Source organism: Mauremys mutica, chromosome 1, assembly GCF_020497125.1.
Source record: "Mauremys mutica isolate MM-2020 ecotype Southern chromosome 1, ASM2049712v1, whole genome shotgun sequence".
In the NCBI taxonomy this organism is placed as follows: Eukaryota; Metazoa; Chordata; order Testudines; family Geoemydidae; genus Mauremys; species Mauremys mutica.
This window is the reverse complement of record NC_059072.1, coordinates 145921662-145993750: the sequence shown is the minus strand read 5'-3', so window position 1 is coordinate 145993750 and position 72089 is coordinate 145921662. Positions and strand designations below refer to the sequence as shown.

Below are 72089 nucleotides of genomic sequence, written 5' to 3'. Positions count from 1 at the left end.
AGATAAACAGTTCAACGTATGTATTGACTATAAAAGATTATAAGTGATAGGCAAAAAGTCAGAGTTAGTTACCAAAATAAAATAAAATAAAATATAAGCATGCAGTCTAAACTCTCAACCCTATTAGATTGGGTAACATCTACATTAAACTGGATATTGCAGTTCATAGTACACATAGTACCTGGGCCAGTCCCCTCTGTTGGGTCTTCAGTCTTCTGAGTGTCCTTGTTGATTGCAGCTTAGGTGGGGGGAGGAGAAAAGGTCAAGCATGTGGTCGCTGTGTTCTGTTTTATACCCTTAGTCCATGTGCTTGGAGAACACAAGTCTAGGCATGTCTGGTGAGCGTTGCTGAGTCACAAGGTGAAGCAATACCTCAGTGTGTCTCCTGTGAGTGAGTCATTGAATTGCAACTCCTCTACTGGACAATGGATGGTGATGTCTGTTCAGCACCCACCCGGGCTTTGCTTACCTCCCTTGTCATTGTTTTTGGAGAGCTAGTATCTGGGTGCTTCCCAAACCCACAGCATGTTTTAGTGGCAGCCATACAACACAATTCTCATAACTTCATATGCATTAATGATACACATATTTAGATGGAACAGTAGGTTTCAGCGTATCATAACCTTTCCCTTGATACCTTACATGGAATGCTTTATATGCAATATTACAATTATATACAAATGATGAGTATGGGGGTTACACGGTGCTCCCCTGGGGTGCAGAGTGTCACACCTTGAATCTCCCCGCATCACACACACATGTACACAGCTGTGTCAGTGCACTTTGTCATACCAGCATAGTTTTAGGAGTAAACATGTCCTATTCTTTGGGGAGTTCCTGGGTATATTGCTGTGGCTTTCCAGTGCTGGAGGATGATTCCGTCAGGTCTTAGGACTTGGCTACACTTGCAGATGTAGAGCACTTGGAGTTAAACCAGCCTTCGGAGACCGCAGCAGGGAAAACGCTGCCGTGAGTTTACTCTGTCAGCTGCAAGCTCACTGGCATGGTCACATTAGCAGCTCTTGCAATGCCACAAAGAACAGTGCATTGTGGTAGTTATCCTACTATTCAAGTGGCTGCAATGTGCTTTTCAAATGGGTAGGAGTGGAGTGGGACAGGGAGTGTGTTGTGTGTGTGGTGGGAGAGACAGTGTGTTTTGGGGGGGCTGAGAATGTGTCAGCATGCTGTCTTGTAAGTTCAGAAAGTAGCAGACCTTCCTCCCCCAACCCCTCTCTCACACACACTCACAACAGCAGTATTCCACATTAGTGGTTTGCTTTGTCCCGGAGCAGCTAAGCATGCCATCTATCAGAAACAGAGCTTTGAAAGGGGATATTCGCATGCCTGCAGCTTATTTCAAAACAATGAGACAAGTGGCCACTTGACTTCAGGGGCTTATGGGACATTTCTGGAGGCCAGTCACAGTGCAGTAATGCAACACTTCATCCACACTGATGCTGATGCAGCAAGCTTTATGGAGGTGGATTACCAGGAGGCGTTCCAGCTGCAGAGTCCAGGCGCTCTACATGCCTTGCCAGTGTGGACACCTCAGGAGTTAGGGTGCCCTGGGCTGCTTTAATGTGCTCTAATTTGCAAGTGTAGCCAAGCCCTTAGTTACACATTTAGGTCCAGAAACATCCTTCTAGAAGTTTAAATCTCATTTTGTCAGCTTCAAGATCTTTCACAATTTCACTCCAGCCTACTTCCTTCCTTTCATCTCTTACTACATTGCTTTCCCACCCCATACAATCACCAATTCCAATCTCAATGCCATGTTCATTTCATTGTCACACTTCTGTTTCTGTGACTTTTTCCCCCATGCTGTGCTGTATGAAAGGAACACCTCCATCCTGGTCCAACAAGCTACCATCCTTCTTGCATTTCAGTGCCTCCTCTGACTTCTGTGACAGCTCCAAAGTGAACCAAACTAAACTTTAAAAAATATTTTAAATTTTTCCTTCTTTGGGGCTTCTGAGTGAATCCCTACTTCTCTGCATCTGTTTATTAAATTGTGTACTGTTTGGTGCATGGACTGTCTTCATTTTCTGTCTTGTACATCCCTTGGCAAAAGGCTGCTGCACCCAACTGCTCTCCTGCTTGGCCAGCCCTGACTGAACTGAGCCTTTTGAATGCTCCCATCACTGAGAGCAGAAGCAAAGGGCTTCCTGCATCCCCAGCAGCTACTTAACCATCACCTCACCAGTGTGGGGTTGACACATCCAATCACACACCCTCCTGCTCAGGCTCAGATCTGGTAGTGGTCCATCCTCTAGTCTCCCCCTCCTGCTTGTAAGAAGAAATTGGCATTGACATGCACCTACCCTGGCTGGTGAAGTACCTGAAAGTCATACGGTTGCAGGGAGAGGTACCATCACATGATCCAGGCATTGGTGTCTTTTATTGAATTGAACCAGAGAAGGGGTGTGTGTGGTCCATGATAAACTGAAAGAGGTTTCAGATAGTAATGCAAGGCTTCGACTGCCCACTTCACAGCCAGTGCCTCATTCTCAATGGTAGAGTATTTGTTTTCATGGCAGAACAGCTTCTTGCTAAAGTACAGCATTGGATGTTCCTTGCCAACCACAGCCTAGGACACTACAAACCCAAGGCCCACCTTGGAGGTGGATCAAGAGGATGAACTGCCTTGCAAAATTGGGCTTGTAGCCAATTATTTTAGTTTAGTATCTACTTTCATGTGAGGTTATGATTAATCTATATGTTGTATTACATATATTCACTGTATATTAATCAGAGTTGATTTGTAGGATTATCAAAGTATAAGGTTGATCAGCATTTAGAGGAACTATGTAGTAGACATAAGTAAGACAAGATGAAATGCAAGAACCTGTGGGCTGAGGCCTGCAAGACTTTAGTTTAGCTATTTTAGGCCTTGGAGACAAGAAATAATGGTGCAAGTCAATGACTGAGAAATAACCTGAGAGATTACGGGAAAGAGGTACCAATCAGTAATATTGCAAAAATATAACTGGGAAGATTAAATTTAAATTATAAAATGCTGTAACAACAAATATTGTCTCTAACATGCTTTAACCACAAGATAAAGGTAGTATGTCAATGTTAACAAGAATCTACCCAACCTATAGAATTTGGGGTATCTTGTGTTTCTAGGGGACACAGACCAACAAGAAAGAGAGGGTTGACACTTTCATGTACATGTGCAGAATGTAGGTATAGACAAACTCATGGCATAAGAAAGGGTGCCTAGAGCAGTAAAATTGAGCTTCCTATGGGAAACTCCAGCAGGAACCACTCCCGTACTGATGATCAATCCATAAGAGGGCCAAGTGTACTGGTCTGTAGGTATAACTGGTACATTATACTTATCTTTAGGAATTGTATATGATGTGACATTTATAGCTGTGTAGGTAATTTTAATAAAACTACTAAAAGATAGATGCTCTTGTAATTGTATGTGTTATTTGCCTATGGTTTCATGTGTTCCTATGAGCTCCAGACTGAGAACGAACAGAGATGACTCTGTTGAACTTGAGACTGTAGCCACCAGAGCCGAACCCACTGAAGTATGATTAACATTAAATAGAATAAAAGGCTACAGGATAGAAGAGAATGGGCCCCCGATTTAGTCAGTCCTTCAAGGCCTGGAAAGCTCTTTCACAGTCCTCCGACTGTTGCATTTTCCTCAGCCTGGTACTTTTTTACAAGGTCTGAGAGGGGGGCAGTTATTGTGGCAAAAAATGGCACAAAAAGCGAAAAATAGACCACCAGTCTGGGAAACTGTTGTACTTGTTTCTTGTTGGGGGGACTGGGCAGTTGCTCAAGGCTTGAACCTTGTTAACAAGGGAACGTGACTGTCCCTGCTCCACAGTGTACCTAAGGTACATTATGTCTCTTTATCCCAGATGACGTTTGGCTGGGTTTATGGTCACTCCTGCCTTCCTGCATCCAGAGCAGCTCCTTAACACTCACCTCACCAGTGTGGGGTTGATACACCACATCAGGAGTGGCATACCATGGATTTACATAGTGACATTATGATAGGTTCTTTTTATTATCTATTCCTTTCCCAATGTCCTGTTAGCTTTTTTTGACTGCTGTTGAACACTGAGCAGACTTTTTTCAGAGAACTAGCCAAGGTGACTCTAAGATCTTTTTTTGGAGCGGTAACAGCTACTTTAGACCCCAACATTTTGCATGGATAGTTGGGATTATGCTTTCCAATGTGCATTACTTTGCATTTATCAACCTTGAATTTCCTTTGCCATTTTGTTGCCCAGTGACCCAGTATTATGCGATCCCTTTGTAACTCTTCGCAGTCAACTGGACTTAATTATCTTGAGTAATTTTGTATCATCTGCAAACTTTGCCACCTCACTGTTTACCCCCATTACCGGATCATTTATGAATATGATGAACAGCACTGGTCACAGTACAAATCCTGCTGTTCATCTCTCTCCACTGTGAAAATTGATCATTTATCCCTATCCTTTATTTTCTATCTTTTAGCCAGTTACTGATCTATGAAAGGACCTTCCCTCTTATCCCATGACTCCTTACTTTGCTTAAGAGCCTTTGGTGAGGGACCTTATGAAAGGCTTTCTGAAAGTCCAAGTACATTGTATTCACTGGATCACCCTTGTCCACATGTTTGTTGACCCCCTCAAAGAATTCTAATAGATGGGTGAGGCATAATTTCCCCTTACTACAAAGGCTGTGTTAACTCTTCCCCAACAAATCTTATTTATCTATGTGTCTGATAATTCTGTTCTTTACTATAGTTTGAACCAATTTGCCTGGTACTGAAGTTAGGCTTCTTTAGTATTCTTTTTTGGCCTGCCTAATTATACATTTACACTTGGCTTGCCAGAGTTTATGTTCCTTTCCATTTTCCTCAGTAGGATTTGATTTCTAGTTTTTGTCTCTAACAGCTTCTTTTACTCTAGTTAGCCATGGCGATGTGTTTTTGGTCTTCTGGGTTTTTTTTTCCTAAAAAAAATTGGGGATATATGTTTAGTTTACATCTCTATTCTATCAGAATATGGTTCTGTGAAAGTTTCTCCAACCAGCTCTGAGTACAATGTATCTCCTTATTATGAGCTTGGGAAAGGACCGTATCCATTAAAATATATATGGATTAATTTGGCTGATATTTATGTTACTGCTTATAGTTAGTGATGTACAAATCTTATGAGAAAAGGATCGAAGGCTTAGTTTGGATAAGCAGGCAAAAGTTGAACTTCTCATGTCTGCAAATCTTGTGAGGAAGTGGGCGTTCAGCATTAGATTTCCAGTGCTTTCTGCTTCTGGTTGGGCTGGAAACACCCCAGGAACTATGTATCTCTTGTACCATTTTGGCATTTCAGGCTACGATAAAAAAACACAGAGGCTGCTGGTGCAAATGATAAATACACTTAATTCAAATGCTGTTTTACTCTTAGAAATGATATCACAAATGTCATTGTGGAGTCCCATATTTATTGTGTCTGTGTGATTTCAGAGCAAATTTGCTCTATCTACTAGTAAAAATATGCCTTTTTTCTAACTACCAGTCCTGAAATTTTACCTTGGACTCTGACAGTCAAGCTACATTAATGGACTAAAGTGAATGACAAAGTTAAATTAGAGATAATTATAACATAGGTAATAATTTTCACAAAAAATAATCCAAATTTTTAATTAACATATGATTTTTTTTACAAAAAACAACATTTTCAGTTTCAAAATGTTTCAATCAGCTATGGAGCTGGTTGAAAAATAGGATACATTTTTCTTGAGAATGTCAAAAAATCTAACTTGCTTTTTCATTGAAATTTGCAAGGACAGGGAAAAAAAGAAAGTTGTGAATCTTGAAAATTTCATCCACCTCTATTTTTAATGATTGTGCTGTTTGAGGGTCTGATTCAAGGCTCCCATTGACTTCAATGGGGTTTGGATCAGGCCCTGAGTCATTGCAGAAGATGGAACATATCAGGACCTTCCAATTAAGAGTTTTATGTGATAGCAGTAATTTGCTATAGGCAAAAAACTTCACCTTAGTCTAGGAAATTAAGAATGTTTCTGTGGGTAGATAAGGATTCAGCAGACATTTTCAAATGCACCTTTGAATGCAAAGTGTAAGAGATATAACCATATCCTGGACAAACGTTATTGAACTAAGTTTGTCATTGTGGGTGAGGGATTGTATGTAATTCCATGGAGGAGTGGGACCACATCTTTTGGGAACTAAGAACAGTGGGAGATGATTAAACAGATTAACTCAGGTTGTAGCATCTCCAGAGAGATACCACCACCTGGATAGTCTAGCAAATACTAATTCAAACTATTTCCGGGCACCAATTAACAAAGAAAGGACTTTCAAATAAATAGCCTAATTTCAAACTGACTTAAAGCCTCTTTTGATCTGGCAAGCAGACAGGGAATTTGCTTCAAGGGATGCCCCAATCCTTAGGGAAAGGCTAGAAGGACATTGGCCTACTGAGGCCCCATAAGACTGGGTGGGCTAGTTGTCAGCAAAAATTGTGATGACCTTGTGATCACAGGAGAAACCTCTGTGTAGTGTTTAAAGAACTGTTCACTGGCCAGAGCCCTTGTTGGAGTTGGGGGTAATAGCAGGTAACCTTATTAGCAAGCATATAGGTTCTTTTATTGTTTTTAATGTTTTCTCTGTAATGCTTTCACCTTAAGAATGTGTTTGCTTAGAAAGAGCTGTGTGGTAACTTAACTGTGGGCAATTACACTGTTTACTGTCTTTGAGGGTAAAGTAAAGCAGGCTGGCTTAGGCAGGCTGACTTTGCTGAGGAGGTCACAGTATATGCACAGAACTGTGCAATCCAGAAATATTCTAGTCAGGAGGGAGAAAGATGCACATCTCCATCCAAGATGGAGAAGGAAAATCTAACAGAAAGGAAAGGCAGACAATAAACAAAAAGACATTCAAAGAATACAGTGTCACAGTGGGATTAACTGTATCTAGGCTCCATCAGGCTTAAGTAACAGCCCCAAAATAACAGGGATTGACAGTATGCAATTATTTTTCTTTGATTGGAGATATCAAGTTGATCATTTTTACCTTCTCCATTCACTATACTTCATTTGGGTGAATGAATTGTCAGTTATTCCCAGAGCCATGAGGGCCATAAAATTCCCCCCTCAGTTCTACAGCAAAAGTGAGTTTGCTGACATTTCAATGATCATCTGAACAGGTCAAACAGATATTTTACACCAATATTTCTGGGGAGGGTGTTTATTCAGAAAGGACAGTTCAAGTTTCACAGCTGTTTGGAATACACAACTGGAATTTAGATGTGTCTTGAGACAAGGTCTGAAATTCTTCCATTATTATTATTTTTTTTTTGGTAAAATAGAAATTCCACTGAAATTACTGGAATATGCACTAACCGTGCAATTTCTCCTGTTATGCTGAGATTGTAGTGAAATGAATCAAAAGCGAACAAAAAAATCCAGAGCAAGAGAGGCCCCAGCTGCTATAGTACCATGTGAGATTTCTGCATGGCTAGGAAGATAGAAATATGCATAATTTTATTTAATAAAGAACAGGAAAAGCACATTTATTCCTCTATTACTGCCTTTCTATATATTTCAATTATACCTGCTTGGGAAAAATATTAAAGATTTTATGAAATGCAAAGACTTCTATGAATTTATTGTTAATGGTTAAAGTTAGAAATTTAAATACCTCAGAACTATTATATTTCACACTACCTGAAGATCTGCCCCTCAAAATTTTAGAAACAAGGAAGTTAAGATTCACCTACTTATGCTGATTCACTGACGTTGCAACTACTTTTAAATAAGATAAAAATCTATCTGCATGACTTGTAATCCTGAACTGTAGCTGAAGACCTCTCAGCACAGATTCTGTAAAGATGGTTTAAAAACTACTTTTACTTCTCTGGTCGTGGGGCTGTCAGAGCACAGGGCTGGTCCCCAACATAAATAAGAGCAGGCTGCCTCTAATTTTTGCCATTTGCCACCTACCAAAAGAAGCTGTTATAGCATTTAGGAATTTTTGGGTTATAGAGATGTCCCAGCTATGCCCACACAACTGGAGCCAGGATGTGGGTGGTATAGGAGCCACTAGAATTTCTATACCACCACCTGGGAATCCAATTACGCAAGGGAATCTGCCAGGATCTGTATCTATTGTGTTTGTGGTTGATTTGTACTTCTTTGATGCAAAGTAACCCAAACTCACCATCAGGGGCGGCTCTAGGCATTTCGTCGCCCCAAGCACAGGAGCCTGCCTGCCGCCCTCGCGGCGACCGGCAGAGCGCTTGGCGTGCTGGGGCCTGGAGCCACCCCTGCTCACCATAGAGTTGTGCCATATACAGTATGTGCAATGAGTGAACTTTTCCCTGCTGTAACTTTTCAGTGATTAAACTTTTAACTTTAACATTATAGTAACATAATTTTTATATGTAATTTCCCTGATTGGGTGGTGGGGAGGCAGAAGTAAAAAAGAGGGTAGAAAAGAGAGTGAAAAAAATTGGTTGGGGAAAAAAGATGAAGATTCTAATTTCTCTCACAATTCTTACTGTATATTTCCAAAGTTACACAGATAAAAGTATGCACAACTGTGGAACTCCTTGTGTACACTGCTGCAATTTACTGTATCACACCTGAGCACTCAATATCCCCAGAGTTACCAGCAAAGGCAGGCACAAGATCCCAAGAGGCAGTGCAATGAGCCTCCACTGTGGTGATGAAGAGGGAGACTCTAACAGAAAGGAGAAGGGATCAAGACAGGCAAAGTGAACACTGTCTCTGATGGTGATCAATAACAGATTACCTCAGAAGAGAATTTAACATAATTGACAGTTATAGAATAGCCTGCCCACTGTGGAAGCTTTTTCCTGACCACAGACAGTTGGTGGTTGGACCTGTAACATGAGGGTTTTTACAGAGAAAAGAAAGAAAACAAGTTAATCCAGACCAGTATTTGCTGACTGGTGGGATACTTAGCCAGGCAGCCAATGAGCATGACTAGAGCAGACAGACACCTTTGTTAGCTTCCAAGTCTGTGACCTCTCCCTCCTGTGCATGAATAGTTCATGCATTTTGCATGCTGGGCTATGATCAGCTTCCAGTAACATTCAATTGGCAGGCACATAGAGGAAAATACATTAAACTTTCTGAATGCTGACATGTGATATCAAGAACATATGAATGACCATGCTGGGTCAGGCCAAAGGTCCATCTAGCCCAGTATCCTGTCTTCTGACAGTGGCCAATGCCAGGTGCCCCAGAAGGAATGAACAGAACAGGGAATGATCAAGTGATCCATTGCCCATTCCCAGCTTCTGGCTAATAGCCATTGATGGACCTATACTCCATGAATTTATCTAGTTCTTTTTTGAACCCTGTTATAGTTTTGGCCTTCACAACATCCTCTGAAAAGAAGTTCCACTGTGTGTTGTGTGAAAAAAATACTTCCTTTTGTTTGTTTTAAACGTCCTGCCTATTAATTTCATTTGGTGACACTAGTTCTTGTGTTATGAGAAGGCGTAAATAACACTTCCTTACTTATTTTCTCCACATCAGTTCTGACTTTATAGACCTCTGTCATATCCCCCTTAGTCATCTTTTTTTCCAAGCTGAAAAGTGTCAGTCTCATTAATCTCTCCTCATATGGCAGTCGTTCCATACCCTTAATAATTTTTGTTGCCCTTTTCTGAACCTTTTCCAATTCCAGTAGATAATTTTTTGAGATGTGCTGACCACATCTGCACGCAGTATTCAAAATGTAAGTGTACCATGGATTTCTTTGGAGGCAATATGATATTTTCTGTCTTATTATGTATCCCTTTCTTAATGATTCCAAACATTTTGTTTGCTTTTTTAACTGCCACTGCACATTCAGTGGATGTTTTCAGAGAACTATCCACACTGACTCCAAGATCTCTTTCTTGAGTGATAAAAGCTAATGTAGACCCCATCATTTTATATGTATAGTTGGGATTACGTTTTCCAATGTGCATTACTTTGCATTTATCAACACTGAGTTTCATCTGCCATTTTGTTGTCCACTCATGCAGTTCTGAGAGATCTTTTTGTAGCTCTTTGCAGTCTGCACTCTATCCCATGACTGCTGACTTTGCTTAAGAGCCGTCGGTGAGGGACCTTGTCAAAGACTTTCTGAAAATCTAAATACACTATAGCCACTGGATCCCCCTTGTCCACATGCTTGTTGACCCCCCTCAAAGAATTCTAGTAGATTGGTGAAGCATGATTTCCCGTTACAAAAACCACGGTGACTCTTCCCCAACAAATTATATTCATCTGTGTGTCTGACAATTCTATTCTTTATTATAGTTTCAACCAGTTTGCCTGGTACTGAAGTGAGCCTTACTGGCCTTTAATTGCCGGGATCACCTCTGGAGCCCTTTTTAAAAATTAGCTTCACATTAGCTATCCTCCAGTCATTTGGTACAGAAGCTGATTTAAATGATAGGTTACAGACTACAGTTAGTAGTCCTGCAATTTCACATGTGAGTTCCTTCAGAACTCTTGGGTGAATGTCATCTGGTCCTGGTCACTTATTACTGTTTAGTTTATCAATTTGTTCCAAAACCTCCTCTAATGACACGTCAATCTGGGACAGTTCCTCAGATTTGTCACCTAAAAAGAATGGCTCAGGTTTGGGAATCTCCCTCAAATCCTCAGCTGTGAAGATCAATGCAAAGAATTCATTTCTCTGCAATCACCTTATCATCCTTGAGTGCTCCTTTAGCATCTCGATTGTTCAGTGGCCCCACTGATTGTTTAGCAGGCTTCCTGCTTCTGATGTACTTAACATTTTTTTTAAATATAACTTTTTGAGTCTTTGGCTAGCTGTTCTTCAAATTCTTTTTTGGCCTTCCTAATTATATTTTTACACTTCATTTGCAGAGTTTATGCTTTTTTCTGTTTTCCTCACTAGTATTTAACTTCCACTTTTTAAAGGATGCCTTTTTGCCTCTAACTGCTTCTCCTACTTTGTTATTTAGCTACGATGGATCTTTTTTGTTTCTCTTACTATTTTTTTTTAATTTGGGGTATACACTTTAGTTGAGCCTCTATTACAGTGTCTAAAAGGCTTCCATGCAGCTTGCAGGGATTTCACTTTTTGTACTGTACCTTTTAATTTCTGTTTAAAACTTCATCATTTTTGTGTAGTTCCCCTTTCCGAAATTAAATGCCACAGTGTTGGGCCACTGTGCTGTTTTCCTCACAACAGGGATGTTAAATTTAATTATATTATGGTCACTATTAACAAGTGGTCCAGCTATATTCATCTCTTGGACCAGATACTGTGCTCCACTTAGGACTAAATCAAGAATTGTCTCTCCTCTTGTTGGCTCCAAGACCAGCTGCTCCAAGAAGCAGTCATTTAAAAGGTGTCAAGAAACTTTATCTCTGCAACCTGTCCTGTGGTGATATGTGTGTGCTAGAAGTCTAAATAATAAGATGGGTGAACTAGAATGACTTGTGTTAAAGGAGGATATTGATATAATAGGCATCACAGAATCCTGGTGGACTGAGAACAATCAATGGGACACAATCATTCCGGGGTACAAAATATATCAGAAGGACAGAACAGGTCATGCGGTGGAGTGGGGGGTGGTACTATATGTGAAAGAAAATGTAGAATCAAATGACGTAAAAATCTTAAGTGAATCCACATATTCCATAGAATCTCTATGGATAGTAATTTCATGCTCTAATAAGAATATAATATTAGGGATCTATTATCGACCACCTAACCAGGACAGTGATAGTGACAATGAAATGCTAAGGGAGATTAGAGAGGCTATCAAAATTAAGAACTCAATAATAGAGGGGGATTTCAATTATCCCCATATTGACTGGGAACGTGTCACCTCAGGATGAAATGCAGAAACAAACTTTCTCGATACTTTAAATGACTGCTTCTTGGAGCAGCTGGTACAGGAACCCACAATGGGAGAGGTAACTCTCGATTTAGTCCTGAGTGGAGTGCAGGAGCTGGTCCAAGAGGTAACTATAATACACCTCAACAGCCCAACACTGTGGCATTTAATTTCACAAAGGGGAACTATACAAAAATGAGGGGGGTAGTTAAACAAAAGTTAAAAGGAAATCCCTGCAAGTTGTATGGGCCCTTTTTAAAGACACCATAATAGAGGCCCAACTTCAATGTATATCCCAAATTAAGAAACACAGTAAAAGAACTAAAAAAGAGCCACCGTGGCTTAACAACCATGTAAAAGAAGCAGTGAGAGATAAAAAGACTTCCTTTAAAACGTGGAAGTCAAATCCTAGTGAAGCAAATAGAAAGGAGCACAAACACTGCCAACTTAAGTGCAAGAGTGTAATAAGAAAAGCCAAAGAGGAGTTTGAAGAACGGCTAGCCAAAAACTCCAAAGGTAATAACAAAATGTTTTTTAAGTACATCAGAAGCAGGAAGCCTGCTAAACAACCAGTGGGGCACCTTGACAATCGAAATACAAAATGAGCGCTTAAAGATGATAAAGTCATGCGGAGAAACTAAATGGATCCTTTGCTTCAGTCTTCACGGCTGAGGATGTTAGGGAGATTCCCAAACCTGAGCTGGCTTTTGTAGGTGACAAATCTGAGGAATTGTCACAGATTGAGGTGTCACTAGAGGAGGTTTTTAGAATTAATTGATAAACTCAACATTAACAAGTCACCGGGACCAGATGGCATTCACCCAAGAGTTCTGAAAGAACTCAAATGTGAAGTTGCGGAACTATTAACTAAGGTTTGTAACCTGTCCTTTAAATCGTCTTCGGTACCCAATGACTGGAAGTTACCTAATGTAACGCCAATATTTAAAAAGGGCTCTAGACGTGATCCCGGCAATTACAGACTGGTAAGTCTAACGTCAGTACTGGGCAAATTAGTTGAAACAATAGTAAAGAATAAAATTGTCAGACACATAGAAGAACATAAATTGTTGGTCAAAAGTCAACATGTTTCTGTAAAGGGAAACTGTCTTACTAATCTAATAGAGTTCTTTGAAGGGGTCAAACAAATATGTGGACAAGGGGGATCCAGTGGCCATAGTGTACTTAGATTTCCAGAAAGCCTTTGACAAGGTCCCTCACCAAAGGCTCTTAGGTAAATTAAGTTGTCATGGGATAAGAGGGAAGGTCCTTTCATGGACTGAGAACTGGTTAAAAGACAGGGAACAAAGGGTAGGAATAAATGGTAAATTCTCAGAATGGAGAAGGGTAACTAGTGGTGTTCCCCAAGGGTCAGTCCTAGGACCAATCCTATTCAACTTATTTATAAATGATCTGGAGAAAGGGGTAAAAAGTGAGGTGGCCAAGTTTGCATATGATACTAAACTGCTCAAGATAGTTAAGACCAAAGCAGACTGTGAAGAACTTCAAAAAGATCTCACAAAACTGAGTAATTGGGCAACAAAATGGCAAATGAAATTTAATGTGGATAAATATAAAGTAATGCACATTGGAAAAAATAACCCCTGTAGCGGTGGTCAAAAAAGCAAACAGGATGTTAAGAATCATTAAAAAGGGGATAGAGAATAAGATGGAGAATATCTTATTTCCCTTATATAAATCCATTGTATGCCCACATCTTGAATACTGCATACAGATGTGATCTCCTGATCTCAAAAAAGATATACTGGCATTAGAAAAGGTTCAGGGAAGGGCAACTAAAATGATTAGGGGTTTGGAACAGGTCCCATATGAGGAGAGATTAAAGAGGCTAGGACTTCTCAGCTTGGAAAAGAGGAGACTAACGGGAGATATGATAGAGGTATATAAAATCATGAGTGATGTGGAAAAAGTGAATAAGGAAAAGTTATTTATTTGTTCCCATAATATAAGAACAAGGGGCCACCAAATGAAATTAATAGGCAGCAGGTTTAAAACAAATAAAAGGAAGTTCTTCAGCACACAGTCAACGTATGGAACTCCTTGCCTGAGGAGGTTGTGAAGGCTAGGACTATAACAGGGTTTAAAAGAAAACTGGATAAATTCATGGAGATTGAGTCCATTAATGGCCATTAGCCAGGATGGGCAAGGAATGGTGTCCCTAGCCTCTGTTTTTCAGAGGGTGGAGCTGGATGGCAGGAGAGAGATCACTTGATCATTACCTGTTAGATTCATTCCCTCTGGGGCACCTGGCATTGGCCACTGTCGGTAGACAGGATACTGGGCTAGATGGACCTTTGGTCTGACCCAGTACGGTCATTCTTATGTATCCAGTCAATATGGGGATAGTTGAAATCCCCAATTATTATTATTTTTTTATTGTAATGCCAGGGTTAAGTTAAGGAAAGTTATTGGACTAAGAGGTTTGACTCTGGACAGTAAAATAACAGCATGTACAGAGTTAGCAGCTTGTTATGTTCAGTACCTTTGTTCTTGGTCTTTTCAGCTCTTTGCCCCATTTTCTGTTGAGTAGGAGTGTGAAATTTCAGTTCAGTGTAGTTTATTTCTTGCTCACTCATTTCTGGTGGAATACAGGATATAATGTTTACACTCTGATTTAGTGGATGGAAGTGGCTGACAACATATCTGTGGGCCTGATTCTCCCCTTTGTTACACCTGTTTCATGTTGGTGTAACTCCAGTGATACCTATGGACTTACATCAACATAAAACTGGTGCAGTTACATGAAGAATCAGACTCTACATATTTATCATCAGAGCAGACAAAGAATATCAAGACCTATTTTGTATCACAATAGGTTGGTTGAGAGAAGCCAGGCAGAGAATTGGAGCAGGGAGCTCAGAGAGATGCATTTCTTATCACCTTTTAAAATGTCTGATCTCTGTTTAATGTTCCAAGAGAAAATAATTAGCTGAACTGAAATTAAAGTTGTCCAATGCATTTCAATAAGTAAAAAAACCCACAATTTACAAAATTACAAATCAAAAGATAGAAATTTTACAAAAACATTAGAACAAGAAGAAATTGTAAATGAAGGCAAAACTTTGTTTTAAAAATGCTGAAAAATATATAAATGCAAAGTTAAGGTACCATATTTTGAAGAACTTTGAGTATAGCTCTATTCTGACAAATTGTGATGTAAAAATGACACTTTCTCCCTAAAGAGAGAATTTTGCATGTACAGGATGAGTCATATTTACTGACTTTAGTAACTAAAATAATGGTGTCTACTTTTAACTCCTGAACCTCAGTGGGTTTAATACCTTAATGTCACATGCTTAAGTGCTTTCCTGAATCCCTTTTTGGAAGCTCTTTAATGACTTAGAAGGTTATGGCCCATTGAAAAAATTGAACATTTTACCCAGGAAGGAACCCTAATTAATTTAAAGAATCATGGTACTATTAAAGGGAGAAAATCTGAAAACATCTCATATAACCCCATTCCTAGATAAGACTCTCCTTAAGAAATTGCAGTAATAAAATGATGAGTCTTGCATCATGTGTTGAAGAACAAAAACCTCACAGAATAGCAGACCAGCAAGGGAAGTTAGAATTTAAGATCTTCCACTGAAAACCCCCTCCCTAGACTCCCAGTGAGTCCATATCTAGGGCTTCTCAGTTGTATGTTGAATAGGTATAGCTCATTTGTCTCAGTTTCATTTTGTTGGATCCTGTCCATATTTCTACCCTCTAACTTCTGTTGCATTGTTTCTCTGACATCTCTAGGGCTCCAAATGCCTTCCAATTCAATATGAGATGGAAATTTTATGAATGTTTTGCTTGCATTTTCTTCCAGATGATTTCATCAGACCTTGAATAAGTGAGGAACTATCGCTGATTCTTAGCGGCACTTCACTAGAAACCCACCCCTGATTCAATAAGCTGATGTTTACCATTAGCCTTATTTTTATGGCCCCCCTCAGCAAATTCTAAATCAATGGATTTATGATCATTTCTAAATTAACTTGAATTATTTTTTTAAAAAACAAGATTTCTTCAGACTGTGTACCAAACACTTTACTAATAATTCAATATCCTGATTTTTGGTGGTCTTGTAGATATGGTGGATATGGCAAAAAAAACCAAAAAAAAAAACCTCACAGTGCTAAAAATGCAGAACCATTAGCTACATGGATTGACCAATATCATACATCCAAAACCCGCTTTTGTGCTGCTTAGATTAAGGGGGTGGGGGGAGAATACAAAAGTTAGAAATAAAGAGAATCCTTTTAAATAAAAATAACGGTTGGGATTTTCAAGAGACACCAAGAGATTTAGGAGCATAAGTCCCTGTAACAGGGTACTGCCCTTGAGCATGCCCTTTTCTGGTCCTGCACAGCTCAGCTTTCTCTTGGCACCTGCAATCATTTTCTCAGACTCAAGTAATCCAAGCAGATACCCCCTGTGTGGGGGGGGGTCTCCTTATTAACCTTTCCTACAGAATACAAAACCTCTTTTTTAGCCCCTTGAGTCTAATCTTTCTTCTGGCCCTGGGTACTAATTCAGAGAAGTGTCCTCTCCCCAAGTTCAGGAGACCCCAGCCCTTCTTCCTGGAGCATGATGAAAATTCAAACAGCCTCACTCTCCTTAGATGAGGATTCCACCGCTATCGTCCTGGAGCTGGGTTCTGATACAGGCCAGCTGCAGTTCTTAGTCAGCTTCTCCCCAGATGGCCCCTTTTTACTCAGTCCTTTCACCTGCTGGCTTGGAGAGGTCAGCAGGCACCAGTTCTCCTCCTGCTAGAGTCTGCCTTTCATGAGGGAGCAGTCAGTATATATGCTTCCCTCCCTCCCAAGGCTGATCCTGGTTGGCTGTGAGAGAGGAGAGTTTTGCCTCACACTGCATTACAAAGCTTCTGCTCCTGGGCCCTTAGAGGAACAGAAGAACTATGGATTTCCCCAAACTCTAACTATTTCCCCGAGAGTGCTTCCTTCCTCCCAGTATCTCCCTCTGACACTTCCTAGGCCCTCATGTATATCCAAACTCCCCAAAACTTGAAGAGCCATACCAGAGAACAAGGGTTGGCTGACCTCCAGTCCCTACTGCCCTTAAAGGGGTCAGACTGTCCCTGCTAGAGTCCCATTGTCTTTCAACAAGAATTGTGCTCATAATTCACTTAGGGCCAGATTTTTAAAAGTTATTTAGGCTCCTAAATCCCACTGATTTCAATCTGATTCTTAGGCACTTTTGAAAACATCACCCATTAACACTCACTTCCTGAGTTAGTCTGAAGAGAAAAATCCTACAGCAGTTACGTTCCCTAACAATGAAAGACCCCACAAGCATTTGGAGATGATACCTGTGGAGGTGTCTTCTGGTCAGTGAGCAGGAGTCCTGGAACAGAACTTTAGGACGTGTACCTGTCTAGTCCTGTCTCAAAATCCTTGGTGGAGACAGAGAGCAGCAGAGGGTCAGCATGAACTGAGAGGAAAATTATTTGCTCTGCGATGTTCCGGCTTAAACCGCAAAGGAAGTTCTCGCTTTGCTAATTCGACGGATGTTGCACCTACACAATGTGCTCTTTCATCTTTATGGGTTAAAGCATTACTGAGTAGGCCTCAGGCATTAACTATTGAGCTTGGTTTGGACACTTACATACTTGAATACTGCATGAAACAACTGTGACTAAGAAAAAAATGCTTAGCTTGTGTGGAAGCACTTTTAAAAACCTGGTCTATTCACCTTCCCTGCTTTTACCTCCAGGATGGGCTCTTTGCCAACCAGTTCTCCAAAGCAGGAGCTTCCTGTCTCATTGCCTGGACTGGAGGGAGATTGGGGGTCTGTCTGCTCCATTGAACTTGAAATGTTCTTTTATTTTCATTGGTTTACTTTACTTTACCATCAGTGCCACCAGTATTGTACCAGACTCTTTTCAGGGACATATCTGGTGGGATATCTCTGTAGAGCTCTAAAGGAGACAAACACACATGATACTTTTCTTTATACAGACCCTGCAGTTGTCAGCTAAAAGGAGCAACTTCCCTTAAACAACAAAAGGAAATGACATGCACAATACAAACACACACACAGACACACACACACACGATTGCATGCAGATTAGCCATTCCCACCCTGAAGTCACACACACACACACACACACACACACACACACACACACACACACACACACACAAACACACATCTGGTGGTGCTGGGGGTATGCTTTGGGGCACCCACTGGTAGTTGGGGGACTTTTGGGGGTGCCTGCTGGTGCTCCAGGGTGCCTGCTGTGCTCTGTGGGGGGACTACTGCCACTGCTGGGGGGATTGCCCAGGACTGCCGCCGCCACTGCTGATGGGAGGTGGCCAGGACCGCTGCCACTGCTGGCTGCTCTGCTGGCCCTGGGGTCAGTCACACCTGCCAGCTGCAGAAGGCACAGATGCTCTGGAAAGTCACAGAATCCGTGACTTCTCTGACCTCCATGACAGACTTGCAGCCTTACTGATGGGTTTGCCTGTGCAGATACTCCACTAATGTCACTCATTGTGCAAGGCTATTCTGACCTATTCCAGGCACACAAGTCTGGATCACTTTTCGTCACATCACCACAGGATTCATACATTCACAGATTAGACCATCTAATTGGACCTGCTGTGTATTACATACAGGCCATAGGATTTCACCTAGTTACCCCTATACTGAGCCCATTTACTTGTGTTTGTTAAAGCTTATCTTCCAGCAAGGCATCGGGGCTGATTTGAAGACATCACAAGATGGAGAATCCCCCACTCAACTGGGGCAGGTAGAAGAAGCAAATGGGCAGCTCCAGCAGTAGCTCATTGGTGTTCACAAAGAGGGGATGAGAGAATTAGAAACTGCAATGAGAGCACAGCTTCAGCATTAGTCAATACAAAAACCATATGGAAGATGAAAGAAAATCATATTGCTTTGATAAAAGGACCTTTGATCTCCTTTTGAAGGGATCCCCAGGATGCAGCCTGGGACTGTGGGACCACTGTGCCCCCTTAACTCTTTCTAGCCTGGGATCTCTCTCACAATGCCTTGCAAGTGACCAGCAGCAATTGTTATCACTCAGCACAGCCGCATATGAAGCCCCACACCCAGCTATATTGCATGAATGCTCCTAGAGCCACTCATGAATCTCACAGAGAAAGGCACCAGAGCCAAATCCCTCCAGCTCCCAGCACTGTACCCCAGGAATATACCATCTTGCACTGCTCATGATGGGCAGTGCAAATTTATTAATTGGTTCACCACTTCAACAATGGAAAGTGGACATACACCAGCCTTTGTCAAACCTGAGCAGATTTGCCACACACTTCATACAAACTCACTAGTAAAGATAAACAATTAAACACATTTATTGATTACAAAAATAGATTTTAAGTGATATGCAAAAAGTCAGAGTTAGTTACCAAAAGAAATAAAATATAAGCACGCAGTCTAAACTCTCAACCCTATTAGACTGGGCATCATCTAGATTAAGCAGTTTTTCTCACCCCATTGGATTAAGGACTGGCTTAATATATAGGTTTGTTCCTTAAACCTGGGCCAGTCTCCTCTGTTGGAGTCTTCAGTCTTCTTCTCAGTGTCTTTCTTGCTTGCAGCATAGGTGGGGGCAGAAGAAAAGTCCCAGTATGTGTCTTCAGGCAAGGTTGAGCAATTCCCCTGGTGTGGTCTCATGCAGGAGAGTCACTGAATTATAGCTCCCTTGCTGGACAGTGGTTGTTGATGGGTTGTTTGAAACCCTGCCCGGATGTTGGTTACTTTCTTTGCTGTTGCCTCTGGGGAGCTAATGTCTGATTGATTCCCCAATTTACGGCATGTTTTAGTGACAACCATATAACACAATTCTCATAACTTCTTATGCATTAATGATATACATATATGGATAGAGAAATGACTTTCATCAGATCATAACCTTTCCCCTGATACCTTACAAGGCATGCTTTGTATGTAAGATCACAATCATATATAAATGAGGAATGTGGGGGTTACAGGGCGTTTCTCCAAGGTATAGAATGTCACACTTCCCTTCTCTTAACCCAGGTGATAGAGTGTGCCTGAGGAATCACACCTCTAATACTTGAGGCCAACAGGTACAATTAAAGAACAGCTGCATCCAAGATCTGGATCCAAGATCCAAGCACTGGAATATTCTAATTTAGAGACACTGCCTCACAAGAGGATCTGGGCAAGAAAAAGTATTTCTTTCCTTTGATAGACACTCTGTATAGACATTATAGAGGGACAGGTTATGAGACAGTGCAGCAAACAATAGATGAAGTGTTTTCACAGTACTGTCTGGACAAGTAACGCCTACACGGTACAAAGACTTATGTGAGAGATGTGCATCTATCTGGGGCTCTGTTAAAATACTAGCATCTAGCAAACTTTATTCTTTATTGCTCTCTTCTCACTTTCTTTCCTAAAGTGTTTATGCTCTCAGGAATGTCTAGAGAACTCTAGCAGGTGTTTTTATTGTGACAAAGTTCCTCCTCTACCTTGGTGGGTCCTGTGCTTATTGGCAGATTTGTACACCTCAGTGATCTTCCCCTCTGGTGGAACCCACAGTCTGGGACAACTCCTCCTGTGTCTGATCAGGAGTTGGGAGGTTTGGGGGGAACCCGGGCCCACCCTCTACTCCGGGTTCCAGCCCAGGGACCTGTGGACGCCTGTTCCTGTACCAGCTGCATGACAGCTACAACTCCCTGGGCTACTTCCCCATGGCCTCCTCCAAACTCCTTCTTTATCCTCACCACAGGACCTTCCTCCTGGTGTCTGATAATGCTTGTACTCCTTAGTCCTCTAGCAGCACACCCTCTCACTCTCAGCTCCTTGCGCCTCTTGTTCTCAGCTCCTCACATGCCCACCACAAACTAAAGTGAGCTCCTTTTTAAACCCAGATGCCCTGATTAGCCTGCCTTGATTGGCTGAAGGTGTTCTAATCAGCCTGTCTGCCTTAATTGGTTCTAGCAGGTTCCTGATTACTCTAGTGCAGCCCCTGGTCACTCAGGGAACAGAAAACTATTCATCCAGTGACCAGTATATTTGCCCTGTACCAGATTCCTAGCTATGGCCAAGGTGGCCATTCGTGACACCAGGGAGGGGAGGTTGGCAGGGGTGGGGCCTGTGACTGTGGGGTTGTTTTTCGTTCTTTCATCCGTTCACGTATCCAGGCAGAGTTCCTCTGGGCAGCGTCCACCGGCTCTCTAGATGTCTTCAAGGAGCAGTGGGTGCTGTCCGGGGTTCTCTGCTCGGTGTCCTCTTCCGGTTCCTTAGTTTTGGCCCTTTGACCCCCATGCCTGTTCCTGTTGTCGCCTTTGTTGTCCCCCGAACTCAGTTGGGTTCCAGGTTTCATGGCCCCTCCTTAGGCTGGAGGAGGGGCTTTCAGCTAGTGCTCGCCCACGTCCCGGTACTAAAAAGGACCAGATTCCTGTACCCCACTGCTCTGGGTCTGTCACATTATATATTTCTTATATACACAGTCTTACAGGTAAATAATTTTTTTAATTTATATAGTGCTGTATTGAGTTCCAGCTCCAGTTTATGGAAGGCCTATATCTCAATCTCTGAGTTATCTCAGTTCACTGCATCAGAGATGTAGAGAATGGCTTGTTCCTGTCATATATTTTTCTTTCAATAAAATTTCTGATACTTTCAAATAATACCTAAAATGACTCTAAATAATATAGACTTAGGGAATAAAATTCTCCTTCAGTGTTCTTACTTTTGTGCATTTAACAGCACTTTGTGTGTATACTCAGTTTTCCCTGTTGTTTTTGTGGGTCTTTCACACTGAAATAAGGGAAAAATGCATATTTTCAGCAAAAGGAATATATGACTGTGAAATCACAAAGATTGGCACTTCGGAGGCATGTGTAGGCTCTGAAACCATTTCTATCTCATTTTCTGAAATAGCCTACATTTTAAATGGACTGGGTCCCCTTGAAGTTAGAAATTGCTGTAGTCTATAGCTGCACTATGGTCCGATCCTGAACCCTTTAAAGTCAATGGCAGAATAGCACTTTTAGCACTTTATTTTTACACCCTATCCTCACTCTCACAGATCCTGAGAGACAGACCTGTCCTCGCTTACAGACAGCCCCCCAACCTGAAGCAAATACTCACCAGTAACCACAGAACAAAAACACCAACCCAGGAACCCATCCTTGCAACAAAGCCCGATGCCAACTCTGTCCACATATCTATTCAAGTGACACCATCAGAGGATCTAATCACATCAGCCACACCATCAGGGGCTCATTCACCTGCACATATACCAATGTGATATATGCCATCATGTGCCAGCAATACTCTTCTGCCATGTACATTGGCCAAACCGGACAGTCTCTACGCAAAAGAATAAATGGACACAAATCTGACATCAGGAATCATAACATTCAAAAACCAGTAGGAGAACACTTCAACCTCTCTGGCCATTCAGTAACAGATTTAAAGGTGGCAATTTTGCAACAGAAAAGCTTCAAAAACAGACTCCAAAGAGAAACTGCTGAACTTGAATTGATATGAAAACTAGAGACTATCAATTTAGGTTTAAATAGAGACTGGGAATGGCTGAGCCATTACACACATTGAATCTATTTCCCCCATGTTAAACATCTTGTCAAACTGTCTTAAATGGGCTATCTTGATTATCACTACAAAAATTTTTTCCTCCTGCTGATAACAGTTCATCTTAATTAATTAGCCTCTTAGAGCTGGTTGGGCAATTCCCACCTTTTCATGTTCTCTGTATGTATATATATCTCCTCACTATGTGTTCCATTCTATGCATTCGATGAAGTGGGCTGCTCAAATAAATCTGTTAGTCTCTAAGGTGCCGCAAGTACTCCTGTTCTTTTTGCAGATACAGACTAACATGGCTGCTACTCTGAAACCTATATTAAAATGGTTCTTTAGCTGTGTTTACATACACATCAGCAGACATGTTACATATCAAACTCAGACTCCACTACATAGGAGTCTAAGGTGAACCCCAGAGTGTAAACCCAGTAAGAATATGCAGTTTGGAAATGTATGAAGTACAATTACAGTCCATAGTCCTCTAGGAAGTTTTATTGCACGACAGAGAGAGCTTTTCCTGAGAACCAGCAGAGGGTGCGGTTTCCTCCTCAAAGGCCCTTTCATTGAGGCTTTTGAAAAAGCTCTGGAGAAGTATTTTATTTTCAAGAGCTATATGAAAAATGGACTATAAAATGCCACGAAATTACTGGCCCGGGGAGCAGGTCCGGGGAGCCTGTCGTACTCCGGCCGGGGGAGCGTGGCCGAGGGCCGGAGTGCAGCAAGCCCGTGGCCCAGCTCCCCATGAAAATGGCCTGTGGGCTGCAAGAGGCCCGCGTGCTGTAGTTTGCCTACACCTGGTTTAGAAGGGGTAACAGTAGTGTGACTAGGAGTAAAATTATGAAAGTGAGCACAGGAGAGTATTTCAGACTGGAAATGAACAGTTAGAACTACTAGTCTGAGGAATAGCCTCCCAAATGCAATTATTCTGATTATTTAAAACTTGGGTGGGTAATACCATGGGGTAAGAGAGGGTTAGGTAAGATGTGACATCACAGAACATTTCTCATATCTATTTATTTCTAAAAAGAAACCTCACAGAGAGTGTCCTTTCACCTCCAGAATAAGAATCTTTCACTTACCTTTGATATACAAAATTTTTAACTGCATTTCCCTTTATTTAACATAATACTAAATTCTGAACTCAAGCACACCAAGGTTACCTGCTCATTCGTTTAGTCTGACATCCCCCTCTAGGTGATGTGAACAGTCACTCTCATGGTGTAAAACTAAAAATAAAAAAGTGTTATCGATCTTATGGAAAATTTCATTTTATAAAGCACTATAAGCTGCTTGTGAAGGTCTTTCAGTCTCTGAAGTGCTCTCCAGGAACTATTTCCTATCCTGGAGCTCCTGCTTTGCATTCCTATTCTGGGTTCAGAACGGGTCTGGATGGCACAGTGATGGAGCTCGGACTAAATCAAGGGTTAACATCACTGTGTCATCCAGAAAATTAGGAACGCCAATTCTCATAGCATTTAAAAAAATAATTTGGGTAACTGACCAGGTCATTTGAACCCCTATCTTCTTGGAGTACTAAAGAGTCATGAGTGGGAAGAAATGAATGACCATACAAAACACATGGGGAAAGAGTTGGGATCAAAAGATGTACAACTCCCCTTTCATATGACTCAGATAAGTAGGGGTGATTACTGGGTTCTTGAATCATCTGTTTAATCCCAATGGAGCAGGACACCAGCGTGGTCCAAAAGACTCTATAAGTCTATGTATGAATCAGTGTGTAGCTCAGATTTAAAAATAGCCCAGGAAAGATTTCTTTACATCAGTCAGTCCCCATACGAGGTCTTTTCCTGCTGTAATAAGTATGTACATATTTTCTGCATCTCTTTTTCTCCAAAGATCTATAGTTGCTCTTCCGTGGGAGCGCAGACCTCTCAGTCAAGAGATGCTCAAACTGTAAAATTGGATCTGGATCTTTATTTCCAATATGCCCTGATGCCTTTATCTGGCTCAACGGCTGTAGCTAGTAAGAATGTAGACATGCATATTTTAAAAGCGAATTAACCTTTAGCTACAAGAGTACTTAGAATCATACAACATTAGGGTTAGAAGAGACCTCAGGAGGTCACCTAGGCCAATCCCCTGCTCAAAGCAGGACCAACACCAGGTAAATGATCGGATCATTTACGTACTTTTGATTTTTATGTTTTATTAATTTTCTTTATATAAATTTTTAGAAATTAATTAGTAAAAGTATCTAATACCTTCAGTTGTATAGTCAACTTATTTATTGAGGAATATATTCTAGTTTGAACACTAATGAAAGCTTTAATTAATATTGTTTATGCATTTCCACTTTACCTGCCCCTAGTCTACATACAACTTTACTCAATATTTATACAGTTTCTCATCTATCTATCTATCTATCTATCTATCTATCTATCTATCTATCTATCTATCTATCTATCTATCTATCTATCAGAGCAGACAGGCACCTGCATACATAAAACATCATTAAATAGCAGTAAAGTTGCTCATTAACATTGTGAAAGTAGAATGAATTATATTGTAAAAATAAGAATGGATTAAAGAAATGTTGTATGTACCTTTAAGCAGAAATAAGAAATGTTGAAATACAGGTGCCAGGAAAAGAAACATTAGGCATAAACAATGGTGCTAATGGCGAAACATTAACAGAAGATGGGTAATAGTTAGTAAGGAAATAAGATATGCATGCCTAGCCCAGGTAAACTTATCTGATTCTGCTTCCTTTGTTACCTTGTTAAGTTCTCACCCTTTTATCTGTATAAATAAGATAGTTTGTGTCTTGCATGGTGCTCACATTATCTGGGTGTTATTAGCAGAGCGCTGTGCTAATAAAACAGAGTGGTCTGACAAACTGTGAGTCCTGAGTCTAACTTTGACAACATAAACTCCAAAAATGAGAAATGAACACCTAAAGGATCCAAACAGTTTCACACTACCATGCAGTCCTTCATTGTTCACTGCAATTTATGCTGCTGACACAACCTTACCTTTGCACCATCCTTCTGTTCTCTAATTGAGATAAGCTCTGGGATATATATAGTATTGATTTTAAATAGTTTTCTACATAAATAATAAAGATTTCCAACACACACACAATTATACATGCAAAATAAATACATAACTATAGATTCCAAAGTTTAGCCTCCCCTCTTGAAGGACATACAGAAAATCCTTTAATGTTCTTCTCCCCTTTCTCTCTAGGAGCACTCTACTTCCCCTTGCACCTCCAGGGTGCAGTTAGAAACTGTTGGGCAGGAGTGAAAAAGGAAGCAAATCTTTCCTTCCCTTTAATTGTTCAGCTCTTTAGCATTGTTACAATATGGTCAAGGATGAAGAGCCATTACTGTACCTGTAGCCTATGGTGATGTCTCACTAATGTGGGGCAGCCCGAGAAGAGGATTTCTGTGAAATTTATTGTGGAGATGCACTAGCTGGATGGGGTTCTGAAGAGAGACAACGAAAAGGGATTTGTCACCAAAATATAGTATGACTGAGAAAGCAGCCAGGGAGAGTTCTGTGAGCGCTTGAGGCCATTATTACATGTGTGGCAGTCAATATATCAATGAGTTGCTATATTGTGTTTTATAGCCTGTACAGTTACTTCGGACAGAATTACAATGGATCACCTCTGTAAAGTCTTTTGGAGGCTGCAATAGACTTGTCTGCCACCAGAGATCCATGGCCCTGCAGCATACAGACTGCTGGCAGGAAAAGGAGAAGGCACAGAAAAGCAAATGCTGGCTTCCAAGAGGCTAAATCACAATGACCACTTGCATCTGAAGAAGTGGGTATTCACCCACGAAAGCTCATGCTGCAAAACGTCTGTTAGTCTATAAGGTGCCACAGGATTCTTTGTTGCTTTTACAGATCCAGACTAACACGGCTACCCCTCTGATACTTGATAAATCACAATTGTTTGTTATGATACTGAGTGATGAGGTAGCATCCCATCTTACTGACTGAAATAATATCATGTAGTGATACACTATCAAAGCACAAAGACGCAACATTGTTGTGAATTCTGAAATTAATGTGGGACTCTTTTGTCATCCTGCAGATAAAGGACAAACTTATGGTAAATCAGGATTGCCCCATAACACATTAGATGCAGGATGACTCTGTTTGAAAGCCTTCAGTAAGAGACTATTTAATCTAGGGTCCCATGAACCAAACAAGTCCCAGACACCTGCTCAGAACATCTGCACACACTCTGTATCAAGTGATCAACGGGTGTAAATTATGGTACTTCCATTGTCCTCCATGAACTGGGACTCCTACAGCACCTGCCCTCAATGTCCATGCCAGTGATGACTACCAGTGTTAGTGAATATCCATATCCGACTGCCCGTATCTGATCAGCTTAGGGACAGCTGAAAGATTAATCACTGTTATTGCTGATTATATTTTTTTTAACAAGAAGATTTTAGTTTTACTAATTTTTTGCATTTTTTTCAACATCTGTTCAGAGACCACTTGCCCACTGAAAGTCTGTCTGTTGGTCTCTGTGGTGACATGAAAAGAGGTCTGGAATTTGTCCTGTGTGTAGTCCAACCAGATATGATGATCATGCCATTGCTGTTTATGATCAGTTGAAAACAGGTTTGTGAGTGCCTGCGTAAGAGTATGTGTTTGTGTGCATATGAGGGTACATGTGCTGAGAATGCTTATAGAAGGAAATATCCTTTTGGCATCTGGATAACCCAGGCATGTTCTTGTGCCTGCAATTTTCTCATCTTGAGGATCTATAGTTATCCCATTGTCTTCTTACAGATATAGTGGATGTGTGAGGATTCAGAACAAACTGCAGTCACCACCTTATTAAAGCCAATAACAGCGCAGGCATCGTCATGGAGATTCTTTGGTATATCAAATCTGTGCACTGAGAAAGCGAAATGAAAATATGGCTTTAGCTCCAGTTATGTCCCAATTATATACCCGTGAGCCTAGAAAAAGGGGACAGATGCTCAGAGGGGACAGTGACTCTGCTACTGATCACTTTTCTGTAGAGTGAAACTAGAGGCTGCTTCCCAGTGAGCAAGGCCGGCTCCAGGGGTTTTGCCCCCCAAAGCAGCCAAAACAAAACAAACAAACAACCCCCCCCACACACACAAAGCTGCGATCGCGATCTGCGGCAATTTAGCAGGAGGGCCTTCGCTCCGACCGGGAGTGAGGGACCCTTTGCCAAATTGCTGCCTCTCCGGAGGGGCCGCCCCAAGCACCTGCTTGCTAAGCTGGTGCCTGGAGCCGGCCCTGCTTCCCAGCCTGTGACAATGCCCCAGTGCCCATTGGAACCCACATCACGTGAGTCGAGCTTCCCTCAGGCTCCAGATCAGGCTCCATCCAAGCTGAAAATCCCTATAAAGAGAATTAAGATGCCTTATAATAACAGTACCAGGAGAGTTCATAAGGAGGTTGAGTGGGTTAACTCACTCTTTTTGGTCATGCACGAAAGGTATTGAAGCTACTTTGTATTGCAAAACAGATGCACAAAGGGAAGGCTGATACCCAGGCTCATCTAACCGACCACACAGGCCAAAGTATGCTTGGGACAAGAGGGGTTTCCCAACTACAAAGCTCAGGGATTAGGACAGGAAGAGGAAAACTACTGTTTTGTTAGTCAGTTTCGCTGAGCCTTATCTGAGTCCCTAGACAGAAACAGATGCAAGGGAGCTGCTTCTTTGGGACAGGACAGTGGTGGCTTAAAAACATGTCTGCTGGAAAGCATTGCCTTGTATACTATTTGTTACCATCCTGGCTTCAGAAAACAAGATTCACATACATTTTGTAAATTAAAAAAATTACAACAAGAAAGTACCCATGCTGCTGAGTTCTGCTCCAAACAGGAAACTGACCTGCAAGGCTCTGAAACTCTGATAACACTTCACAAAAGGTCAGCATCCCCTAAGTTAGAGTAATGCACCCCAAACCCTGGCAGTATGGAGAGAGTGGCCACTCTGTAACACTGGCTCTGAGCCCCAGAGCAAACTGTATATAAAATTAATGAAATCCAGCCCTGTAGAGGAGCCCAGAAGTTGTTCTGATACAGGTACAAAGTAGTTCAATTCTTTTATCTGGGTCAATCCCATTTCTACACAAGTATTTGTTTTTGTAAGTATGATGCTGAAATACATTTATAGCCTGCAGTCACAAGAATTCAAAGCAGGTATTAATCTTTGTTTAATTTCAGCAGAGCAGGACACTTTCCTAACATGATAAAATAGGAATTTGGGGGCCATAGATCTCATAGACTTTAACGTCAGAAGGGACCATTATGATCATCTAGTCTGACCTCCTGCACAATGCAGGCCACAGAATCTCACCCACCCACTCCTGTAACAAACCCCTAACCGATGTCTGAGTTACTGAAGTCCTCAAATCGTGGTTTAAAAGACCTCAAGGTGCAGAGAATCCTCCAGCAAGTGACCCGTGCCCCATGCTGCAGAGGAAGGCAAAAAACCTCCAAGGCCTCTGCCAATCTGCCTGGAGGAAAATTCCTTCCCGACTCCAAATATGGTGATCAGCTAAACTCTGAGCATGTGGGCAAGACTCACCAGCCAGACACCCAGGAAAGAATTCTCTGTAGTAACTCAGATTCCATCCCATCTAACATCCTGTCACTGACCAGTGGGCATATTTACCTGCTAATAATCAAAGATCAATTAATTGCCAAAATTGGGCTATCCCATCATACCATCCCCTCCATAAACTTATCAAGCTTAGTCTTGAAGACAGATATGTCTTTTGCCCCCACTACTCCCCTTGGAAGGCTGTTCCAGAACTTCACTCCTCTAATGGTTAGAAACCTTCGTCTAATTTCAAGTCTAAACCTCCTAGTGTCCAGTTTATATCCATTTATTCTTGTGTCTACATTGGTACTAAGCTTAAATAATTCCTCTCCCTCTCTGATATTTATCCCTCTGATATATTTATAAAGAGCAATCAGATCTCCCCTCAGCCTTCTTTTGGTTAGTCTAAACAAGCCAAGCTCTTTGAGTCTCCTTTCATAAGATTCATAAGGTTTCAGGTTTTCCATTCCTCAGAACATCCTAGTAGCCCTTCTTGTACCTGTTCCAGTTTGAATTCATCCTTCTTAAACATGGGAGACCAGAACTGCACATAATATTCCAGATGAGGGCTCACTAGTGCCTTGTATAACAATACTAACACCTCCTTATCTTTACTGGAAATACCTCACCTGATGCATCCCAAGACTGCATTAGTTTTTTTTAATGGCCATATCACATTGGCGGCTCATAGTCATCCTGTGATCAACCAATACTCCGAGGTCCTTCTCCTCCTCTGTTACTTCCGACTGATGTGTTCCCAATTTATAACCAAAATTCTTGTTATTAATCCCTAAATGCATGACCTTGCACTTTTCACTATTACATTTCATCCTATTACTATTACTCCAGTTTACAAGGTCATCCAGATCTTCCTGTATGACATTCTGGTCCTTCTCTGTGTTAGCAATACCTTCCAGCTTTGTGTCATCCACAAACTTTATTAGCACATTTCCACTTTTTCTGCCAAGGTCAGTAATAAAAGAATTAAATAAGATTGGTCCCAAAACCAATCCCTGAGGAACTCCACTAGTAACCTCCTTCCAGCCTGACAGTTCACCTTTCAGTATGAAATAACCCTTACATTTTCTAACATCAGATCAGAAACTTTACAATTTGAGACAATCATAAGCCTAGAAAGGGTTTACCAAGTGGAGACCCAGCTTCTACTAGAAAAAGATTTGTTCAGCACCCAAGTGTAAGCTATAGTCTCCTCTGGTAACCTGGGAAGGAAAGAAACTTCACTGCTAGTCATGCAAGTTATGGGCTAAAGATAGTGTTAATGAAGGGGGAGTGGTGGAGGAGGGAGAGGAATCTGGTAGAGATAAGGGATTTCTAAAACCCTCCAAATTGCTTCCAAAAATCTCAGGAATTTTGGTGGTATTATGCATCTTGAGGGCATGATGTATCAGACACTTACAGTTCATTGGAAAAAGAACAGGAGTACTTGTGGCACCTTAGAGACTAACAAATTTATTTGGGCATAAGCTTTCGTGGGCTACAGCCCACTTCATCGGATGCATGCAGTGGAAAATATAGTAGGAAGATATATATAGTGTGTATGGTAACACCCATTGTTTCATGTTCTCTCTCTCTCTCTCTCTTTCTCTCTCTCTCTCTCTATCTTCCCACTGTATTTTCCACTGCATGCATCTGATGAAGTGTGCTGTAGCCCACGAAAGCTTATGCTCAAATAAATTTGTTAGTCTCTAAGGTGCCACAAGTATTCCTGTTCTTTTTGCGGATACAGACTAACACGGCTGCTACTCTGAAAACAGTTCATTGGAAGGGGTTGCGCCATCCTTCCCAACCCAGGTCTTGTTTGGTCCATTACAGGATAGTCCAATCCAAAAAGAAGGAAGTGTTTGCAAAGTGAGAAAATCCTTATGGGAACCAAAACAAGCAAGTGTAACTCAGCTGATGAAAACGGGGAATATTGTTGGCTGGACTTAAGAACACTACTACACTGAGTGCAGTTGCTCAAGGAATTGGAGCACATCCTCTGCCTTTAAGTCCTATGTTAAGTTTACCTGCCTGCTGTATCTAGTCCAGTAGGACAGGATTATATGTTCAATCCTAGTTGACAGGAGGGCAGCATTCCTTTTCACCTCCAATATGTTTGCAGTGTGAAGTTCAGAAATGGCATGACAGGTCATGAGGGAATTCTGGGCATTTGCCCCCCTCCCCACATCCACAATTCCCAGGGACACCAGCAGGTATCCCAAAATGCACAGAAAAAAATTGCCATAAGACAATGAATGTGCAGGAGGTTTCAGAGGACACTGGGATATGAACCCACAGTGCAACTTGCTTTTAGTGACATAAATATGCTTCTGTGTGGGCATAAAGACTGACACATGCAGCACAGTGTGAATGCACTCCAAAATATGTTTTTGGTAGAACTGTGCTGACAAATCTTATACTGGTGTGACTTCTATGTCTAGACAAGTCCTTAGTTCCTTTGAAAACCCCAGCCTATAAACCCTATTGTTAACTCACATCTAACTTGGTCCACTAAAGCCCTTTGGTCTGTTCTGAGCTCAGAAAAGAACTGTTTTGAACAGCTTTATGCAATTCAGGTCTAGAATGTGTGTTAGGCATGAATGACTATAAGTAAACCGGTGTTCATTGGCAATATGAGCTCTGTTGAAGATGAAGGTAGTTGCCAGCAATATGTGCACTCCCATTCTTATCTCCCCTTTCTCTTCCTAATACCAGAAGATTGCCTGGCCTTTTTACAAGGTATCACCCTGTTCCTGTTGTCAAAGTGAGATATAGGCAGAGGAAGTGGCAACCCTTCTCAGCTGCTCCGAGATGAAGCAATAACTGACAGCATCGAGGCAATCTTTAATAACACCACAGGAACAGAAATGGATTTTAAAACCAATTGTACTATTGTGTTTCTAAATCTGAGTTTGACTGAATATTTTCTTAAAGTTTTCCCATTATAGCAGCCTTTAACAAATCAATCAGCTCTATTAGAAACAAACTCTGTTAAGTGATTATAAACATAGAACTGGAAGGGACCTCTTGGGTTATCAGATCCAGTTCCTCCCTCCCACAGGCAACCCCCCACTCCCCACATTCATATAATCCTGTTCAACAGTGTATCAAGCTCTATCTTAAAACCAAGTAAGTTGTTTGCCCACCACTGCTTCTACTGGGAGGCTGTTCTAGAACCTCATTCCTCTGAGGGTTAGAAACCTAATTTCCAAGCTAAATTTATTTCTAGCCACTTTATACCCATTTTTTATACCCTGGACAATATTTATTCTCTTGTTTAGTGACTTGTTCACAAATCGATTCTGATATCTGTTGATCTATTTGTTGTTCATAAGTATATGCAAATTAGTTTTACAAGTATTTCTTATCTTGTGGCTTAGTTCAAAAAATTGTTGTCAGAGCAGTTGTTTGGCTAATTCAGTATCTTGTCCTTGGCAGCGACCAGGTCCAGATGCTTCAGAGATAGGTGCAAGAAGCCTCTTACTAGATAAACCTGCCTATAGGGAGAATTATTTCCTAACCCTGCCAGGTAATGCAGGATTTATGCCCTGAAGCATGATGATTTTTAATCCTTCCAAAATATATTCCCAATTTGTTTCCCTATGTAATATCTCTGTGGATGTTCTCATTATCCACGTATAAATCTCATCCTTTTTTGACTCCTCCACTAGGCATGGATTTGGCTCATTGGGTTTGATTGAATCCAGATTTAGTTGTTTTAAATGTGCCTGGATATGACTGAAATGTTCACTTTGTAGATTTCATTTCCTAATATCTTTCAGCCTTTGAATAGTCTGGTTATATGTTGAAGTTAACACCTCAAGGTAGCTGAGCTGAGCTGTGGTCACTGTTTTTTATAGCTGCTGGCTTTCTTCCAGGCATAGGGTAGAGATTAGCAACTTCTGTTTCACTGTTAAAGCTATTTGCAATGGCCTATACATTTCAAGATTCAAGTTACCATTTTCAGAGTTCTGTTATAGTAAACAAATGTTTAGATTCCATGCAAAACAGAAAAAATTGTGAGAAGAGCCTAAAAATTCAGGGGCTATTGTTTTTGTGTCTTCTACTCTTTTTGCAGCTGGGACTATGAAGTGTATATAGTGTAATGAGCCAGCCAGCTCTCATAAGACATCTTCCCTGCAGGACTGAGCCAAAGATCCAGGAATGACCCAAAGGCCATCACAATGAGCTGAGTTGCATAGCTAATAGGGAATCTGGTTATCCTGAGGGCCTTCACAGGATTGATCCCAGAGAACATTCAGTCATTTTAGAGCCTAGCAACTGCTCTGGGAAAGGACCCTCCCTTGCCTTACCTGAAAGCTCATAGTAGGCCCACAAGTCCCTAAGGCCCTGGAAGAGAGAGAGTCAGGAAAGGGCAGGAGAATGCTGCTTGCAGGAAGCAATAGCGAATATCCCAGGAAACATGCTGTCAGGAGATGAATAGTGTGGTCTGCAGAAGCCAGAGGAAGCTGCTACGAGGTTGCAGGAGAGGGGAGGACTAGGAGTCTCAGCAAGGAGAGGAAAAGAAAGGTGGATCCAGAAATTAAGCCTGAGCAGAGGCAGGAAGGAAAACTGTGCTGGGGAAAGCTTGCAGGGAGAGGTGGAGACTGGCCCTGCAGCCAGAAAGAACCACATAAGGAGACTGCTAGAGACTGCTAGGTCAAAGTTTGCTGCTCACTGAGCAGTGCTCAGGCATTTCCACTTCTTGTCCCAGCTGAAACTAAGAAATGCAAAAATTAAACACAAAGTCAAACCAATTTTTATGAACCTCAGTAAAACATTTGTTGTTTTGGATAAATCTGGGTGAAAGTTCATATATGTATTGTACCCAAACTAGTTTGTCCTGGGCCCAGTTTCAGTGATGTCGTTTTCATGATGCTTTGTCCCTGGGATCTGGAAATTCACTCCTCCATGGATTCTACAGACTCTAACCAATATCAGGAAAAATGCAGGGCCAAATTCAGCTCTCAGTCATAATGTAAATAAGGAGTAACTTCACGGAGATAGGTGGAGATACTGATTTGCACCAGTGTAAATGAGGGAAGAATTTGGCCCACTGTTTCTCCCTCCAGAAAGATTCTCTAAATCTCTAAGATAAAACTTTCCTCTAGGCCTCCTTGTGCATGCTAAGTCTGATTTGAATTCTCTCTCTCTCTTTAGATTGTGAGCACCTTGGGACAGATGTTGTACTCAGCTGTGCACACTGTCAGCACTTAATAAATCATCATTTAGCACTGCCCCTATTCCAGATGTGCACAGCTGTTTTTCATTTTCTTCCACATTCTCAGAGCTGAGAGATGTAGTAGAGACCACAACCCATACCGCTAGAGACCCAGAAATGTCATCAGTGAAAAACTTCATCCAAAGTTCTTCTTGTGCCTTTCTCATTCTAAGGGTTGTATACAGAGAAGGCTGGATTCCTGACTTTGATGCAATGTCACTCATAGACAGCACATCCCAGAAACTACCCATTCAGGCAAGCTAAATGCCGTCTCCAGCCTCTCACTTTCCTCTCTTGACTGCCAAATAGGAATGAAGGTGTTTATGGGGTTGAAGATGCTGAAGCCACAAGTTCTGATGTTGATAGGTAATAATTGGAGATATACCAATCTCCTAGAACTGGAAGGGACCTCAAAAGGTCATCGAGTCTAGCCCCCTGCCTTCACTAGCAGGACCAATTTTTTGCCCTAGATCTCTAAGTGGCCCCCTCAAGGATTGAACTCACAACCCTGGGTTTAGCAGGCCAATGCTCAAAACACTGAGCTAGCCTTCCTTGATGATGATGCTCAATCCACCAGTGCTGCTGGTGGTGGGGAGTCCTGTTTGGGCCCCAGCCCAAATACCATTGAAGTCAGTGGGAATCTTTTTGTTGACTTCTATGGCCATTGGAGAGTAAACATGAAAAGTCCCATCCAAGAACTAAAGCAAGAAAGGTATGTTCTTGGACTTCAGTTGAGTATTTGTTTCTGACAGTTACTTAGCTTCAGAATTTAAGTAAAAACAAGTAGCTTTTGAAGTTAAAATAACAGGTGTTGTCAGTGCTGGTTCAGTCATCAGAAGAGGAAAGTCTCTTTGTTCTCAGTGCTTTTGGACAAGGGCCGTGCCTCTCTGATCAACAATATGAGCGCTTCCTGTGCGGTTTCAGCCGGAACATTGCAGAACAAATAATTATTCCTCTCTTGGCTGGTGCTGTCCCTCTTATAACAGGACACTCGAACGGTGATATCACACTGCCCATCTCTCTCCTTGTGGGCAAAGTCAAGGGAAGTTCAGGATTTAAAGTTGTAGTCTAGGACTTCAGGCCGAGGCTGTGGACCCTCCAACACAAAGAAAGGTAATACCAGCTTTTCTCCAGGGACTTTCCTTTTTACTAAGGTAATTGTTATAGATTACATCCCTTGTGTGTGTTTGTACATTATTTTTTTTATTTCTTTGGATAAAGTTTAATACAAACTGCACTGGGAAGTCTTGCAATTGTAGTCTAGTATTTATTTAATGTCTGAGGTGACATTTTCCCTCCCTTATGGACCAAGGCAAGCTAGTATCAAACAGCACTGAACAAAGCACTTGGAAAGAAGACCAATTGTGAGGTGATGAGGTCAATGGGAGTTGAGAGTTCTCAACACATTGCAGAATTGGACTCTGTGGTTCTGATACAGCAGTGTACAATGTGTGGGTGGACTGCAGAACACTCACACGGCCAAGCTGAATTTAATGGCGCTCCATGTGAGCATAGCGGTCCACCTGTGCATTGTACATTGTAGGATAAGGCCATATAGATATAGCTACTAGAGCTGGTCCCCAAAATGGGACAGGGAGGGGGAGTAAAATATTTTTGTGAAAAGATTTTGTTTTTTCTTCTGTTTTGAACATTTTTTAATATAATTAAAACTTCAAAAGGTAAAATTGTAACCTTCTTTATAGTTGATTGGAAAATGGGAGAGGAAAGTTTACAGAAAGAAAAACAGAGTTTGCGTCCCTTTAGTCCATACAGTCTAATTAGAGAACACACAGGAGGAAAAGAGGGAAGTGTTCGTGTGAGATGTTTCTTCTTTGCCTTCGTTCCTTTCCTGTGTACTATTTATTTCTAAGATTTTCCTATTTATTTCTGTATTTTCAATGGGTTTGTAAGCCTTAACTATTTGCCTGGTTTTGGTCTCTGTTTAGCCTGCTTTCTTTTTAATAGATTGCTCTTTTGCCCTTGCAGCTTCTTTCTTTCTTTCTTTCTTTCTTTCTTTCTTTCTTTCTATTTTAATCCTACCTCACAAACCATAGAGAACAATCTTATCTTGGCCAGAGGATTGGACTAGGGGTAATATTTTCAAAAGTCCCTAAGGACCAGATTTTCAAAAGTGTTTAGACATCTAAAGATGCAAATAGTTGCCCAATGGGATTTTGAAGGCACCTAAGTCTCATGGGAATTAGGTGCTTGTCAAAATCCTATTAGGTGCCCATTTTCAAAGTGACTTAGGCACTTAGGAACCTAAATCTCATTGATTTTCAAAGCCAAACTCACTTTTGAAAATGTTACCCTAATGAATTACAATTAGATTGTGGTCTGTTACATCTCAAATGTCTATGAGTCTATGATTTGCTGAACTCTAGAGTGGCCATGAAATGTTCATTAAATCAAATTTTAAAAGATTACAGAACTGCAAATACTAGTGATTGAATCCTGTTAGGTGCTGAATGCCCCTTAATCTACTCTGAAATGCCTATGAAGTCAGCAGGAGTTGAAGGAGATCTGCAATTCATCGGACTGGCTATTAAAGCTGCAATTATGTGCAATGGAAAACTGGGGATGCAGATTTTTGTTTCATACCCTCCAGCTCGTGCCTCTTAGGGACTAAATCCAAAAGATCTCTGCAAATAATCATTCTGAATTATTATTCTTTAATGAAATATAGAAAGGAGAGATGGAAAAGACGTAGCAATGAAGAACTGTACTCGACAGTCTACTTTACAAGGCTTTGCCCAGTCCAGTTTTAAATTACTCAGGTTTTAACTGACCCAAGCCACATTCTAACAGGGCTTGCCCAGGGCTTCCCAGAGGATTCTGGGGGCCTGGGGCAAAGCAATTTTGGGGGCCCCTTCCATTAAAAAAAAAGTTGCAATACTATAGAATACTATATTCTCGTGGGGATCCCTGTGGGGCCCGGGGCAAATTGCCCCACTTGCTCTCCCGCCCCCGGTCGGCCCTGGGCTCACTATGCTACAGGGGAACACTTTATGATATTCAGCATTCATTTTCCCTTTATGCAATTTCTCCTCATTACTGCTAATAATACCTAAGAAAATGTTAGAGAATTTCTCTTCAGCTTTCTTGCATTCACCCTTCAAATACTTGTTATAAGAAGGGACATAGAAATTTTCACACTTGATCAGACTAGTTCACGCCCAGTATCTAGCCCCTGACAATGGCTAGCACCAGATGCTTCCCAATGAAGTTTTAAACCCTCACATTAGTCATATGTGGAATAATCTGCCCCTGACACTAGGCTTCATTCTGAGTTCTAACAGGGGTTGGCGTAAACACTGATTCATGAGGTTTAATATCCCTTCCCTAACTTTTGTTGTATGCAGTGTTGTTGTAGCCATGTGAAAGCTTGTCTCTCTCACCACCAGAAGTTAGTCCAATAAAAGGTATTATGTCCCTTGCCAGGACTCTCTAAAATTGTTGTTGCCATTAATTACAATTCTGGATATTCTGATATCCATATAAATGTCCCTTTATGAATCCTTATAAATTCTTGGCCTCATTGACTTCCTGTGGCAGTGAGTTTCACAGTTTATTTACATAGTATGTGAAAAAGTATTTACTTTTATCAGTTTGGAATTTCCCACCTTTTGATTTAATTGAATGTCCCTTTACAGAGACTGAGAGAACAGAATTTACTGCTCTGCCCTCTCTAGATTATTTATTACTTTGTATAATGTTATCATGGTCCTTCTTCTTCATCTTATTTCTAAAATAAATAATTCCAGTCTTTTCAATCTGTCTTCATATGTGGGTTTTCCCATTATCTTGATCGTTCTTTTTTTTTCACAATTGCTTTTTTGGAGATGGGATGTCCAATGCTGTACACAGTATCTAGATGAGGCCAGGGCAGTGATTTATATAAAGGCATAATATTTTTGTATAATTCTCTATCCTATTACTTATGCATCCTAACATTTTGTTTGCTTTGTTGACTGCAGCTGCACACAGAGCAAAGGTTTTCATTAATCTATCTACAGTGAGGTCTGGGTCCCTTTCCTGAGTTGATACATTAATTTAGACCTCTGTAAGGTGTACGAGTTGTTTAAACTTTCCCTTCCAATGTGTATTACGTTGCATTTATTGAATTGGGTTTCATTTTCAATCATGTTGCCCATTTTTCTAGCTTGTTTAGGTCTCTCTGAAGTTCTTCACAATCCTCGCTGGTCCTGATTGACCTAAATAGCATTGTCATTTTGCTGCCTCATTATTTTCGCCACCTCTTTCCATGCTATTAATAAACACATTCTAGAACATGGGATCTCATACAGAACCTTGAGGCCACCAATGTTAACTTTTTCCGTGATGAACACTGACCATTTACTACAACTCTGCTTTCTGCCTTGGAGCCAGTTTTTGATCCTTGACTATACTGTGCGTCACACCCCATGACAACTTAACTTCTTCAGTAGCCTTTTGTGTGGGACCTTCTCAAGGGCCTTTTGAAAGTTGAAATAAATTATATCAGCTGATTCTAATTTATCTACTACCTTATTGCCATATTTAAAGAATTCTAAAGGATTCATGAGACATGATTTTCCTTTGCAGAATCTGTGCTGGTTAGACCCTATCAGATCATGATCTTCCAGGTGTTTTGTTGTTGTTTTAAATTATATTTACAACCAATTTACCAAGTACAGATATAATGCTTGCTGATCTATATTTCCACAGATCACCCATAAAGCCTTTTTCAAATACAGGTACAACATTTGTTACCCTCCAGTCCTCGGGAACAATGTCTGTTTTTAATGAGAGATGACATATTTTTGTTAGGAGCTGCTCAGCTAATTCGTACTTAAGCATCTTCAAAATGCTGAGATGTACCATCTGGGCCTGGTGACATACTAATTTATAAATTATTTGGTTGCTCACGCACCGCTTCTTCTGACAGATCAATCTCTGCAACCCAATCTCTGTTACCAGAAAAAAGCAGGTCAGGGTAGGAATCTCACCAACATCCTCTGTGATGCAAAGAAATCATTTAGCTTCTCAGCAGTGTCTCATCCTTAATTGCTCCTTATAAGCTCTGGTGATTCAGAAGATCCACTGATTTTTTTCCCCAGGGTTTCTGCGTCTGCTAAACTTAAACAATCTCTTGTTTGTTTTTATACCTATTTGCTCTACAAAATTCATTTTGATTCTTCTAATTTCCCTCTTACCAGTTGTAATTTCTGATCCTTTTTATTAGCCTCAGTAGGGTCAGATTTCCAAATTTTGAAGGAACTCTCTTTGGCTTGAATAGCTTCTCAAAACCCACCATGTAGCCATATTGGCTTATTCCTTGCCTTTCTGGTTCTTTTTTCATTCATTGGTACATGAATTTTCTGAAATTTTATTATGGTTTAAGTTGCATCCATGCCACCTCTAGGGAGTTTACTTTATTTGCTTTTTCAAGATCCCTTAGTGATTGTTAAAACCACACATAACTTTAATTGACTTCCATGGAACTTAGGGCTTCTCTGCACTTCTTACATCATGAAGAAAAATTAATCTATTGAGTCTTCTGCCCCTTAACCATACCATAATGAAGGAAAGTTAAATACTGTAGATATGTCAGATAAGATTTGATTAGATTACAGATGTATTCTGTTGTATTTTCTCTGAATTTCCTTTAATTAGTGGATATATTTTTGGTTCTTAGAGGACCTCAAATTTACACAAAGTATTTTAAGGAGAAGACACAGCACTTCTAGAGTGCTAGAAGGCTGCCTCTGATTCTACAAGTATCAAGGGGTAGCCGTATTAGTCTGTATTGTGATGGGGTAAGGCCAGATGGCTACAGTAAAGTAGTGAGGAACAGGTATGTCAGCCCCAGGCTAAACAAATCCCTGGTACCATGGTAACCAAATAGCAGTTGCTCCAGGTTAATCAAGACACCTGGGGCCAATTAAGATCTTTCTAGAAGGCAGTAGAGAGAGCTACATTGATTGGGACACCTGAAGCCAATCAAGGGCTGGCTGGAACTAGTTAAAAGCCTCCCAGTTAGTCAGTGAGGTGTGTGTGAGTGAGAGAGAGAGAGAGAGAGAGAGGGTACGTCTACACTACGGGACTATTCCGAATTTGCATAAACCGGTTTTGTAAAACAGATTGTATAAAATCGAGTGCGTGCGGCCACACTAAACACATTAAATCGGTGGTGTGCGTCCACGGTCCGAGGCTAGCATCGACTTCTGGAGTGTTGCACTGTGGGTAGCTATTCCGTAGCTATCCCATAGTTCCCGCAGCCTCCCCCGCCCCTTGGAATTTCCGGGTTGAGATCCCAGTGCCTGATGGGGCAAAAATCATTGTCGCGGGTGGTTCTGGGTAAATGTCGTCAGTCACTCCTTCCTCTGGGAAAGCAACGGCAGACAAGCATTTCACGCCTTTTTTCCCTGGATTGCCCTGGCAGATGCCATAGCATGGCAATCATGGAGCCTGTTTTGCCTTTTGTGACTGTCACCGTATGTCTACTAGATGCCGCTGACAGAGGCGATTCAGCAGCGCTACACAGCAGCATGCTTTTGCTTTTGCATGACAGCAGAGATGGTTACCAGCCATACTGTACCATCTACCAATCCATAAATTGGTAAAAAGATGAGCATGGCTACCAGTCGTTTTGCACCATTTGCTGCTGTCATAAGTGCCCCTGGCTGCTCTTAGCCAGGGGTGCAAAAGCCAAAATTGGGAATGACTCCCAGAGTCAATCCCTCCTTTTTGGTATTTAAAAATAGAATCAGTCCTGCCTAGAATATGGGCAAGTGTACTAGAGAACCACTGTATCAGAGAGCACAGCTGCTCTGTGTCAGATCCTGCAGAAATTATGAGCTGTATGCTATTCACAGGGGGTGCTCCTGCAACAACCCCACCTGTTGATTCCATTCTTCCCCCAGCCTTCCTGGGCTACTGTAGCATTGTCCCCCCACTTGTGTGATGAAGTAATAAAGAATGCAGGAATAAGACACACTGACTTGTCAGTGAGAAATGAGTGGAAGGCAGCCTCCAGCTGCTATGATAGTCCAGACAGGACAGTAAGGAGTGTGGAGGAGAGGAGCCCAGCATCCCTCTGCTAGTCCAGGGGCAATTGAATCTTTTTTTTACACATGAAGGGTGGGGGCTGACAGAGCTCAGCCCCCTGTTGCTATGACGACGATGGTTATCAGCCATACTGTACCATCTACCAGGAAAAATTAGGGCCAGGCACCCTTGATAGACCTCACCGATGCTAGTCTGCATGGTTACCAGTCCTTTTGCACTGCCCCATGTGCCAATAGGCTGATGACGAGGACGGATACCAGTCGTATTGCACCATCAGCCACCCATGGCGGGGGGGAGCAAGGATGTTGGTGTTGAGTGCTGCAGCATCGGGTCTATCTGCAGCATTCAGTAAAGATAGGGTGACATGTTAAAGAGTCAAGAGAGGATTGTTTTCTCTTTCACTTCTGGGGGTGGCAGGGGGGGGGGGTGCGTAAATTGCCGAGCTATGCCCTGACCCACCGCGGACACTGTGTTTGACCCTAGAAGCATTTGGAGCTCAGCCAAGAATGCAAATACTTTTCGGAGACTGCAGGAACTGTGGGATAGCTTGAGTCCTCCAGTCCATGAGCGTCCATTTGATTCTTTGGCTTTCCGTTACGTTTGTCACGCAGCAGTGCGCTGAGCCCCTGCCATGGCGTCTGTCTGGAGATTTTTTAAAAATGATTTTGAATTTCGTCTTCTGTAACGGAGCACTGATAGAACAGATTTGCCTGCCCTTACAGCGATCACATCCGCATGGTCCATGCGGGAGCTCTTTCTTTATTTTGATTTTTAAATGCATCGCCACACGTGCTGATCTGAGCTCCACGCTAGGCAAACAGGAAATATTCAAAAGTTCGCGGGGCTTTTCCTGTCTACCTGGCCACTGCATCTGAGTTCAGATTGCTGTCCAGAGCGGTCAGTGGTGCACTGTGGGATACCGCCCGGAGGCCAATACCGTCGATCTGCGGCCACACTAACCCTAATCCGATATGGTAATTCCGATACTAGCGCTACTCCTCTCGTTAGGGAGGAGTACAGAAACTGGTTTAAAGAGCCCTTTATACCGATATAAAGGGCCTCTCAGTGTGGATGGGTGTGGCGTTAAATCGGTTTTACGCTCCTAAAACCGGTTTAAACGCCTAGTGTAGACCAGGCCAGAGAGAGAGAGAGAGGAGTTGGGAGCAAGAGGCGCAAGGAGAAGGAGAGAGTGTGCTGCTGGAGGACTAAGGAATACAAGGGTTATCAGACACCAGGAGGAAGGTCCTGTGGTGAGGATAAAGAAGGTGTTTGGAGGAGGTCATGGGGAAGTAGCCATGGGAGTTGTAGCTGTCTTGCAGCTGTTACAGGAGGCACTATAGACAGCTGCGATCCACAGGGCTCTGGGCTGGAACCCGGAGTAGAGGGCGGGCCTGGGTTCCCCCCAAACCTCCCAACTCCTGATCAGACACAGGAGGAGTTGACCCAGACTGTGGGTTCAACCAGAGAGGAAGATCACTAAGGTGAGCAAATCCGCCAATAAACGCAGGACCCACCAAGGTAGAGGAGGAACTTTGTCACAGTATCTACAAAAACAACAAGGAGTCTGGTGACACCTTAAAGACTAACAGATTTATTTGGGCATAAGCTTTTGTTGGTAAAAAAACACTTCTTCAGATGCATGGAGTGAAAATTACAGATGCAGGCATTATATACTGACATATGAAGAAAAGGGAGCTACCTCACAAGTTGAGAACTAGTGTTGACAGGGCCAATTTGATCAGGGTGGATGTAGTCCACTCCCAATAATTGATGAGGAGGTGTCAATTCCAAGAGAGGCAAAGCTGCTTTTGTAGTGAGCCAGCCACTGCAGAACTAAAATTCATTTGCAAATTTAACAGCATTAATTTGGGCATGAATAGGGACTGGGAGTGGCCAACTGTATTTTGAAGGTAGCAATCTGACAAACATCTTCTCCCAACTCACTTTTAATTTTGCAGAAAAATTTTACCTTGGGCCAAGTCCTCACCTACTAATTTTAATACAAATCTGCCGTTTTGGTGATTTATGTGGAGCCCCAAAATTGAGTTTATAATAGAAACTAAATTGCAGCTGTAACTAGATAGGGCCTGCATCATTCCATTATATTTACATTATTTTTTATAAATACAGGCAGTTACTAGTATCAAAAGGAGATAAAGTGAGGCTTCTCTATTCGTCCCATTTTCTTATGTCACCTTCATCACTATCTATCTGAGTACCTTTCAGTAGTGCACCAAGGGAGGTGACTAACATCTGTCACATACTTTGATCTTTTCTTCTCCTCTGTCCTAGGGGAAATTATGTGAACAGTGTAGTTTGGAGGGTGTGTGTGTGTGTGTATTTTCCTTTAAAATAAATTATATGTACTCTGTTATATGTTTATGCTATCAAAGGCAAAGTTTGAGAATTGCGCCTTGCACTTGGAGCAGAAGGTGATGTTTGTGGTGGTTCTTAGTTCCTGTGGAAGTTTGCTAATGAGGAATTTGTCTCCTATATAGACCAGCTTTGTCCTTGTGGTACAAAGTACCATTATGCCAAAGAAGTGGAGTTGTTGGTCCCATGGCCTGATCCTGGAGCTTCAAGCAATCTTTTAGGAATCTGAGCACCATGAAGATAGAGACCAATATCTTTAATTTGACCTGGTATTCTATAGGGAGCTAGTCCAGTGAATGGAAGACTGGTGTTATATGTGTGCGGCAGCCTGTATTGCTGAGGAGACATGCTGCATCTTTCTGTAGTAGTTGGAATGTCCTGCGGCTGATGGCTTCATGCCCAGCTAAAAAGCATTGCTAGCCCAGCCAGGAGGTGACAAAGGTGTGTATAACATTGGGATGGGATGGAGTGTCCTAGCCAGCCATAAAAGGTAGAATGTTTGTGATGTTGCACCCCATAATGCTTTATAGAAATATGCTTATGAATGTAAATATGACATAAATGGAATATGTTTTATGAAAAAATTCATAGGCAGGAGTTGTAGACCAAGCTGGATGAACAAGAATCTCAGAGAAGTGATTAAGAAAAAGCAGAAAGCCTACAAGCAGTGGAAGATGGGAGGGATTAGCAAGGAAAGCTACCTTCTTGAGGTCAGAACATGTAGGGATAAAGTGAGAAAAGCCAAAAGCCATGTAGAGTTGGACCTTGCAAAGGGAATTAAAACCAATAGTAAAAGGTTCTATAGCCATAAAAATAAGAAGAAATCAAAGAAAGAAGAAGTGGAACCGCTAAACACTGAGGATGGAGTGGAGGTTAAGGATAATCTAGGCATGGCCCAATATCAAAACAAATACTTTGCCTCAGTCTTTAATGAGGAGCTTAGGGATATTGGTAGGATGACAAATGGGCATGAGGATATGGAGGTAGATATTACCACATCAGAGGTAGAAACCAAACTCGAACAGCTTAATGGGACTAGATAGGGGGGCCCAGATAGTCTTCATCCAAGAATATTAAAAGAACTGGCATATGAAATTGCAAGCCCATTAGCAAGAATTTTTAATGAATCTGTAAACTCAGGGGTTGTACCATATGACTGGAGAATTGCTAACATAGTTCCTATTTTTAAGAAAGGGAAAAAAAGTGATCTAGGTAACTACAGGCTTGTTAGTTTGACATCTGTAGTATGCAAGGTCTTTGAAGGAAAAAGTAGTTAAGGACATTGAGGTCAATGGTAATTGGAACAAAATACAACATGGTTTTACAAAAGGTAGATCGTGTCAAACCAACCTGATCTCCTTTGAGAAGGTAACAGATTTTTTAGACAAAGGAAACGCAGTGGATCTAATTTACCTCCATTTCAGTAAGTCATCTGATACAGTTCCACATGGGGAATTATTAGTTAAATTGGAAAAGATGGGGATCAATATGAAAATTGAAAGGTGTATAAGGAACTGGTTAAAGGGGAGACTACAATGGGTCATACTGAAAGATGAACTGTGGAGTTCCTCAGGGATCGGTTTTGGGACCAATCTTATTTAATCTTTTTATTACTGTCCTTGGCACAAAAAGTGGGAATGTGCTAATAAAGTTTGTGGATGAGACATAGCTGGGAGGTATTGCTAACACAGAGAAGGACCAGGATATCACACAGGAAGATCTGGATGACTTTGTAAACTGGAGTAATAGTAATAGGATGAAACTTAATAGTGAAAAGTGCAAGGTCATGCATTTAGGGATTAATAACAAGAATTTTAGTTATAAATTGGGGACACATCAGTTGGAAGTAACAGAGGAGGAGAAGGACCTCGGAGTATTGGTTGATCACAGGATGAGTAAGAGCTGCCAATGTGATATGACCATTAAAAAAGCTAATGCAGTCTTGGGATGCATCAGGCGAGGTATTTCCAGTAGAGATAAGGAGGTGTTTGTACCATTATACAAGGCACTGGTGAGACCTCATCTGGAATACTGTGTGCCGTTCTGGTCTCCCATGTTTAAGAAAGATGAATTCAAACTGGAACAGGTACAGAGAAGGGCTACTAGGATGATCTGAGGAATGGAAAACCTGTCTTATGAAAGGAGACATAAAGAGTTTGGCTTGTTTAGACTAACCAAAAGAAGGCTGAGAGGAGATCTAATTGCTCTTTATAAATATATCAGAAGGATAAATATCAGGGAGGGAGAGGAATTATTTAAGCTTAGTACCAATGTAGACACAAGAACGAATGGATATAAACTGGATACTAGGAAGTTTATACTTGAATTAGACGAAGGTTTCTAACCATTAGAGGAGTGAAGTTCTGGAACAGCCTTCCAAGTGGAGTAGTGGGGGCAAAAGACATATCTGTCTTCAAGACTAAGCTTGATAAGTTTATGGAGGGGATGGTATGATGGGGATAGCCCAATTTTGGCAATTAATTGATCTTTGATTATCAGCAGGTAAATATGCCCACTGGACTTTGATGGGATGTTAGATGAGGTGGGATCTGAGTTACTACAGAGAATTCTTTCCTGGGTGCTGACTGGTGAGTCTTGCCCACATGCTCAGAGTTTAGCTGATCGCCATATTTGGAGTCAGGAAGGAATTTTCCTCCAGGGCAGATTGGCAGAAGCCCTGGAGGTTTTTTGCCTTCCTCTGCAGCGTGGGGCATGGGTCACTTGCTGGAGGATTCTCTGCACCTTGAGGTCTTTAAACCACAATTTGAGGACTTCAGTAACTCAGAGATAGGTTAGGGGCTTGTTACAGGAGTGGGTGGGTGAGATTCTGTGGCCTGCATTGTGGAGGAGGTCAGACTAGATGATCATAATGGTCCCTTCTGACCTTAAAGTCTGAGTCTATGAGTAACATATCTTAGCAAAGGTTATGTTCTATTGAATGTATTCATCTTATTTGTATGCATGTATCATTTTTATATCTGACAGAACAAGGAGTAATGGTCTCAAGTTCAGTGGGGGGAGGTTTAGGTTGGATATTAGGAAAACCTTTTTCACTACAAGGGTGGTGAAGCACTGGAATGGGTTACCTAGGGAGGTGGTGGAATCTCCTTCCTTAGAGGTTTTTAAGGTCAGGCTTGACAAAGCCCTGGCTGGGATGATTTAGTTGGGAATTGGTCCTGCTTTGAACAAGGTGTTGGACCAAATTACCTGCTAAGGTATCTTCCAACCCTGATATTCTATGAGTCTATGATTCTATCTGAAGTTATGAGCTTTGGCTCTATGCTTGTATTTAAAGTGTTTGCTGTAGGAAGCACCTAAGGCAAATCTGGTCAACATAGTGTGAAGGGGTTATTCAAGGAATTGGGAGTACTTGGCTAACAATGGACCTTGATAAATGCCAATCCACATCTGAACTTTCCTGAGAACATTCAGACTAGCATATGGCCAGTGGCATTGGCCTCTAAAGAACTGAGTCATGCACGGACATGTGACTTGCCCATGTGACTCCAAAACTCCACCTTGTACTGGAATTCTGCATAGGGGGAGAGAGGGGTTTCCACGCACAAGAGAGATTATATAAGCCCCTGGGAAACCCCTCCATTTTGTCTTCAGCTGGCTCAAGTGACAGCCTCTCCACCCCACAGGATGCCTGGAAGAAACTGAAACAAAGGACAGTAACTATAGGGATATGAGTGATTTGTGGACCCAGACTAGAAGGAGGCTAGTCTGTCAAAGAATCTTATTGGAACATCTCTAAGGGTGAGATTTACCTGCATTTAGTTTCCTACCGTATTAAGCTTAGACTTGCGTGTTTTATTTTATTTTGTTTGGTAATTTACTTTGTTCTGTCTGTTATTACTTGGAACCACTTTAATCCTACTTTTTTATTTAATGAAATCACTTTTTACTTATTAATGAACCCAGAGTAAGTATTAATACTGGGGCAGATGGGGGGAGGGAACAGCTGTGCAGATCTCTCTGTCAGTGTTATTGAGGATGAACAATTTATGAGTTTACCCTGTATAAGCTTTATATAGGGTAAAATGAATTTATTTGGGTTTTGGTCCCCATTTGGAGCTGGGTATCTGAGTGATGTAGACAGGAGCACTTGTTAAGCTGTTTTCAGTTAAGCCTGCAGCTTGTGGGGGACGTGGTTCAGACTTGGATCTGTGTTTGCAGCAGGCAAACATGTCTGGCTCGAACAAGGCAAGGTACTGAAGTCCCAAGCTGGCAGGGAAAACAGGCTCAGAGGTAGTCTAGACACATCAGGTGGCAGTCCCAAGGGGGTTTTTGTGACCCAAACCGTCACAATGTTTCTTGTGGCCTTTGCTATGTGGGAGTTAAGCGTCTGTGAGGAATGCAGGAGCACTCGTCCTGAGCCACTGAGCTGGCTGGACTGTTACATTGCTCCTGTTCATGTTTATACACTTACTGGCTCTAACAGGCCATTTCACTGCGGTACAAATCCCAATGTTCATCTCAGTTCACTAACCCCATCTTTGGAATTTCTATCCCATAACCCACCAGAAATGAGTGAGCAGTCAGTGAGCTTTGTGGACCTCAGATTCCATACTCCTGAAGAGCAGAAGAGAAAACAAAGACCAAAACATGCCAGGGTCACAGGTACTGTATATTTATAATCTCCTGAATCTGTCTAATGTTGTTCTTTTAGCCCTATTCATATCTCCTTCTTGAACTTTATCCTACAAACCCTAACATTATAAAGCAGGGGTCGGCAACCTTTCAGAAGTGGTGTGCCGAGTCTTCATTTATTTACTCTAATTTAAGATTTTGCGTGCCAGTAATACATTGTAACATTTTTAGAAGGTCTCTTTTTATAAGTCTATAATATATAACTAAACTATTGTTGTATATAAAGTAAACAAGGCTTTTAATGAAGCTTCTTAAACATTTTTAAAATTAAATTAAAATGCAGAGCTCCCCAGACCGGTGGCCAGGACCTGGGCAGTGTGAGTGCCATTGAAAGTCAGCTTGCATGCCGCCTTCGGCACACGTGCTGTAGGTTGCCTACCCCTGTTATAAAACAAGAATCTGTGTTAGAATTTTTTCTCAAGTGTCAGTAAAAACTATGTTAGTTTTGCGCCAGTCTGTGAGATATGAAGGTACCCCCAGAAATGAATAGTTTTCCAGATATGGGAAGGAGGTGGCTTTGTGCCTACAAAGCCCTGGAATGCAGCAATTTGATTATGAAATAATAAACCCTTCTGTCACAGGGTGATACTCGCTGTTTAAGAGGGAAGGCTAGTGCACCTGTGATTGGTCAGCTGACCCCCAGGTGGGCTATCAGAGAAGGCATCTGGGTGGATTGCTCTCTGAGCAAATATTTTCCATCTTGAGAGCACTGTTCAGGTTTTCCAGAACTTCCATTGCCCTGAAGCCTCACCATGGAATCTTTCTGCCAGTTGGCAAAGCTTTGGAGCCATCACTCATGAGAAAGGTCTCTGTGGATGAGGGGAAAGCAGTGGATGTACTATTTCTGGATTTTAGCAAAGCTTTTGATACAGTCTCCCACAGTATTCTTGCCAGCAAGTTAAAGAAGTCTGGGCTGGATGAATGGACGGTAAGGTGGATAGAAAACTGGCTAGATGGTCGGGCTCAACGGGTAGTGATCAATGGTTCCATGTCTAGATGGCAGCCGGTATCAAGTGGAGTGCCCCAAGGGTCGGTGCTGGGGCCGGTTTTGTTCAATATCTTCATTAACGATCTGGAGGATGGTGGGGACTGCACCCTTAGCAAGTTTGCAGATGACACTAAACTGGGAGGAGTGGTTGATACGCTGGAGGGTAGGGATAGGATACAGAGGGACCTAGACAAATTAGAGGATTGGGCCAAAAGAAATATGATGAGGTTCAACAAGGACAAGTGCAGAGTCCTGCACTTAGGACGGAAGAATCCCATGCACTGCTACAGACTAGGGACCGAATGGCTGGGTAGCAGTTCTGCAGAAAAGGACCTAGGGGTTACGGTGGACGAAAAGCTGAATATGAGTCAACAGTGTGCCCTTGTTGCCAAGAAGGCTAATGGCATTTTGGGTTGTATAAGTAGGGGCATTTCCAGCAGATCAAGGGATGTGATCATCCCCCTCTACTCAGCACTGGTGAGGCCTCATTTGGAGTACTGTGTCCAGTTTTGGGCCCCACTCTACAAGAAGGATGTGGATAAATTGGAGAGAGTCCAGCGGAGGGCAACAAAAATGATTAGGGGGCTGGAGCACATGACTTATGAGGAGAGGCTGAGGGAACTGGGATTGTTTAGTCTGCAGAAGAGAAGAATGAGGGGGGATTTGATAGCTGCTTTCAACTACCTGAAAGGGGTTCCAAAGAGGATGGATCTAGACTGTTCTCAGTGGTAGAAGATGACAGAACAAGGAGTAATGGTCTCAAGTTGCAGAGGGGGAGGTTTAGGTTGGATATTAGGAAAAACTTTTTCACTAGTAGGGTGGTGAAGCACTGGAATGGGTTACCTAGGGAGGTAGTGGAATCTCCTTCCTTAGAGGTTTTTAAGGTCAGGCTTGACAAAGCCCTGGCTGGGATGATTTAGTTGGGTTTGGTCCTGCTTTGAGCAGGGGGTTGGACTAGATGACCTCCTGAGGTCCCTTCCAACCCTGAGATTCTATGATTCTATGATACCTGAGGATAACCTTTGACACAGTTCCAGACTTAACTACATAGATGACCCTCCCTCCTCCTCTTCCTTGTGAGCACCTATCTGAGATTTTAGGCTTTCCAGCTGTCACTCGCCCTCAGACTGCAAGTTTATGCTTGCAGTCCCTTTGCACCTGACTGCAATTTCCCAGCAGATCTGATCAGGGAGCACCGTCTGCAGTCAACTCTTTCTCCAAGGGCTATAACAGTGTATTCCAGTTATCAACCAATATTCACAAAGCAAACTGCATTTATTCTTAGGGCAAAAGCACTAAAGAGAAAACATATTAAAAAAACAACAATAAAATGACCTGAATGCATGCTAAAAGCTTACCTGAAGTCACCTCGAGCTCCAACACTGGGCTCTGGTAGTTGTCAATTTTCAGACCCCCACAAATGGGTTTGCCCATTTGCTCCCAAGTTCAGCATTTAAGATCAGAAACCATACCTCAACTGGATAATTCAGCTGTTTTTATACTGCTCTGGCCTTTGATTTGCAGTTTCCAAGAACAGGTAAACCCCAGTCAATGGCCCACTCCCCCGAGGTGTAGCTTCAGAAAGGTGTTGTTGCATAACCAGCATTGTGGAATTTGCGTGAACCCCTCCCCAGAGATTCCCCAGGAAATCTGTTTAACACTTATTGTTCCAAAAGTCCATACCTATCTGGCACATTTCATTATAGTCATTTGGACTCCTTATACTTGCCAGGTCTCCCATCTACAACCATAATGTTGCAAAAGCAGCAAAGAATCCTGTGGCACCTTATAGACTAACAGACGTTTTGCAGCATGAGCTTTCGTGGATGAATGCCCACTTTGTCGGACGAAGTGGGCATTCACCCACGAAAGCTCATGCTGCAAAACGTCTGTTAGTCTATAAGGTGCCACAGGATTCTTTGCTGCTTTTACAGAACCAGACTAACACGGCTACCTCTCTGATACATAATGTTGCACTAGCTCTGATACAGAAAAAGTAAGCTGAGTTCTCTTAGATGATTCAGCCTAAGGGCTAGTCTACACTTACCGCGCGGGTCGACGCGGTGAGTTCGACTTTCCGGAGTTCGAACTATCGCGTCTGATCTAGACGCGATAGTTCGAACTCCGGAAGCGCTAGTTCGAACTCCGGTACTCCACCTCGGCAGCTGGAGTTAGCAGAGTCGACCTTGGAGCCGCGGAGTTCGGTTCCGCGGCGTCTGGACGGGTACGTAGTTCGAACTAGGGTAGTTCGAATTCAGCTACGCTATTCACGTAGCTGAATTTGCGTACCCTAGTTCGACCCCCATTCTTAGTGTAGACCTGCCCTGAATCTCTTGACTTTTCTCCAGAACAGCTTCTAGATAGGCCAGATTTCTAGTCGCTGCAAGCTAAGGCATCAGTTTACTGGTGCCCTGCAAGGTTTCTTGTAATTACTATCTTATTTGCAAGCCTCATAAGAAACAGAAATATTTTTAAATGGTTTATATATAGTTTACAGATAGCAGAAAATAAGAAACTAATATTTAACTCGCCATCTCACTATGCTTTCTGTTCATCTGCATAATCTAACAGCTACAGCCTGCATTGGGTCAAATCCTGATGTCTTTACATTCCTAACTGGATGACTCTGATAAAGGTCAAATTGGAAATCTGACACAAATTTTGAACAAGTGTAATTAATCAGTGGAACAGATGACAAAGGAATGTGATAATTCTCCACCAATTGGAGTCTTTAAATGAAGATTGACTCTCTTTCTAAAAGATATGACCTAGTTCAATCATAAATTACTGGTTTCAAAAACAGGAATTACTGGGTGTGGTTCCTATGGCCTGTGTTATATTATGCAGGAACTCACAATCATAATGTTGCCTTCTAGCCTTAACATCTATGAAGTTATATTTCCACCTACTGTGATGACAATTTCATAGAGCTGTCTTTCCATCCTTATAACCTATCAGAAATCAGTGAGCAGGAAATGGCCTACTCTGACCTGGAGTTTCACACTCTTTCAAAGCAGAAGAGGCAGCAAAATATTATGCACTATGAGCAGCTGGCTCCTTACTTTCTTTTACCAAAGTGTTTATAGCAAAACATCCTCCTCCATGGCCTCATATTTCAGAAACAATAAAATTAGAATTTTGTCTAGTGTGGCAGGAAATGGCACGTTACCAGGAACTTGCTTAGGACCACACTGGGCCAAGGCGTGGGCAGAAATTGGGATGTGACAGCTCTGGCCTTCACCAGGAGCAACTGTTTTCTCCAAGTTATCTCAATTCATGCCAGATTTATTGAACACACATTCAATATTTATTATTATTGGACTGGTTTAGCTCCAATGGTGGGTTCTGGATTTGATAGACTGGTGTGGCTGAGAGCTCTGATCTGATCCCAGAATCTCAGGAGAGGGGCACATTCTAGCCATGTTTGCCTTTTCATTTTCTCTCTTATTTCTGTTTAGAATCTCCTCCATCTTCACCATGGCTCCTTACAGTGATTCTGGGGCTCCTCTGTCTGGCTTTGCTAGTAACTGCAAGGGTTTGGGTTGCCATGGGTAAGTATTTGCCAAGACGGCAAAAAATATGATCTGAACCATTATAACTTTTAGAAGGGCTTTGAATGCGTAAATGCATGTGTGAGACACTGTCATAGTTTGCATTACTTCGTGAAAAACAACTTTCATTTATTATTCAGAGCCTGTTGCCCGCCGAGCTGTGATTTGAATTTTAACTGTAAAACATGTGAGAAGCTGAGATACTTTTAAGGTTCTACACAGCATTTTGGAACAAGCAGGAGCAAGCCTTCAAGCCCAGGTCAACAGACTCAGGCTAGCGAGGCTTCCACTAATGCTCTACAAATTGCTGTACAGACAGCACTTTGAAGTTACATTTTGTGGTGCAGCTCCAGCTCTGAATTCTAGGGAGAGGGGTGGTCCTAAGAGTCCTTCTGAGTGAACACTTGAGTTGATTTGAGACTTAAACTATCTATAGTTTAAATGTGGTTAGAAATGGCATCATGACTAGGACTGGGTGAATTTTTTTTTCAGTGAATATTTTATTAGCAGGGGCCGCTCCAGGCACCAGCACACCAAGCACGTGCCTGGGGCAGCAAGCCACGGGGGGCGCTCTGCCGGTCGCCGCGAGGGCGGCAGACAGGTTGCCTTCGGCGGCATGCCTGCAGAGGGTCCGCTGGTCCCGCGGCTTTGGCGGACCTCCCGCAGGCGTGCCGCCAAATCTGCAGGACCGGGGACCTCCCGCAGGCAAGCCGCCGAAGGCAGCCTGCCTGCCGTGCTTGGCGTGGCAAAATACCACCCCTGTTTATTAGCCCAAAAAATGCATTTTTCAGGGTACTGAAACTATTCGTGAATTCAGATAGAATTCAAAGAATACTTTTGGCCAAAAATTGATTTTTTTTATTTAAAAAAGGGAAATGGTTTGTTTCAGTGATTTCAGAATAAAAAGCTTGAAAAATACCTCAAAACAAAACTCTAGGAAGAACTGAAAAGTGTTTTGGGTTGTTTTTTTATTTTCATTTTGGCCGCCTATAGACCTGAAATTAACTTTGTTGTTTTTTGGGTTTTGTTCCAGGAGAAAAACTGGAATATATCAGTTCAAGTTCAAAATTAACCAATTTTTGTTCCAGCTTGGGGGGAGATAGCTCAGTGGTTTGCTAAACCCAGGGTCATGAGTTTAATCCTTGAGGGGGCCATTTAGGGATCTGGGGCAAAAATCTGTCTGGGAATTAGCCCTGCTTTGAGCAGGGGGTTGGACTAGATGAGGTCCCTTCTAACCCTGATATTCTATGATTTTTCATCTACAAACCAAAAAATTAATTATTCATTCAACTCTAATCATGATACAGAGCTGCATGGCTCCACATTTCTTGCTTCTGATTGGTTTCATGGTCTTTCAAGTTTGCTCAGTTCACCAGTCCAAAAGGGAATGGGGCCTGATTTTGTTCTTACTTACGTCAGTGTTAATCATGAGAATTCTGTTAATCAGATTTTAAGACCATAGAGACTGTTTTGTAAATAGCAAAGCAGTATTACTGTCATAAACCTACAGCTAAAGGTATCATAAAATCCCCCCTTTACCCTGTAAAGGGTTAAGAAGCTCAGATAACCTGGTTGGCACCTGACCAAAAGGACCAATAAGGGGAGAAGATACTTTCAAATCTGTGGGGGAAGGTTTTTGTTTTGTGTTCCTTTGAGTTCTCGCCAGGACAGCGAGGAACCAGGGTAGGGAAAATACATCTCCTAAAGCCATACTTGAACTAAGCATCTAAGATTACAAATTGTAAGTAACAGGAAGGAAATGCATTAGATTATCTTCTGTTTTAGCATGTGAATTTTCCCTAGTCTAAGAGGGAGGTTTATTCCTGGTGTTTTTGTAACTTTAAAGTTTTGCCTAGAGGTGAATCCTCTGTGGGCTGGTCTGTGCTCACCTTGTTTACTCTCAAGCCTTCCCAGGAAAGGGGGTGAAGGGGCTTGGGCAGGATATTTTGAGGAAACAGGAACTCCAAGTGATCCTTTTCCTAAATCTTTGTCTAACTCAATTGGTGGTGGCAGCGATACGTTCCAAGGACCAGGAAGAATTTGTGCCTTGGGAGTTTTTAACCTAAGCTGTTAAAGATTATTTTAGGGGGTCTTTCATGTGGGTCTCCACATCTGTACCCTACAGTTGAGAGTGGGGAGGGAACCCTGACAGTTACCAATTCCTTAATTACTTTAACATCAAAATAAAACTGAAAACTCCACATTGTGTAAATCTCATAAGAATGGCCATACTGGGTCAGACCAAAGGTCCATTTTGCCCAGTATCCTGTTTTTTAACAGTGGCCAATATCATGTGCAACAGAGGGAATGAACAGAACAGGTAATCATCAAGTGATCCATCCCCTGTCGCCCATTCCCAGCTTCTGGTAAACAGACTAGGGAAACCATCCTTGCCTATCTTGGCTAATAGCCACTGATGGACCTATCCTCCATGAACTTATTTACTTCTTTTTTGAACCCTGTTATAGTTTTGGCCTTCACAACATCCTCTGGCAGAGTTCTGCAGGTTGACTGTGTTGTGTGAAGAAATACTTCCTTTTGTTTGTTTGAAACCTGCTGCCTATTAATTTCATTTGGTGACCCCAAATTCTTGCGTTATGACAAGGAGTAAATAACACTTTCTTATTTACTTTCTCCACACCTGTCATGATTTTACAGATCTCTATCATAACCTCCCTTAGTCGTTTCTTTTCCAAAATGAAAAATCTCAATCTTATTAATCTCTCCTTGCACAAAAGCTCTTCCATACCCCTAATTTTTGTTGCCCTTTTCTACACCTTTTCTAATTCCAATATATCTTTTTTGAGATGGAGTGATCACATCTGCATGCAGTATTCAAGATGTGGGCATACCATGGATTTATATAAAGGCAGCATGATATTTTCTGTCTTATTATCTAACCGCTTCTTAATCATTCCCAACATTCTGTTCGCTTTTTTGGCTGCTGCTGCACATTGAGTGGATGTTTTCAGAGAACTATTCACAATGACTCCAAGATCTCTCTTGTGGTAACTGCTATTTTAGATCCTATCACTGGATTATTGATCCCCCAAAGTGTGCTAATCCACAGAGGATATGAGTAGCCCATGGCTACTGACATTTCTATCTTTGGGTATGTCTGTGCTATGAAGACTGTACCAGAATAGCTAAACTGCTATAGCTATGTCAGCATAACCCAAAAGTGTAGACATGACCTACTCCACTGGAAGGAGTTTTACCATTGGAATAGGAACACCATCTCCTCAAATGATAGCTACATAGCATTCTTTCATTTACATAGCTGTGTCTGTGCTGGGGGTTAGGTCAGCATAGATACATCAGTTAGACATCTTTTTTCACACTCCTAACCGATGTAGCTATGTTGACCTATCTTTCTAGTACAGACCAAGCATTTACTGGAAGTTATATCAGCTCATACTTTTAGCTCTGGAGGTCTCCAGTGTGTAAGCCATGAAGGCAACTGTCACAATTGCTATTGGCATCCTGAGACTGGAAAAGGCAAATAATTTATACAAGTGTATTTAATTTTATTTTAACTAATTTCTTGTGTTAAGGATTTGAGTTCTCCAGGCTTCCCATCAAGTGAGAAGGCAGAATGAGTTTACCCTGAAAAACTTTCTGTCTTTGAGTATGTCTATGCTATGGAGACTATACCAGAATAGCTAAACTGCTATAGCTATGTCAGCATAACCCAAAAGTGTAGAAGTGATCTACTCTGATGGAAAGAGTTTTTCCACTGCAATAGGAACACCACCTCCCCAGATGATGGTAGCTACATAGCATTCTTCCATTTACATAGCTATGGCCTGGTCTACACTAGGACTTTAATTCGAATTTAGCAGCGTTAATTCGAACTAACCGCTCACCCGTCCACACCAGGAAGCCATTTAATTCGAACTAGAGGGCTCTTTAGTTCGAATTCGGTACTCCACCCCGACAGGTGGAGTAACGCTAAATTCGACATGGCTAGCTCGAATTAGGCTAGGTGTGGATGCAAATCGAACTTAGTAGCTCCGGGAGCTATCCCACAGTGCACCACTCTGTTGACGCTCTGGACAGCAGTCGGAGCTTGGATTCTCTGACCAGCCACACAGGAAATGACCCGGGAAAATTTGAATTCATTTTCCTGTCTGGGCACTTTGAATCTGACGTCCTGGCTGGACATCGGGGCGAGCTCCGCAGCACCTGCAACGATGCAGAGCTCTCCAGCAGAGGAGTCCGGCCACTCCAAGAATAGAAAGAGGTCCCCAGCATGGACAGACCGGGAAGTCCTGGATCTGATTGGTGTGTGGGGCGAGGAGTCTGTGCTGTCGGAGCTGCGCTCCAGCAAGCGGAATGCAAAGACCTTCGAGAAGGTCTCCAAAGCAATGATAGAGAAAGGATACAGCCAGGATGCAATGCAGTGCCGCGTGAAAATCAAGGACCTGAGACAAGGCTACCAAAAAGTCAGAGTGGCAAACGGACGCTCCGGAGCCCTGCTCCAGACATGCTGCTTCTACGAGGCACTGCGTGCCATTCTAGGTGGGTCTGCCACCACTGCCCCACCAGTGACCGTGGACGCAGTGGATGGCATAGTGAACCTGGACAGTTCCTCCTCGATGTTCGCCGATGGGGAAGATGAGGAAGGGTCTGTGGAGGACGGCGCAGGCGACAGCAAACACAATACCGCTTTCCCTGACAGCCAGGATCTCTTCATCAGCCTCACAGAGATCCCCTACCAACCCTCCCCGGCCGTTAACCCGGACTCTGAATCAGGGGAAGGATCAGGCGGTAAGTGCTATAAACATGTAAACATTGTTTTTTTATAAAACAGGTATAAAAAAATAGAAATACTATATATAAAATTTTCAATGAAAAACTATATGAACAGTAGGTCCACACATATAGGGATTGAACAATAATCCTCCAGGGACAATTCAAGAAAGGTCTCATTTAGGTCCTCGAAAAGCCTCCGCAGGAGGTTCCTGGGGAGAGGTGCCTTGTTGGGTGCTCCGTGGAAGCACACTCTTCCGCGCTAGGACATCCTTATGTAGATGGGAATCATCGCCTCGACAAGCATGGCCGCATATGGTCCTGGTCTCTGCAGGGCTTCCCTTAGCATCCGCTCTTTGTGACTCCGAGGGACCCGCATCAGGGTGATCTCGTTCATGAAATGCTGCATCTAATTAGGGCAATTAGTGTATTTTGTGTTACTGTTGTGAATGGTTGACTTTTACTTTGCATAACAATGACCCTCGCTTAACAGCCACGTGTTGTAGGCCACATAGGAAAAGCATACATTGATCTTTCCCGTGCACTGGCGGGAGTGGCTGGAAAAGGGTCAGAGTATATGATTTCCAGATTGCCTTTAGCGGGAGGGCACAGCTATCCATTAACTGATAAGCAGAATGTACTGTAAGGCTTACCAGGACTGTCTGCTAGACGGATTCAGCTGTCTCTCCCCACTTGTCCGCTCTCCTGTGCAATGCCGCAGCCAATGAGAGCGTATTCTGAAATCTCGAACTTGTCCTGAGATCTCGTGAGACTTGTTGCCCTGTATAGTCTTGTTCAGAGAAACTGACTAGACTGTGTTCACTGTTCGCAAACATGTATCTGTTCAAGGAAATCAGTTACTTTTCCCATCACACAGCTTTGGCTCTTTCCCGGACTGCCCCGGCATCCCCCTCGCAGAGGCTGGCGCAGATTAGGTGGCGAAAGAAAGACTAGGGACGAGATGTTCGCGGAACTGATGGCCTGCTCCAGAGCCGAGGCAGCAGAGCAGAGACAGTAGAGGGAGACCCTATGTCAACAGCATCGCACACACAGCGAACGGGAGGACAGGTGGCGGCAGGAAGACCAGCAGGCGACTCAAACGCTGCTTGGGCTAATGAGGGAGCAAACGGACACGCTCCGGCGCCTTGTTGATGTTCTGCAGGACCGCAGGCAGGAGGACAGAGCCCCCCTGCAGTGTATCTGCAACCGCCCTCCCCCGCCAAGAAGTCATGCCCCCCCTCACCCAAAAGTACAAGACGGAGGGGCGGTAGGGGCCGTGAGAACTGTCACTGCACCACTGCATAGCGCTAATGTACCACACACCTCTCACGCTATAAATTTGTAGAAGTGCTTCCCTTACAGGCTCACCCAGTCCCAAATCCAAGTTTCATCCCCCCAGTGTGTATTAGATTATTAAAAGCTGTTTGCTGTTATTCACTGTTTCGGTCATGTCTTTCGTGTCAGAGGATTTTTTTGTGTATGGGGGGCGAGGGGATTTATAATTGCACGGTATAGCCTACATTACCAGGGTACAGACTTGGGGCCATGATCAACTGCAGGGCACACACACACTGCAGTCAGTAGGCACCAGGGTCACTCTGTGTGGTGTATGCTGCCCCGGGTCATTCTGTGATGTGTATGCTTGTCCAGGGTCCTAGCGCCTGCCACCCCCTTAATGTTAAGGCACGCTGCCCTTACCATGCACTTCCACCGTAGCAACGAGCCTCTCCGCTGCCCTGAGCCCCAACAAGAGCCCTCATCCACGGACAGATACTCACCCTTCCCCCACACCCCTCACCCCTTCCTACGCCCAAACCCGCAGCCCACTGCCGTCATCCAAACCCCTATCCAAAGAAGGCACCACTCGCCCCTTCCTGCAAACCCACCCCTTCCTGCAATCCCTCCCCTTCATGCACAACCACTTGCAACCGTCCCCCACCCCAGAGACCTATGTAGGAGCAGGAGGATGTCATTCCTCTATGGAACAAGCGGTCTGTACATCAGTGCACACCGTGCCCAGCACAGTATGCGTCCATGTTTCAACACCTGAACAGAAATGCAAAGTAAAACAAAGATTTATTAATAATGAGTGTAACAATTAATTTGCTTTAAAATGTGCTTTGGAAGTGGGGGAAACTTGGAGAACGGGGTATGTAACCGCAGATCGAAATCGACACATAGAGACACAGGCCCAGGGTCAGTTTCTCTTGAAAGCAAGTGGAGAGTCATAGGTTACCCTGCTCTCCGAGGAAACTTGCTTTCAAAGCCTCCCGGATACACAGCGCTTCCCGCTGGGATATTCTCTCGGCACGGGTGTCTGGCTGAGCGTAAACTGCAGCCAGGCGATTTGCCTCAACCTCCCATCCGGACAAAAAGAGATTGTGTAGCACACAGCAAGCAGCAATAACTACGGGGATATTCTTTTCGCTGATGTCCGAGCGAGTCAGTAAGCTCCGCCATCTCCCCTTGAGACGTCTGAAAGCACACTCCACCACCATTCTGCACTTGCTCAGCCGGTAGTTGAAGAGTTCCTTCTCTCTGTCCAAGGCGCCTGTATAGGGCTTCATGAGCCAGGGCATTAGCGGGTAGGCTGGGTCCCCGAGGATCACTGAAGGCATCTGCACATCCCCAACCGTTATTTTGTGGTCCGGGAAGAAAGTACCTGCCTGGAGGCGTTTAAACAGACCAGAGTTCCTGAACACACGCGCACCATGAACCTTGCCCGCCCACCCAACGAAGATGTTGGTAAAACGTCCCCTATGGTCTACCAGTGCTTGCAGCACCATTGAAAAGTAGCCCTTTCGGTTAATGTACTCGCTGGCCTGGTGGGCTGGTGCCAGGATAGGGATGTGAGTCCCATCTATAGCCCCACCGCAGTTTGGGAATCCCATCGCGGCGAAGCCATCTATGATGTCCTGGACGTTTCCGAGAGTCACTACCTTTGAGAGAAGTTGCTCAACGATTGCGTGGGCTACTTCAATCACAGCAACCCCCACGGTAGATTTGCCCACACCAATGTGGTTCGCTACTGACCGGTAGCTGTCTGGCGTTGCAAGTTTCCAGAGGGCTATGGCCACTCGCTTCTGCACACTCAGGGCTGCTCGCATCCGGGTGTCCAAAAGCACCCTTGACACATTTTTCCCCCAGGAGGCATTGGGAGCTCTACCCAGCATTCCAATGGGCAGCGGGGACTGCGGGAACTGTGGGATAGCTTCCCACAGTGCACCGCTTCCAAAGTCGACGCCAGCCCCGTTACTGTGGACTCAGAAATTCGAATTAGTGTATTTACTGTGGATACACAAATTCGACTTCATAAGGTCGAAACCACAAATTCGACTTAAGTAGATTCGAAATAGTCTTGTAGTGTAGACAAGGCCTATATCTGTGGGCGGGGGGGTGGTTAGCTTGTCATTTAGTGGAATTTTTTTTTCACACCCCTGACTACTAGAGCTAAGTTGCTATATCTTTTAAGTGTAGCCCAAGCCTTTAACTTAAGCTGTAGTAGTTCATGCTTTTAGCACAGAAGGTCTCCAATTCAATCCCCAGTGTGAAAGCTACAATGACAACTGTGACAATCGCTGTTAGCATCCTTATAATACAAAAGGCAAATGATTTATATAAGTGTATTTAATTTTGTTTTAACTGATTGCTTGTTTTATGGATTTAAGCTCTCCAGGCTTCCCATGAAGTGAGAAGACAGAATGAGGAACTTATCCAGAAACAGGCTATTCTGAAAAACTTCACCCAGTTGCAGGAAACACTGAAAAACTGCATGCAACAAAGAGATGATCTCCAAGCCAATAACATAGAACTCTCAAATGTTGTGAATAGGGAAGGTATCGATCAGAGCTCACTCTTTTGTTATATTCTTTATGGTAATATTGTTGCTTAATCAGAATCCAGCTCTCCTTGTCCTTATTAACAACAAAAGATACTTTGGTCCCTGGAGCACATGATTTATGAGGAGAGGCTGAGAGAACTGGGATTGTTTAGTCTGCAGAAGAGAAGAATGAGGGGGGATTTGATAGCTGCTTTCAACTACCTGAAAGGGGGTTCCAAAGAGGATGGATCTAGACTGTTCTCAGTGGTACCTGATGACAGAACAAGGAGTAATGGTCTCAAGTTGCAGTGGGGGAGGTTTAGGTTGGATATTAGGAAAAACTTTTTCACTTAGAGTGGGGAAGCACTGGAATGGTTTACCTAGGGAGGTGGTGGAATCTCCTTCCTTAGAGGTTTTTAAGGTCAGGCTTGACAAAGCCCTGGTTGGGATGATTTAGTTGGGGATTTGGTCCTGCTTTGAGCAGGGGGTTGGACTAGATGACCTCCTGAGGTCCCTTCCAACCCTGATATTCTATGATTCTTTGATCATTTGCCATCACTTTGAAAATGAGGCCATGATGATGGTGACTCATCTGCAGCAGAAGCAAGTTGTTCAGAAAGGCATCTCACTGTTGCTACCTCCTGCACAGTTGCTTTTTGTGAGGTGGACAATGCTATACTGGTTGTTTCTATATGAGACTTGCTCCCTCTCTCCTCTAGTGCTCTCATTACTTTCCTTGTTCATTGTGATCTGAATGGAGCTGGATGGGAAACAGGTTTCCTGTCCCAATGAGCACTTTGAAGAAATCAAAATTTTCCCATTTCATGTTGGGATAAAACAGAGACCTTTCAAAGTTTTCCATGAAAAAACAGAGAAACCCCAGAGTAGCCAATAGCCTGGTGTTGAGGGGACTCACGTGGGATGAGGGAGAATCAGGGTTAAGTCCCTGCTCTGCCTGATTCAGAAAAGGGCCTTGACTCAAATATCCCATATCCCAGGTTATTTTTTGGGCACCAACATCAGCTTCATCCTAGCTGGCAAGACAAACACTACATTCCCAGTGAGAAATATACACACTAGCTAGTACACGGTGACATTCAGTATCAAACTGTGTCGCACCCATCAATAGAGAAATATGCCGGGTCTATATTGCTCTCTTTTTCAAGGAGATAAATGCAGCTCTTGCCCTAACGGGTGGATACAGCATAGAGGGAAGTGTTACCATTTTACACATGAAAGGAGCACCTGGCAGAAGAGTCGAGAATACTGCTCGTCTCATGGCTTCAGACTGCTGAGGATAGAGAACAAGGAAGAACTGGTAGGGAATTTACCCTTTGCCTTATTTTCCTGTATTTTCCAAACTATACTTGCCCAATATCCATCTGGTGGTGAAGTGGGATATGGGTATAAAATGAAAAATAACACTGGCAGGGTAAAATGACCCTCTAAACTGCTTGTGTTGTATTCAGAGCTGTGTCCCCAAGAGACACTGGGCAAATTTTGGGCACCAGAGAAGGAGAGAATGCAAATTTTATCACTGACTTCAGGAGTGATTAAAGGGAGTGTATAGCATGAGGAAGGCACAGAGTCCTTTCTTAGGGTCTGAGTCTCCTCTCACTTCACCGAGAATCAGGATTTCCTCCACTGAAGTCAATGAAATGAAACCCATCTGAGAATAAAATCAAGCTTTGTCTCTCTTTAACAGAGGCTGGAAATGCTGTTGGGTTAGTGTCTGTGCTGCTTGGGAAGAGAACTCCTCATGTCTCTTATTACTGATATCCCTGGCTGACAGGACAATTGTGTTGACTTGTTCTCCAGGGTATCCCATCAGTTCTCAGCCAGGATGTAGCTGTGATGCTTCCTGTGAGGGACAGGTGCAGATTAAATTGGGCAAAAATCTCATAAAATCTGTGGCTAACTAAATTAGAAAAAATGGGGTGTGACTGGCCAACGCATGGGCATTACGAAACACTGGTCCTGTTTGGGACACATCAACCTCATTCTCATCCCTGGTGTCCATACACCTACCAATGGGGATTGATGTAAATGATTTAGTCTTGTTCCCAAACAGGATTTCATAAACAGACTGGCGTGTTTTCACTGGATTGGACTATTCCGTATGGGAGCTGCTACAAGCTGGCTGTGGGAGGATGGCACAGCTTATTCCACTGACCTGTAAGTCTCTGGCAGATCTAGAAGTTGTTCACTTGTGTTTTACATCCTTGTGTATTTCTTACAGAATTTGCACTCTGGCATTGCTACTGAACATATAGAATTATTGTGTATTTTTTACTTTTACAAATTCTCACAGGAAGGAGTGGTGCAATTTGGATTTTTTAAATCTAAATGAATCAACATAATAAAACAATTGAATAACATTAACAGTGGTAGGTGTAACTCTGTCTGAGCTACAAATGAATATAGACATTCACAAATATTCTAAAGTCGGTCATTTCAAAGCTGAAACATTGACTAAGGGTGATGCCACCATTACACTTAATGAGAAAAAGAAGAGAATACCCTCCTACCCCCGAACATTAAATTGTACAACAGCTGCAGTAAATAGAAAACAAGGGACCATCTCAGCTAAATTAACAATCTCACACCAAAAAAAATTCCAAATCTCAAAGAAATGCTTTTCATAGCTCAGTTTGCAGGACATGTTATTCTGAGAAGTGAAATTAATGTGTAAGATAAGTTAACGCCAATATTTAGGCAGCCAAATGCAATGACACTGTTTGTGATTTAAAAAAATGGCATGGCTGAGTGTTAAATGTAGCTTTCCACCCCAGGTTCCAAGTAAAGAAGAGAGAACCTGGAGAGGCCTGTGTACTTTTGAATGCAGGAGAAGCCTCCTCGTATAATTGTACACAACGATATCGCTGTATTTGTGAGAAGAGAGCTGCTTAGCTGAAGCCTGAGGATCACAGCATCAGAGACACGTATCCTGGGATGTTCCAAAGACAAAGAGAAATCACTTCAATTTGCTGTGTTACCATTCAGACTGAGGGGCTGCAGTTTCAGGTGATAAAACACACAGCAGACTGTCAAGAAGCAGGGCAGAGACCCCAAACTGGAATCTTCTCCAGCCAACCAGAGCACTCCCACCATACTGAATGACTGTTGTTCCCATCTGGATTGATAAGAGTTGATTTCAGAGGCCATTAGTGCAAATATTAATAAATACTTTGTAAAAAATAGTGTTATTTGTGCACTGAGTGTTTTATGGAAGAAAAAAAAACACAACAATTTGCCCCAAAGAGCTTACAGTGTAAATTCAAACAAAATACAATCAATGAGGCTGATACAGAGACAAAAGAAGAATGGGAGAGGAAGACAAGCATTCATACTAGTGAGAATCACCATCTTGGTGACTGGCGATTGAGCTGTGGGTGTCTAGAGCTAAAAGCCTGAGTCAGAGAAATAACTCCCCAGCTGGCAGCTGTAACATGCTCTGTGGGTTGGGCTCACAGGGGTATATGTCACTCACACTGAACAGTGGGTTACATACTTTCCCTGAGCAGAGAAAGCTGGTTTCACGTGTCTCAGGCTCACAGCAGTTTGAATCCCAGATCAGCTTCCATTTTATAGCAACTGCAATCTTGATTATGACCACGGATTAAACTAGAAGCCTCCAGTGCTAACAACACGAGTCTCTACAGCTTGAAATTAACAAATGAAGTGCTTAAATTTGGCACTGTCACCCTTCCTGGACTGGCTCATGACCGTGAGTGTCAACCGTAGGCAGGGGTGGCTCCAGGCACCAGCACACCAAGTGCGTGCCTGGGGCAGCAAGCCACGGGGGGCGCTCTGCCGGTTGCCGCGAGGGCGGCAGGCAGGTTGCCTTCGGCGGTATGCCTGTGGAGGGTCCGCTGGTCCCGCGGCTTCGGCGGACCTCCCACATGCGTGCCGCCGAATCCACGGGACCGGGGACCCCCCGCAGGCAAGGCGCCGAAGGCAGCCTGACAGCCGTGCTTGGGACGGCAAAATACCTAGAGCCGCCCCTGACCGTAGGGCAGATTGTCAAGAAGCAGGGCAGAGATCCCAGACTGGCTGTGTGTTCTATATTTCACAAACCCAGTAACAAGTATCAACTCCTAAAGCACTATAACAGCCTTACTGTGGAGTCACAGATAGTCCCGTTGGGCATTCCAGTCTATCTTGCCACCCAGGCAACAGGACTATGTGATAATAGGTTACTTTATCAAAACCACAACAATATTCAGGTTACTATCAGTACCAAAGGACCAATCACATACTCCAGGTCAGTTTGTACCTTAGATCTCACACCAAAGAAAATGCTTGTAGCCAATCCTATAGTCAACTAACTAAGAAATTAACAAAAGATGAAAATTTTTCTTGTCAGCTATTTTTATTTCCTTCTTCCAGAATCCAGTGAGCTTTGTATCAGGGATTTTGGGAGCTTTGTGGTGAGTGTTGGGAGAACAGAAGTGTCCCTCCCCCCCTCCTGTTTGCGCACTTAACGAACGCTCATTTAGAGTCCCAGTCTAAATGTGTTTGAAGCTATTCTCTGGAATGTTCACAGTATCCTTCAACATCCTATTTGTTCAGAATATTTTAACAAGAATAAAGATATAAACTGGCCATCAGGAAGTTTAGACTTGAAATTAGACGAAGGTTTCTAACCATTAGAGGAGCAAAGTTCTGGAACAGCCTTCCAAGGGGAGCAGTGGGGCAAAAGACGTATCTGGCTTCAAAACTAAGCTTGATAAGTTTATGGAGGGGATGGTATAATGGGGTAGCCTAATTTTGGCAATTAATTCGTCTTTGACTATCAGCAGATAAATATGCCCACTGGTCTGTGATGGGATGTTAGATGGGGTGGGATCTGAGTTACTACAGATAATTCTTTCCTGGGTGCTGGCTGGTGAGTCTTGTCCACATGCTCAGGGCTTAGCTGATCGCCATATTTGAGGTTGGGAAGGAATTTTCCTCCAGGGCAGATTGGCAGAGGCTCTGGGTTTTTTTTGCCTTTCTCTCCAGCATGGGGCATGGGTCACTTACTGGAAGATTCTCTGCACCATGAAGTCTTTAAACCATGATTTGAGGACTTCAATGTCTCAGACATAGGTTTGATACAGAAGTGGGTAGGTGAGATTCTGTGGCCTGCAGTGTGCAGGAGCTCAGACTAGATGATCATAATGGTCCCTTCTAACCTTAAAGTCTATGATACTATGATTCTATGAAATGACAATAAGAGATGAAGGGCTGGATTCCTAGCGGGTGTAACTTGATATAGAGCCACTGAAGTCAACAAAACTTCACCAAATCATACCAGCTGAAGATCTTGCCCAAGTTGGTCTTCGTTGCACAGGGCCAAGTTAGCCTCTGCCAGACCCAGGATCAGGGAGAATTAGGCTTAGAGCTGGTATTTAGTGAAAGTGCATAGACTTATTTTGTAAAAGCTGTGGTTTAATGTTTGTAATATTTAAATGATCCCAGCAAAGTGCTGAATTTACCATATTGATGTGGGCATCTGCATCTGTAAGAAGCTGAGCTGCTGTTGTGGTTTCACAGGAGCAATTTTTCTGCTTGGAAGGTTGAAGAACTTAATACATTTATTACCCTCTTCTTGGAATTATTATTAATATTTGAAATTAATGTGAGACCACCAGACACTAATTTCACCTTAAATTCCTATATTTAATCTAAAGACCATATATTATTTTATACAATTGTTCTAAACATGCCTAACAGCCTAAAAATAACAAGGAGTTCTGTGGCACCTTATAGACTAACAGATGTATTGGAGCATAAGCTTTTGTGGGTGAATACCCACTTTGTCAGATGCTATGCCTACCTTCATGCCTCCAGCTTCCATCCCGGACACACCACACAATCCATTGTCTACAGCCAAGCACTGAGGTACAACTGCATTTTCTCCAACCCCTCAGACAGAGACCAACACCTACAAAATCTTCACCAAGCATTCTCTAAACTACAATACCTGCACGAGGAAATAAGGAAACAAATCAGAGCCAGACGTGTACCCAGAAGCCTCCTACTGCAAGACAAGCCCAAGAAAGAAACCAACAGAACTCCACTGGCCGTCACCTACAGTCCTCAGCTTAAACCTCTCCAACGCATCATTAGTGATCTACAACCCATCCTGAACAATTACCCCTTGCTTTCACAGACCTTGGGAGGCAGGCCAGTCCTTGCCCACAGACAACCCGCCAACCTTAAGCATATTTTCACCAGCAACCACACACCACACCATAGCAACTCTAACTCAGGAACCAATCCATGCAAGAAACCTCGATGCCATCCTCCCTGATTGAACTAACCTCATTATCTCCAGACTGATTCTGGCCTGCATATGTATACCTGCCTCTGGAAATTTCCATTACATGCATCTGACGAAGTGGGTATTCACCCACGAAAGCTTATGCTCCAATACATCTGTTAGTCTATAAGGTGCCACAGAACTCCTTGTTGCTTTCTACAGATCCAGACTAACACGGCTACCCCTCTGAGCCTAAAAATAAGTTGTTGCTGTACCCAATACAGTATCAAAGCATCATAAACATCTGAGCAGTATTCTTACAACTAGGCCAGACCAAAGGAACTCCGTGTCATCCTGGAGTGATTCAGTATGCTCAGGTATGGTCTGACAAGGTACAGTACCATCAGATTCATGGCTCTCTTTATCCCTTCAGCTAACTTGCTACCCTTAACATAAACCCTGTCTGAAGCAGTTTATTCTGACTACTTTCCTTCCACCAACGTCTTCCTTTCCTTTCTCCCCCCCCCCTTCTTTGCTTACCAGTGTAACCTTGGGAAGGTTTGCATTTGTTTCTTTTAAGGCAGTTTTTCTTTTTCTTGTTACTACAGCCCTTTATTTTATTAGTTATTTTTTTGAACCATACATTCTTTCCATACTACATTCTGGTCTTAACTTTATTTTCACGGCCTTCTTTTATTTGCTGCTTAGGGCCTTTTCCCCACTAGCCACAAACTGTAAAGCAAATACATTTTCTTAACCAAATGTAATCTACCTTTAATTCTTTTAATTTCATAACTATCTTTACACTTGTGAAAACTCTTTGCAACATGAATACTTACTATCCAGCTTACTGAAGACCTAGTGACTTAATGTCAAATCCTTCTATTGAAGAAAACTCTACACATCAATTCATTTGGCATTAATTCAGTATCAGTTACAATTAAACATTTCCTTGTTTAGTGACATTTGAAAAGCCTGCAGTTCCTGGAAAATGCAGGACTTATCATCAGTTCCTGAACACAGAGAACACTGGCTAAGCATGTTTGCAACTTTTGGACTTAGACTCTGCACAAACCAGAAATAATTAGGAAATACCTTATGAAACTCCCCCTTACATACCTGTATGTGGACCTAGAGCTGGGGTCCTGGTAAAGAAGGGCAGGCATATACTGAATTGAGCAGAAGTATGATTTTGGGGAGTGCTTTGTTGCAGTTCAGGGCAACTGCATCTGTATCTGCCTTCTCTGGTTCAGAAAGGGCACCAACTCTAAGGTTTCTCGACGTCTAGCTATCACCTTCCTTGGGTGGAGGCCCACTTCTCTCTCTCAATCCTGACGGGGATATTTCCAGGCCAAACAGTTCTCTGCTCCACTGTGTTATTCCCAGTCTGCCTAAACACACCTTGCTTGCTTTTCTCTTCTGATACTGATAACAGTGCAATTGTCACAGTTATAAAGGTACCAGAACTAGCACTTCCTATGAAAGCATACTTTATTTTTAAGGTAAAAACACTACAGAGAAAAACCTCTTAAAACAATAAAAGAATCCGCACTCCTGCTGGGCAGCTTACCAGAGATCACCCTAACCCCAACATGGGCTCTGGCAGGAGCAGTCCTTCAAAACCCCAGTCAAGGGGCTTCCTTGTCATTTCAATTTCATTACAGCTTCATCTCATCACCAGCACCCAGTCTTTTGCGGCCTCAGCAGGCCAAGTCCTTCCAGTACTTCCTTAAGGCTTGGGCCATTCTTGGATCAGGGATCCTGTCTTTTTGCTGGATCAGGAAGAAGTCCCTGACCCTGTTTAAAACCAGGCTATTTGTCCATAAATCCTTTCTTTGTCTGTTGGTCTGCAGAGAATCCAATTTGAACTAATATGTGGCAAACTCTCCAGGTGGCTACAAAGGGCTCATGACCTGTGGAATTATATTAGCACCCATGTGCTCCTGGTTCCATACCACTCCACAAAAGCATGGACACAGCAACATTTTTAATACAATGTACCTAAATAGTATTAAACCTAATTCAATATGATTTAAACTTATCTGAATTAAGTTATCTTAATTCCATAAGGTGTCTACAGGATAGTGCCAGTCTGCACACCCTTGCACAACCTACACAAAGGAGGGAGGGGCTACAGTGAGCTTGAGATCAAGCCCTAAATGTACTTGCTTATGGTCAGTGTAACACTTTTACTCCCTATTAGCTGAAAGTCTGGAGATATTAGAGTAGCTACTCCAAACATTACAGGGTTCTGATTACTTAAGTTTTGATCTTGGGCTTACTACACTGTACTCTGTGGTAGTGTAAATCAAGGGCATAAACTTGATTTCATTCAACAGATTGAGCATCCTACTAGAGATTTTATGGGAATGGGAAAAGTCTCCTGGCAAAACTGTGCACTAATTATGGAATGTGAGGATTAGTGAGGTGGTTAAATTTAATATACAATATTTCTAATGATCTGAATATATGATGTTGCAAATCTATTTTTTTAATTTAACGTTTAGGGCCAGATCGTCTATTTAATAAGACTGCCTGGACTCCATATGAGTGTCTTATTTTAACTGCTCTGGCTTAACAATTATAGCTTTTAAATGGTCCCATTGACATTTTGAAGTTAACATGTTGAGGTTGGTGTCTGCATCTGTGAGCTGCTGCTGTGGTTTCACTGGAGCAGTTTTATTTCATTGTGAAAGCCAACTTAACAGTCACTTGCATAACAGAAAATCTCATCTAATAGAAAAAATTGTAGAAACCCACTGATAATGCACTAATTCAGTACAATTGCACCGATTCAATATCAGCTACAGCTGAACATTTCCTGTTCGATGTCCTTTGAAAAGTCTGTATTTCCTGAATAAAGCACTACTTAAGGTCAATTAGTTTACTTAAGTGGATAGTGAATACACTTTTTTGCTTTTGTTCCCCCTCACCACATTAATTACACAATAAACATGGGAAACTCAAACAGTGACAGCAGGAGATTGGAGACACGATTTACATTCTAGCAATGAAGAATTGATCAACAATGTCCTACATTTTGATTTCATCTTCATTTTTGGGGAGGTCAGAGCATCTTGTTGGAAAATCCTGGATGCTGTCACTAATAATCACAATGGGTCTGATTCTGTTCTTGTTGGAGTAACTCACTCCATGACTTGTCTCAATTCAATCAACGGGACAAACTGCAGATTAAAAGACGGTGCTTTCATGATGGAGCTAATAGTAAGGGTCTAGTCATTGTTAGCTAACACAATGCTGAATGTGGTTTGTTCTTCTCCATACAATTCCAGAAACTTCTGGTTGTGGAGTGTTAATTATTCATCTGCCTAGCAACAATGATCCAGACACAACTCACCCTACCCACTCCCCAATAGATCTCTTAAAGAGATATCTCCCTATTAGGCATATGGGTTACAATAACAGAGCTTGCTAATTCAGCAGACCTCAATGTTACTCATAAAGAATGACCACAGGTACGGTTCAGTGATAAAGGCAATTGGCCAGGTTTTTTGTCCTCATGGCACAGTACTAGCGCCCTGGCTCCGGAGTTACAGGTACAGTAACACACGAGTTCTCCGTTGCAAAGAATGGCTCAGTCATCAGCTGGAATATCTGCTGTCCCATAGGCCACACAAAGGGTTACAGTGAAGTAGCCTGACATTTATAGATTACAACTTAGGTACCCCCTTATGTGTTTCATGACATCTGCTTGTTACCTCCTTTTGTGCAGGTGTCTTGGGCTAAACATCCCTAATCATCACTTCAGTCAAACCATCTTATTTTGTGTTAGATTTGGATGTACCTGCGCTAATCTTTTGGAGTCTGTTCACCCACATACCCAATATCTGCTGCTTCTTAGGAGTGCCTGTGTTCCGGCAACACTAGCAATACCTTTACCAAAGTCATGTAAAATTGTAAGCATCTGGCTTAATACATGACCTGACTTTGGTTCATGGCATGACCTGATTTTGCTGATATGGTTCAGGCCTCAGGTCTAACACCAGGCCTAGTGCTCCAGGCTCTCTCTCTTTACTACAGTAAAGTCCACAAACAGGTCCCTATCTCTGCACTAAAGAGGGATGAAGAGCATGTTATTACTCTTACAGATCATGTCATTAACAATATGACAATCCCATTGTGACATACCAAGGTACAATCTAGACTAATGAGCAGCTGTGTCACCCTTCCCCTGCAATCTTGGGTGTCTTACAATGCCTTGCTGAAGGAGTTCCACTTGTGCCTCTCACAAGCAGCCTTCCAGCATGCAAGCCACACCCTGAGTCTCTGTGTGCAACTGCAGCCTGCCAGATACTCTTGGGTTACATTCTGGCTCTTTCTAGTGCTAGAATATCTTTTTTGAGGTGAGGAGACCACATCTGTACACAGTATTCGAGATGTGGGCGTAGCA

At 42.5% G+C, this 72089-nt stretch overlaps 1 protein-coding gene across 1 annotated transcript; it reads left to right on the top strand.

Annotated features, from left to right (window-relative positions):
- The first annotated feature begins 35234 nt into the window (after positions 1-35234).
- LOC123348119 (natural killer cells antigen CD94-like) lies at positions 35235-64588 on the top strand. The gene is made up of 7 exons (XM_044985502.1): positions 35235-35357; positions 48195-48290; positions 52767-52859; positions 61280-61447; positions 62598-62749; positions 63503-63606; positions 64224-64588. The coding sequence occupies exons 2-7, from the start codon at positions 48197-48199 to the stop codon at positions 64339-64341; spliced, it is 729 nt and encodes a 242-aa protein (XP_044841437.1). The 5' UTR covers positions 35235-35357; positions 48195-48196; the 3' UTR covers positions 64342-64588.
- Positions 64589-72089: the final 7501 nt, after the last annotated feature.

Coding starts and splice junctions, on each gene's coding strand:
- LOC123348119 (XM_044985502.1), top strand. CDS start 48,197: ATGAGTGAGCAGTCAGTGAGCTTTGTGGACCTCAGATTCCATACTCCT. Junction 48,291..52,766: donor AAAACATGCCAGGGTCACAG/GTACTGTATATT, acceptor ATTTCTGTTTAG/AATCTCCTCCATCTTCACCA. Junction 63,607..64,223: donor ACAGCTTATTCCACTGACCT/GTAAGTCTCTGG, acceptor TTTCCACCCCAG/GTTCCAAGTAAAGAAGAGAG.